General features: G+C 31.6%; 5 protein-coding genes and 1 long non-coding RNA gene across 16 annotated transcripts in view; 3 read left to right on the plus strand and 3 right to left on the minus strand.

The window, feature by feature from the left end:
- The first annotated feature begins 7,161 nt into the window (after positions 1-7,161).
- On the plus strand, positions 7,162-13,010 carry LOC126837063 (uncharacterized). The gene is made up of 3 exons (XM_050570804.1): positions 7,162-7,227; positions 11,701-11,868; positions 12,674-13,010. Exons 2-3 carry the CDS (start codon positions 11,702-11,704, stop codon positions 13,008-13,010), a joined length of 504 nt encoding a protein of 167 aa, XP_050426761.1. The 5' UTR covers positions 7,162-7,227; position 11,701.
- A 2,616-nt stretch (positions 13,011-15,626) lies between these two features.
- LOC126837193 (nucleoside diphosphate kinase homolog 5-like) lies at positions 15,627-16,143 on the plus strand. The gene is made up of 2 exons (XM_050571017.1): positions 15,627-15,882; positions 15,959-16,143. Exons 1-2 carry the CDS (start codon positions 15,627-15,629, stop codon positions 16,141-16,143), a joined length of 441 nt encoding a protein of 146 aa, XP_050426974.1.
- Positions 16,144-17,632: 1,489 nt separating this feature from the next.
- LOC126836523 (uncharacterized) lies at positions 17,633-24,015 on the plus strand. Its single transcript, XM_050570021.1, has 6 exons — positions 17,633-17,838; positions 18,669-18,782; positions 18,976-19,085; positions 20,212-21,174; positions 21,567-21,813; positions 23,687-24,015. Exons 2-6 carry the CDS (start codon positions 18,705-18,707, stop codon positions 23,768-23,770), a joined length of 1,482 nt encoding a protein of 493 aa, XP_050425978.1. The 5' UTR covers positions 17,633-17,838; positions 18,669-18,704; the 3' UTR covers positions 23,771-24,015.
- A 1,141-nt stretch (positions 24,016-25,156) lies between these two features.
- LOC126836519 (rho-associated protein kinase 2) lies at positions 25,157-39,899 on the minus strand. Of its 3 annotated transcripts, none has more exons than XM_050570016.1 (28): positions 39,064-39,144; positions 38,887-38,996; positions 37,447-37,528; positions 37,158-37,258; positions 36,774-36,833; positions 36,563-36,698; positions 36,240-36,357; positions 36,093-36,177; positions 35,659-35,957; positions 35,500-35,591; positions 35,282-35,441; positions 35,162-35,207; positions 34,367-34,558; positions 34,073-34,231; positions 33,658-33,895; positions 33,344-33,580; positions 32,909-33,069; positions 32,198-32,452; positions 31,768-32,037; positions 31,567-31,660; positions 31,294-31,499; positions 30,953-31,175; positions 29,589-29,748; positions 29,444-29,522; positions 29,153-29,378; positions 28,167-28,383; positions 27,527-27,683; positions 25,157-27,428 (listed from the first exon to the last, which is right to left on the minus strand). In XM_050570016.1, the coding sequence occupies exons 2-27, from the start codon at positions 38,992-38,994 to the stop codon at positions 27,596-27,598; spliced, it is 4,092 nt and encodes a 1,363-aa protein (XP_050425973.1). In that variant the 5' UTR covers positions 38,995-38,996; positions 39,064-39,144; the 3' UTR covers positions 25,157-27,428; positions 27,527-27,595. The 3 variants fall into 3 exon arrangements, with proteins under 3 accessions (XP_050425973.1, XP_050425972.1, XP_050425974.1); XM_050570015.1 differs by lacking the exon at positions 39,064-39,144 and adding an exon at positions 39,192-39,898 and having other exon boundaries at positions 25,158-27,428; XM_050570017.1 differs by lacking the exons at positions 25,157-27,428; positions 27,527-27,683; positions 39,064-39,144 and adding an exon at positions 39,192-39,899 and having other exon boundaries at positions 28,163-28,383.
- A 2,479-nt stretch (positions 39,900-42,378) lies between these two features.
- On the minus strand, positions 42,379-46,569 carry LOC126836421 (uncharacterized). The gene is made up of 3 exons (XR_007685328.1): positions 44,641-46,569; positions 43,658-43,877; positions 42,379-43,028 (listed from the first exon to the last, which is right to left on the minus strand). It is a non-coding gene; the product is annotated as an uncharacterized LOC126836421 (long non-coding RNA).
- Positions 46,570-47,157: 588 nt separating this feature from the next.
- LOC126836420 (uncharacterized) overlaps positions 47,158-72,089 on the minus strand; it is a 31,645-nt gene continuing 6,713 nt past the window's right edge. Inside the window, exons 2-21 of one of the 9 annotated variants that reach the window (XM_050569784.1) lie at positions 69,097-69,267; positions 68,866-69,030; positions 68,668-68,793; positions 68,081-68,476; positions 67,882-68,006; positions 67,583-67,690; positions 67,442-67,509; positions 67,282-67,375; positions 66,634-66,703; positions 65,255-65,342; positions 64,956-65,090; positions 61,735-61,838; positions 61,540-61,638; positions 61,163-61,249; positions 60,961-61,085; positions 58,780-58,824; positions 58,529-58,646; positions 58,224-58,337; positions 58,092-58,153; positions 47,168-47,835 (exon numbers count right to left, since the gene is read on the minus strand). In XM_050569784.1, coding sequence (XP_050425741.1) covers positions 64,967-65,090; positions 65,255-65,342; positions 66,634-66,703; positions 67,282-67,375; positions 67,442-67,509; positions 67,583-67,690; positions 67,882-68,006; positions 68,081-68,476; positions 68,668-68,793; positions 68,866-69,030; positions 69,097-69,267 — 1,535 coding nt within the window. In that variant the 3' untranslated portion in view covers positions 47,168-47,835; positions 58,092-58,153; positions 58,224-58,337; ... (5 more) ...; positions 61,735-61,838; positions 64,956-64,966. Of the gene's footprint in view, positions 47,836-58,091; positions 58,154-58,223; positions 58,338-58,528; positions 58,647-58,759; positions 58,825-60,441; positions 60,519-60,960; positions 61,086-61,162; positions 61,250-61,539; positions 61,639-61,734; positions 61,839-64,955; positions 65,091-65,254; positions 65,343-66,633; positions 66,704-67,281; positions 67,376-67,441; positions 67,510-67,582; positions 67,691-67,881; positions 68,007-68,080; positions 68,477-68,667; positions 68,794-68,865; positions 69,031-69,096; positions 69,268-72,089 lie in introns of those variants that run through there. The other 8 variants (XM_050569783.1, XM_050569785.1, XM_050569790.1 and 5 more) reach the window with 8 other exon arrangements.

The following is a 72,089-nucleotide window of genomic DNA, read 5'->3' on the forward strand; positions in this document are numbered from 1 at the left end:
ACCCGGAAGATAAGTTCCTGTTATCTTTCGGCGTTAAATACAAAGCGAATAGGACTGTCTACGTGGGTGGAATGTCCATGGTTGGAAGTACCCAAGTATGGAGATAGTTGTTAAAAGTCCTAAAAATAAGATGGCGTATAGATATCTAAAGACCAAATCATATTAGTCAGGTTTTCCGAAGATGCCGACCAGATTCGGTTTGCTGCTACAAAAGGAATCAAATAATTTGGAAAATGTTCATTAATTTTTTTTATTTACAAACTCATTTTCTCTCTCAGCCGGATATCGTTTATTATCATCATCATCGTGTACTACCTACAACAAACAAACACGACACCCGGTTTGGTGTAGTTTCGATAAATACTTGTGCAAAAACTTAACCGCCCACAAAGCCTGTGCGTGCTTAACAACAAGTATAAGTGCTGGCGCCAGCCTAATACTCAAAGACAACGGGGTAGCGTGTGGTGTCAACTGACGCGGATATGCGGGCCACAACCTGCATGACGACATGACTGCTGAATAAATGTCTGCCTTTTGGTTAAGTAAACATTACGGAAGTCTGCGATCGGGTTATTGGGATGGCACGCGGTCTGTTTTTAAGAAGTTTCGTATAGGCAATATTTAAAAAAAACAAGAGGTTTTTATACATATCGACCATGTCTATTAATTAACCGGTTAATTTTTTTAAGCTTAAAGGTGTTATTTTTAATTTAAATAATTTGTTTTATGAGTAAAATCCATTTTGTACTATTTTAGACCGAGTGATCATCATGAGTGATAACGGATATAATATATACATACAAAAATTCAGATGTGATTTTATGTAGAAATAGTATTTTTAATAATATTTCTACGTAAAAGTACGTTTGCCGGATTAGATGGTTTAATATTACTTATCATGAACAATCATCTATTTAAATGCATTGCTTTTTCACGTGCACATGACGTGTAGTAAGTATATTGTACAAAGATTTCTATATTATATAATATTGTAAACGTTTCAGTACTTCATTTAAAATTAAAACTTCTTAAAATGTGTACATAAATTCAACGCGTACTAGGAAGTAAACATAAATACAGTAAAAAAACAATAAGAAGATTATTATAGAAATTGTTTTTTATATTATTAAAAAAAAATTGAAAATTTTAATTTTTAACAGACTGAAAAAAAATACATGCAATTACAATTACATTTAATAATTTTTTTTTATATTAATAACTATTATAATAATTAAGATAAAGACATCAAAATCACAAGAGAATAGCCTGTATATTTGATCTATACCTATACCTTACTTTAGTTAAAACAATCAACAGAACATACCTAATTCATAAATTAAATATTTTAACATTAACTAGTCATTTTTACAGTTTTTTTTATTTTTATATAAAACGTGTAATATTAAACAAATATTTATAGACATATTAAGTACCTATTGTGTTCATTTAAAACGTAGTTAGGCTTTTACACAACATGTAAAAATATAACATTCGTAGTAGGTATTTTTAAAATAATTATTCTAATAGGCGGAACTCATCTTTTTCTTTTACTATGAAGTGGAAAGTATCAATTTCTCTTGGAACTTTCGTAAATATAATAACTATCACCTGATAACAATAATATGTGAATTACCATTTCTTTTTTCTTAAAGTCACAGTTAATCTTAATGGTAACTGTTTACCTACGCGTTAGAATTTACATTATAATATTTTGTAAATTACAGTTTTAATAATTTAGTCCTCAACAATGCTTTAATGCGTATTTTTTTACAGTTTTTATATATTTTTTTTCAAATTAAAGAAACTATTTTCAGAGTCACCTTGGTTTCTGTATAAAAAAAAATTTTCAAACGTAAAATACCGCCGGTAGGTTATGTTTTTGCATTTGTAATCGATAAGGGTGGGTCAGCTTCATTTAAAAAGGCGGGCTAGACAATAAACATGTAAACAGTGTAATCTCTGTACCTAGTAATAAAAAAAAGCTAAGTTTCGCTAGTCCATTAGTAACAAAAGAATGTCTACAATGTTCATTCTTTCTAAAAAATCTAATAAGATATTCTGTTATGCTCTTCAAAAGTTAAAATGTAGTACATATAAAATACCTTTTTATAAATTTTCTGAACACTTTGACTAGTTAATATAACTAATTAGTATGTAACATATAATACAGTTGTCTAATTAATTAATTGCCTAACGGAAAATTAGCTAATCGACTTGACAATAGTTTTGTAATTGATTGTACAATAATTGTGTTGGGAATACTATGATTATGTTTAATTTTTATTTTCTAAGTAATCATTTAGGTGTATGAAATAATACAGTAATTTAATACGTAGGTATTTGTTTTATATTATTTGAACTCGATTTCTGAACCATTTAAGCTAAAAATTAATTACACTTATTTTTATTTTAGTTTCTAAAATGTGTAACCGTTTGATCTAAAAATAATGTATTTAGGTTAACACTTTTTGTTGTATTTTTGTAAACCTCTTGTATATCTGTTCCAAATTTATGAACTTAAAGTTGGTGGTATCTAAAATCGGTTGAATACAAGCAATTTAACATTTTTAATTTAAACATTCAGTATTTTTTAGTGTACCGAGTCCCTTATTATAAGTTCCCACCATTGCGCTTTTCTATAGTTGTGCTTATGTTTTCCAGAATAAATGTTTAGTAAATAGTCAAATTTTGATATTGGCGGCAAGTCAACAGCAAATCTATTGGTTAATAGTTAAACAATTAATAGTATAATTAGCAAAAAGTATTACTCGTCACAGTACATTATTGTAATTACTACCAATTAAAGGCGGGACATATATAACTGTACAACCGTTGTTTACACGCTAACAATTAGTTTGGCAAAATGACCAGTTGAGTCATTTCCATTAGAAAGGCAACAGTGGTCATGTTTATTTTACTGACAAGATTACATAACGTATATTATCATTGAAGTATAGTTTTTTTTTTAACGAGTTCAAGTAGTGTTTTAATTTATTTAGTTAAAAAAAACGTCATTGGCACTTATTGCACCAAGGCGTAAATTGTTTTAAATTTGAATACATTAAAAAAAAAAATAATACACCTTAAGTATGCAAATTGAGTTGCGCATAGCTCGAGTAGGAAGAGATGCATTAAAAGAAAAAGTTCCTGATGAATATACATATCTATACTATTATAGAGCAAGGCAATCGCATACCATATTTTGCCAAGTAGTCAACACATTCAATTTAATTTGTCTGATACCAAAACAGTTAAACTCATCGACTAATGGGAAAATATATAAAGCTGTAAAATAGTCAATATGCGCATACATTTGTTTTTATGTAGTTTTATTTTTAATTCTAGACCATATACAATATCTCTATATTATATAGTGGTATAAATTGTAAACCAAGATCAAAGTTTAAAAATTAAAAACTTTAAAAATGGACTTTTTCCAATTTCCTGGTGTTGACTTTTGAGTAGAGAATTATTTTAGTACGACCACTATTTAAATCGTAAATCATATTGTGTCTATTGACCACGTGCCGGGTAAGACTTCAAGATTTCATCTGAACCCTATGCAAACCGTCAGCTAAGACAATAGACCGCTTTACAATTGCACGCTCCATTTGAACAATGTTTGATTAATTATTATTCATAGTATAATACCAGGCCGACTTAATACCGTGAGTCGGGCGGACTTGAAACCGTTTGGATTGAGATTTCACGGTCAAAACGTCTCTTGACATAACCTATCTAGATACCTACATGGCGATGAATAATAGCAACACGTTATATTTGATATCTTATTTGGTTGCCACAATATTATATGGTATCGTCAAGGGTGAAATTAACGTACACGGTATTATTAAAAATTATTTCCATGCTCATTTGTCGGCTGTTATAGTGCGGGGTCGGGTACACTCACATATGTAAGTATGTACCGTGTATTATAAACAATATGTTATGTCTTCCGAGTCGAAAATCTAGTGGGCGCCCAAAGCCAAAAATGCATTACCGGCGTTTAGACCTTCCTGGTGGTCCGACACCTGTCATACAGCCTAAAAACCAACATGGTGATTTGTGTAAGTACATTATTAGGTATATTGTATATTTTTATTGGAGAAAACACAACCGTATCTCTGACCGTGCACGCCACGTGCGCCTTTTCGACGATTTAGACATAAAACTGATATATTAATAACAATAAACCTGAAGCGTTGGACTTAAACAATAAAAAAAAAACCATAACGATGACAGCCGGACGAAGATGGGTCGACACTTTCAAAGTATATACGTTACTATTAAATTAAACATTTTAATATTATGTTTCTGTATTGTAAAAAAACACAAGCTAAAGTGTCTGAAAATGAAAAACTACAAAGTTAAAACTAATTGTTATATAATTATAAGACTCCAGACAAATTATTTTACTACTTTCTTCTGTATGCTAATCAATGGATTAAATATGATTTATGAATCGAAGTAGAATATTCGTTTAAATTTTTTTAAATTAAACTATAATTATAATAACACAATTAATATTACTTAAATTTGAAGCTGTTTAAACTTTAAATAATTATATGTTACTAGTTTTATATAATATCTAAATATTTTTTTTCCTGAACTATAATGTAAAACTTATTTTATTGATAAATTACTATTACTTATGTAATTCGTATGTAACTATACATTCTTGCTGTATGATAATAGTATGATTCCTATTATAGTTTTAAAATTATTTTCTTCAATCAAACCGTTGTTACTGTTCTTTGTGAGATTGCCGTTAAATTAACTCTTCAAATGCTAAACAATGGATGGAAATGAAATATTTTTTCAATTAGTGTTAACCGTGGGAAAATAGAGGTCATATAAGAAAATAAATATATAAACTCAAGTATGTTTTTTAATATGCTTCTGGAGTTGATATGTGCTTTTTAAAAAATAAGGGTTAACATTTTAAACATGTAGTTAATACTATTATGGGCCAGCTGAGCTGATAAAAAAAGAAATATTAATTTTGTGTGCTTTCTAGTAGTAGTAGTAGTAGTAGTAGTAGTAGTAGTAGTAGTAGTAGAAGTAGTAGTAATAGTATAATAGTAAATGGAGAAACGCATTTCTGTGGAGATATTTATTCAGTTTATGCGAACGGACCCACACAGATACGTTGTCTTATGGTTCAAAGTATCTAAGTAAGGCTATCGTGTGAGGGACAACTCTCCTTACGCCTACTTCTAGGTTTCAATTGATATTTACTAAAATCCGTTAGTATTTAAAACACGGTATATTATTCATTAAATTAACAGAAATGATAGATTACACAACTATAAGAATTAATATGTATACAAATATAATATGTTTTTTTTATTACATTGTTGTATATCTTGAGAATTCCATAAATGAATGCACGACACCAAAATCAATTAAGCCAAACTTTTGTTGAATAATCTCAACGAAAATCAAAAACATATTCGTACTCTCCAATTTTGACCAATCGACGAGTTCTGGTCGAGGTAAGGTTTTTGCCAGTTCCATCAACCTTTTTTTTCTCCGGCTTATCTTTGTTGGCGTCATATAATCCTTATCTATGGTTGGCGTACAGTCATACAATACTCTTGATCGAATATAATTGGTTTTTTCGACAATTTCTTCTGCGTGTCTTTTATTATTGTTTTTATCGGTTAACTCTGCTGGGGACGATTTTAATAACGCCGTGATAACCGTCATTTCTGAATCTTCCTTGAGGTTCAACAGCCTAAGCACTCGTCGACAATACTGGATCATTACTTTGTTGTCTTGCTTGACAAACGACGAATATCTGTCGTGGTCGCCCGTGTATTTCGTTCTTGGCAAATACGCCTCGACTTCCAGTAAGTATTTCCGCGTAATGCGGAAAAGTATCAACTTGATTATGTCCACAAAGTACCGCTGGCATTTGGCAACGTCGTTTATTAGCTCCAGTACAGCGTCGAAGTGTTTACTTTCGAAGCATTCTCTGTTGATCTTGCCGTAAGTCAACCGCCAGCAACGGATCTCGCCCAGCTCGAACAGCAGAGTTTCCATGTGATCATAGTTGCCCATCAAAGGTTTCAAACGCAAATTGTCTAACGCGAAAAGCCGCGAATGATCGTCCAAGGCCATTTGTTTGGTTACGACTTCCAGCCGTTCGTCGATCACCATCATAAATGTCCTGACAAACTCCGTTATCGGACGTCCGGTGTTCGGCGCGGAGCTTATCCGGTGCGCATAGCCGTGGTATAGGGAAAATGTGTCTTCGTAGGAATCGTTGAAAATGTTTTCCCGTTGACATTTGTGTCGGGCGAACAGCGCAAGACGCTGATAGACACAATCCAATTCGTACTCGATGCGGTTGCGCAAACGGCCCTCGACGCCGATTTCCCTCTTGTCGATATGATACTGCACGTACAACGAATACATGTACATCAGCCATATTTGATTGGCAGACTCGAGCATGCCGAAATTGTAAAGAACGTTTAACATCTTGGCAAAGGCACCGTCCGTGGCGAACACTTGGAAATCTTTGGTTGCGATCAGTTCGTTCAACTCGCACTCGCCTGTTTTGTAGAAATACAAACCCACAAGGTTCATGTAGTGGCAGCAGTTGAAAACGTACGAGCACAGCAGTTCGTGGCACATCTCGTCCACCGCAAACGCCGTCGCTTCCTCGTCGGTCAACTGTAGATCTTTGTGTAGGCTCAGAAACTTGTTCTTGTGATAGTATCCCGTGTGGATTTGATACAGTTTCTTAAAGTACGCGGGCGATTTTTCTTTCGCATATTTTTGCCGAACACACGGACGGCCGTTCGCCGGAAAACATGAAAAAAACATCAACACCGCGACCAGTATGCGAAACGACATGTTTACTATGTTGACCATACCTACCTACTTTAATCGGCGACGCACACCACAATACGACTGGCTAAAAACAATTGTCTATGAAAACCGTTTTCAAGCATTTTACATTGTTTGGTTTTTTTTTTGTGCTCGTTATGTTTATACACGTGGGACCGACTGTATTTGTTTCTGCACATCTTGTGTAGCTTTGGCGGAGATCAGGGGGGCTTGGGATACTGGGAAACATTTAAAAATCTTAAAAAAAAATAGGTAAAATATTTATATTTTATACACTAGTACCTACCTAGAGTACAACGTGCCCTTGTTCTTCACGAGTCGTCTACTAGTCTTTTGTTTAAGCAGCGTGCAAAACAACTGTTAATCATAACCGTAAGTATGGTTGTAGGTTTTTTGTTTTATATTGAAATTATTGAATTTCTCCTTATCGTGTGGAAATTAATCGCTATTGTTCTTTGACGATGGAAGAAATTGATTTTAAGCTATTGAATTAATATGAATATATAAAATTTAATCTGTCACTAACCGTTTTCCTATATAATCTAATGGGGAGAGCAGTTTTTTAACAGTGTTGGCTCAGATTTGACACAATTTTGTAGGCTCTTTACTGTGCTTAACTAGTTCTAACTGTTGAAATATTTTTGTCAATAATAATCTGCTTGACCGATTTTATTAAAATAATTACTAAGAGTTGATTAAATGGTTAAATATAGTCAGGCAAGGCTATCGTTGTTGTGTTTTCGATCAATTCGAACCCATCGCGTGAACTTATTATTTTAATAAATTAATTTACATAGCATTATTGAGGCAAACAATACCTACATTTCCAAAGCGTTATGCCGATCATTCTTTACACGTCCACATCTAAAATATTTTACCCAGACACCAGCTGGTCGACGCGATAATTTTATTTCAATGAGCAAAAAAATACTAACGTTAGGAATGACTTTTTTACCCTGAAATTATCTCAAAACCAAAAATATTTGTCTTGTATGAAAAAAAGGAAGCCGTTTAAATCATATTATAGGCGTATTATTCGCATGAATTACAATATATTTAAATATGACCACGGGCCAAGTTGTGTTTTTTTTTTTGTATAATTAATGTGGTAGCTGTTAACAATCTGGACTTTTTTCTTATAGTTATACTCTTTAATCGCGTGCGGACAATAGATGATGTAAAACAAAACCAACCCCCTTTTTATTCAACGACAAGAGTAGGTATTTCTTGTGATGGAAACCAACACACACACACACACACACACACACTGTACACCGTCGAGTAAGTATGTAATATATTATATCCCGGGATAATGCACCGGGATAATGGTCCATGCATTTACGTCAAACAAACAAACTGGATATATACCTTTCTTTTAACATAATATACTACCATAAGCATATAGCCTATAAGAACACAAAAACCGTTTACGAGGCGAACACCTGGCCACCCAACTTCACTGACAACCGGCAGCTACGTTGCGATGGGCAAGGCACCGTCTATTATAATATATCATATTATAATGATGTACGCTATTATTATTATATTATTATCATCGTCATTATTATTATTCTGCACGCGAAACCCTTTGCTTCTCCGCGAAAAACGAATATAGATCAAACGGATGTGCCGACACGATATTCAATTGAATTAAACTACATAGGTAGTGATTAAATTACCAATTGTATTTAATGTTGTTTAACAGCCGTCGAGTATCCACTCCTCTCATTCTCGGATCACAATTTTAAAACAATTGTACCATTTCTTAAAATTAAAAAAAAAATTGACTTTTTTCCTGCTCTATCCAAGTGGCGCACAGTATTGAAAACTTTGTTACAGTAAAAAAACAAGTAGATAAAAAATTAACCAAGTAAATAAAGTTTTAGGCCATTTTTGTTGACAAAAATACTTTTCAAAAGTCCTAAACACGTGCAAATACAGATTACGGATACGGATTTTGAATAGTATTTAAGTACCCAAGGTTAAAAAATATTTAAACACAAATACAGAAATACTCTTAGTGTATTTGAGAAATTAAAAAAAAACAATTTTAAAAACCGTCAAGTTATTAACGATAATTGCCAATTCAATAAAGGTCGATAACATTATAATTTAACTGTAAAAATACTGATTAAAATACTGATGAAATTATTTGATAAAAACAAATAATTTCATGTAAACAGCGTTTTCACAATCCAGTTGAACCCTTTCAGTCCCAAATTGTACTTACAGAATATTTTTTGTAAAATATTTACTTTTTTCTGGTCAGGTGGCACTGCTGAGAGCCTTCCTATTATTATTACATTATTGAATATTGTCACTGTATCTTTGTCATCAGACTAACTGATTATACATATTGTATAGATTGTAAATAAATAAAATATATTTCTTAACAAAAAAAAATATTTACTTACATAAATATTAATCTTTCGGTATTAAAAAATTCAACGAGTAAAAGTATACCACTTTTTTTTTTTTCATTTTAAGTTACAGTTGCAATACTTAAAACATTTATTTGTGTTTTAAGAATATTATATGATTCCTATATTATGACTGAAATAATAAATATAGTTTGACACAAAGAAAAATGGTCTGATTTTTACTTTGAACCTTGGTAAATTAAATGGGTTTAAAAAATCATATTTTATATTAAATTTAAATATATTTTAAATACTTAAACGTATACACACTTTAATGTATTTGAATACATGTAATCTTCATCTAATAGTCTTACTTGTATACTTACACAATTTAAACCTACGTCTGTCCGACAATATCTGACTTGACCATAGTGGTTTAACATAAAAAAAAAGTTTTAAATCTTATTGGATAAGTACATTGCACATACACAGTGGATTCTCAACTTATTTCTAATTATGTTTCTACCATATTGCATAATACACTATAAATGCTTGTATATAGTACTTGAGAAACTTCAAGTTATTTGATCATTTTATTTTTTTACCTGCTTTATAATAATCAACTATTCGGACGTTTCTTTACTGACTCTATCGCGGTTGTAAAAAAGTGTTCCCACCAAATTGAATATTTCATTTCATATTAGATTATGGCATTAGATGTTTAATCTTCAGCAATGCTACATGCGAAGGCTTAGAGTAATTTACAAATAGCTCTGCACTATATTTTATTATTTTTTTTTATTGAAGTACACGCACCGCCTGGATGATGCAAATACATTATGTTATTGCTGTTTTTGCGTGCGATTTTATTAACCCTCCTTATCCATTAAAAAAAATAACAAATATAATAAGACTATAAGGAAGAGCCGTTGGACACCATCAGCATTCTCATATGTGTCTCGTGAGATTTGTCGGAATTAAAAAATAAATTGTTCATTGAAAACATGATATTATTATTATGAGAGCATCTTTCGTGAAGACAATAAAAAAAATATATATATAATAACCGATATTATTTTAGGTTTTCAATCTAAAAAAAAAACACAAGTAGTTAACAAGAGTAGACTTAAACGAAACGCGTTAGTTGATTGTTATCATTTGCCTCCTAGTCATTTTTTTTTTTACTTTTAGCCCAACAACAGTTTTTTTTAGTCTAATAAACCTATTTACCAAAGATCTTTTAGGCGGACAGTTGAGTTTAAAATTATATCCTATATAAATAAACGAAAATAGGGTTGCATTTAAACCAATGATTATATCATACAGATTACAGCTGTTATCATAAAAAATAATTATAAGAAAATTGAATTACATTGATTTTTATGTTATTCTTACAGTAAATAAGTTTTAAAAAAAATTCAACAGTATAATATTAGAATCTATAATGTGTACACAAAAATTGTAGGTGTTATGTGAGTTTTTAAATTTTTAGTTAATTTAAAAAATATAACATACTTAAATGTTGATACTTAAATAAACGACTTAATTCAACAAAATGAAGTACATATAAATGAACAAATACCACGAAAACCAATGCCATTGAATCTAGTATTAATAAACTCATTATTTAATACTATTCAACGTTATACCGTTTATTTGTTGTGTTGGAATTTGGTAGCAATTTGCAAGTGAATATAATTTGCCCACCTTTAGATTTGGTATATACTTGTAGTTAGTATGTATGTTCAATGTTAATATGTTTTATATTAACCCATTGTGAAACCATAAGTAAGTATTCGATAAACAAACAGGACGTTACAAGTTGGTGCGGTTAGATTTTCCGCAACGATACAACTGTTGACAAACTTTGTATGTAACCGTTGATACAGCTTTTATTTAAATTGTGTGCAAAGCAGTTAATGCGTCAACTCGTAGTAAAAATCATTTTAATTTACCGCGTGTCATAGTTTTTCGTTTTTTGTATTATAAAATTTCGTTTTTCACAATCTTCGGAAGTTTGTAAACGTTTCACATCTTTACAGTATGATTTAAAACCAAAAATAATCCCCCCCCCCCCAAAAAAAAAAAATTAACTCTATGGCTTCACAATCGATTTAAACTATACATTTCTCAATTTTGTTATTCTTTAGAATAACATTTTTTTATATTAATTGCACACAATTGCATTTGCCAATTAGAAACGCAATTATAATTGTGACAAATTAGTATTAGTTATTGTTGTATTTCACCGATTATAATACAATATTGATTGGCTAGATATTTTGGCCTCATAATCGATATGTTTGTTTGTTTCATGCGTTGGGCGTAACCACGGTGGTATATAAAAATGCGTGTTTTTTCAGAATTTGTAACAACCTAATTTTTTAAACGTTTTTATATTGTTTACTCACTTGAAATTGTGTGTATTCCGTGCATAGGTACTGTTACAAACTGTGTTTTTTTTTTTATAACTATCGCCGTATAGAATGGGCGACAACGCAGAAACGCAGCCAAACCCTGATGACCAGAACGACGAGGCCGCGGTGTCGCCGTTTTCCAAAGAGGCTTATGTGTGTGACAGACAGTACGCCATCGTTCTTGCACAATTGATTTCGGTCAACGAACGCGAAAAAGTGTACAAGTGGATAGAGAGGTAATGATAGTAGTAAATGATTTAATAATTCCCCCCAAAAAAAAAAAAATGTTTTGTCACACATTGACAACGTTAAGCAAATTGTCAGTTCGATTCAATTGAACATTTGTGATTCCAACAATAGCCTCTTAACTAAACACCATCAAACCGTGTGTTCCACCTACCGCAGAAGAACGTTTCAACTTGACAGTCAGGTCCGACCACATATCTATAACAAATAAAACATTTTTTCAAAAGTCTTCAATAGCTACACTGACCGTATTAAAGTGTATAAACGGGCCTTTGTCGATTTTTTTGCAAAAAAACAGTCAATTAGTAGATACTTGTTTTTGATTGTATTTCTCACCAATCTCAATCAGTGTGTTAATTTCACTATACAATATACTGGATTCCAGTCCTCGACTAGCTTTTCTAGTAAGTTTCAGCAGCTACTCGATAGAAGTGCGCTCAATAAAAGTTCCATAATGAAAAACAAATTGAATCGATTTAACCATTTCTATGTAAAGACTAGCAGAGTGAACAAAATGCTATTATAACAATACTTAGGACAATCAGTTTGGTTGGGACAATGCTCCCGGTATCATTTGTTCATCTCGCGTCTTATTTAGCCCATCAACTACTTCATACATCTCTTTCGTCGCCGGTTTCACATTATCTTGTCTTTGCGAGAAATTCAATGCTCGATTCTCCTCAAAATGCTCTGCTAAACCTTTGGAGTTTTTTTTTTTACAAATAACACGAATAGGAACACCGTTTTCACACAAGTCTCAAACGGCATCTAATACGGTTAATCGACATATTATAGGCTGGACAAGATGACGGAATGCGACGAGGTGCTGGAAGAACGAGCCATGTACCTGAGGTTCTTGACGCTGTCGCTGAAAAACGGCAAGCTGGTGTCGCCTTTTACCAAACTACCGCCACCCAGTTTGCGGCCCCTGAGCGTGGTCATGCCTAGATCAGTGCACAATTTGGTGTTCAAAGAGAAACTTGCCACCGGCGCCGACTGTCCCCCTACCGAGGATACCACGACCAAAAGATATTGCCCACCTGACGAAATCGAGCCGAAGTTGTTCTTCAGCAGGCAGCCTATGCCGCGAAACGGAGTCCTTTCGTATGCCGCCGCGTTTAGCACAAAATAATTGACAAACCAAATACACCATCGATTCGTTTTAGTCTGATTATTTTTTGAGACTACATTAATAACCACTTTGCCGGACGTCTTGTGTGATCACAGAACATCTACAACCCTAAAACCACAGAATAGATTTAATAGATAAGGATTAGATTAAGTCTATTCTGTGCTAACCTCATCAATCATGTGTGCATCCGCAGCAGTTCTTAAATCCGACGTCAAAACTCACTGCACGTGCCAAAATAATCGTAAAGCCATGACCGACCAACTCTGCTTACAAATCTGGAGACCTATAAAAAAAAATCAAATCTTTAAAATACACACTGTCCAAAAGAAAACTATCCGTCTGCTTACTAACTCTCCTTACTATACAGGGTGACTCATATAGGATAAGACGCTTGTTTTTGTTTAGGTTACTGTACACAATTATAAAATTACCCAATATTTACCTTTTTTAATTTTAATATTTTCTAATATAGTATTACTTTTCAAATCTTTTATTTTGAGATTTATCATTTAGGCTTGACTTTAGGCGAAGCCGGGTATATAAGCTGTTATAATTTATTGATTTAAGTTGGATCGTGAATAGTTAAGATAAGTGTGTAGAGGGACTAGGGTACATAAGTAATAGAACGGCCTGAATGAATTAGAAGTTGTGCCAATAGCAGGAAAAATGAAAGCAAATAATAAATTGAAATTGTTTGAGCTAGCTGAAAAAAAGATTCGCTGCTAAAATGTATGGCTTAACCTAACATAGACATGGCTTAGTTTTGTTAAGCTGCATTTTGTTTTTTTATTGAAGATCCGAAAGTTTGTTGTATCATCTGAAAATCGAATTGCATTGATAGCACATAATTTAGTTGGATACAATATTATTCAAACTTGGCCTTATGCATTTGTCTTTCTAAAACTATGACAACAGAATCAATACCATTTTTTTTTTCAGGTTTAATTTAATAACACTGTAGAATATTATTCGATAATTTTAAGCATTTAAATATAGTTTTTATTTTTATTTGACGTTTACGGCTGCGATGACAAACGACAATGGCTCATCAATTAGCTCGACTTCTTTGCCAGAACGGAATTGGTCGACGAGTTATGTCCAGCAAAATGGGCTCAATCACAAACTGTCGAACGTGGAATCTTATTCGACTCTTTTTAGCGACGTTTCCTTGTTCAACAATTCAGAATGTGATGGGGACGATACGATAGAGTACACGTTAGCCATTATTAAACCGACAGCCACCCAATACATGTACAAGGTGGAAAACCTAATGAGGCAGAAAGAATTTGTTGTGAAAAAAGTACTAAGACACAAATAACACATAAGCCACTAATAGCACCGGAAATCCTAGAGATATCCCCCTATGGATGGATAGTAATCCATAGAGAATGCGAAATTAACTAATTCATCAATGTTATCCCGTCGAGGCACGACGATAGAGATTTGTCCAAGATTCAGGACTCCTTTGGAGGAGCACAGTAGGTTACATTTTTATTGCTTTCTTCGTCCCATTTGGGCATCTCGTAAGACTTTCGGTGTTATGGGGGACGACCACTGAACTCAAAATATGGAATGCGCATACCGGTTGAAGTATGTCCCGACCTAGGATGCAGCCATGTTGTGTATGATTAAAATGTTAGGTTAGATGATGACGACATGATGATAACACCACAGAATAACCTATTATCACCCCAGAGATTTATAATTTACTGGATTTCTAACTAGTGATAAGAATTGTAGTCGACGTCCGTCATTTTGTGGGATGTATGTTTGTATAAAATAATATATATATAATATATACATTTGTGATTTTATGTTATAAAAATAACTTAGGTATAAATGTTTAAAACATATTTTCATGTTATGAGGTTCTAATACCAACAAACTTGGCGGACAATGGTAATTTCAATAGATGGTTGGCGGCATGTACATTTAACAAAACAATCTAGTTTAATATATATATATATATATCTGCGAGTATCACAGATTAAGTAAAACCAAATATTGAACTTCAAAGTAAAACAATAGATTTTCAAATAACGATTTTTGATTGGCTTAAACTTAATGCAGTAGTGCCAAATTGTAGTGCCGAAAATATCGTACACACTATTTACAATAATAACGTAAACTGATAAGAATTACTGATAACAAGTAGTTGATTAACGATGGTAGACAATGATAACATTACAGATGTTTTAATAACATTTCGTTGACCACAAAAAAGTATTTTTTTTTTCTGTCATTTTTTGGTCACACTGACCTGGAGATTATAAAAATTTGTTTACAGTTTTCGATTTTTTTTGGAGTGCACTAACTGGTTTTACTCGATCTGTGCTACTATTACAAACCCAGTATAAAACCCGTTGGCATTACAGAATAACCCATTATTTTGTGAAAAACTCGTGTTATTCATTCGATAAATCATAGGAACAACAATAACCGTTCACAATATGGCAACCGACAATGGGCAATGCGCGTTCCATGTATTGAGTTCACGGGGGACAACTTAGTATGTAAGCATAGTAAGTTCATCCGCCGGTCGTCGGTATTTAGAAAGACGTGGTTCAACTGAGGAAAGAAGATGCGGCAGATTTTTATCACAATCACAAGTTTGAAATGCGCTATCCGCAACTGGTGGAACACTTGGCCAGCGGTCCGATCGTCGTGTACGTGTTGATGAAAACCAATTGCATCGACGAGTGGAAGAGATGCGTGGGGCCGCCCAATGTGGCTTTTGCAAGAACTTACCATCCGCTCACGTTGCGGGCAATCTACGGGCTGGACCCCGAGACATCGGCCGCGGCCAACGGTTTCCACGGTAGCGACAGCCGTCTTGCGGCGCACAAAGAAATACTGTTCTTCTTCCCGTACAGTAAGTGTACATATCCGGGACGGAACGCATAAAATAAACGGTAAAGATAACAGTAGGCACGTTGTGTTGTGCGCAGGCGACTTGGACGACACTTTGAACTTGGACGTCATGATGGATTTCATACAAAACGTGATGATGCCGGTAATAAACAAAGGGTTCGGGGAGCTGTACAAAGAGAATCCCGACGATCCTCTCAGGTGGTTTGCAAACTGGATAATGCACAACAACCCGAACAAATCGGAATCGGATGCTCGTAAATAATAATAACAACAATATGTCAGATCAAGACGAACACCGGACGTCCAAGACGTTCCACGAGTTTTTTTTAAATTCAGTAAAAATGAAAGCGGTCAAAAAGAATACCTACAACAATTGTGTTGTCTTTGGCCAAATTTAAAGAACCCACTGGTTCAAATCCTGGCCGTCCACTAAAAAATGTATGAGATTTTTTTTTATTTGATACAATCCAATTTTATAACACTCGACTTGGTTTTTAAAAACTTTATTTTAAGTACATGCAGTAATAGATATCTAAGCCAGTTCGAACTTTGTCTCAAAAAATAACGCGCAAAATCAAGGCGCTTGTCTTTATATATTATACAGAATACCACCGACAGGTGGTGGTTATTTTACCACTCAACATCTCATAGGGTTTAGTAAGAGTTTAACTTTTTTTTCATGCTATGTTTTTATACGATGTGATCTCAATTTTTCAAAAAAAATGTTTACCCCCTTCCCAACTTAGTTTTTTTTTATAGCAACTTTTGAAACATAAATGGTACCGCATAAATTTCATCAACGTTTTAAATTGAGAATAATGTAATAAAAACGTTTACAGTGATTATTATACAATAGGTATTGATTGTAATATTGTTATAATAATCCATTGACCATTTCCTGTAAAAAGAGGCGGACAGGTTTTTTTCATTTTACTTTTATCGAGCATAGGTTTTGAACTTAAGGACTGAAAAAATTAGACTGTTGGTATGTCTAGCCTGGTCTTATAACGTTTACTATTTTTTAAGGTAAAAACCAAATACACGATTAACAGCAATATTAAACTGGTATAAAATCATAAGTTGTCAGCTATTGATATTTACTAATAATTGTAATTATGCCCCGACCCCATTTTTGGGTTTTTTTTTAATTGATAGGTGACTTATATAGGTGAAAAAAAATTGTTGCTAAATTGCTCACTTTTTATGATGCAATAACAATTACCGAATTATTATTATGTGGCGCGCTATAGTTAGTAATTTGAACACAGTATAATCTTTGGTGCCAAATATGACCATGCACGTTGCTCGTTGCTAACGTGTAATTTACTTGGTTGTAATTACATTTGAATATTATAAAATATAAGATTTAATAATAAATTATAAACGTCGTTTGTTGCCCACAGAACCGAACCAATATCCGGCGAGCCTTTAGTTTTTTACACACCATACACCTAAAAAAATGTGTATTGCCATTTGACATGGACATTTTTCTTAAACATCGCCTACAATGTAAGACTACACGATAAAAGGCATGTGTAAAAAAATAAAATCGTTCAGACATTGACCCGGGACGGCAGATTATCGATTTCGGTCAATATTTTTAAGCCAATACGGTAAAAACCGCTTTTCGTTATCGCAAAGCCCGACCGAGGCAATGCGTTGTGTGTTTATCGCCCATTGATGATATCTTTGTATATATAAATATATATATAAAACCTATTGTGTGTGTGTGTGTATTAAATAATAGCCGTTAAGTGCCCACTTGGTTAGGTGCATTACAATTGGTATTCGCCACATTGGTCTCAGTTGCGATGGACAAAACTTTAGGGCGAACATTGTTGTTTTCGACGACGCTTTAAAAAGTGAAAAAAAACGGTCTACTTCAGCAAAATCAAATAGTAACGGTCGACGCCAAAACTAGGAACATTTTCCCGGCACAATACTGCTCAAAAGGCAAGTACTCGATTCAATTATTATTATTATTATTTTACTGGCTTAGGGCTGTGTGAGAATAGCCTGGGTTATAAAATATTTTCCGGTGACTACTCTTGAGTATAACAAAAATCGTTCCAGCAGTTAAAAAGTATAATATGTAGGCAAAAGAAAAATCCGCAAATCGTGAATCAGGTAGTGGTTGGTTACTGCCCAAATGCAACTATAATAAATTGTTTACCACTGTAATAAACAAATTCGGGTTAGCTTGTACCTAGATATGGATAATATTGTATAATAATATTATGCGATACGGAAAGCGAAAACGGACCTCTTTTTCAAAACTTAGATAATGCTGTTGTCTGAATCGTTATTGATTTTTGAACAAATTTTGACTCCTGGCACACATCACCGCTTTCCACCACTTACACAATATATTGTGATGTAAACTGTTCTTTAGGCTATAAAATTGTCATAATAAAATGCTAATTGATAATTTAAATTGCTTGTACACAGTAGTAAATAAATAGCTGACGGTAAATAAATCATGTAAGTAAACAGTTTTTTCTTAAAAATTTTAGTGTTTCATAAAATGTTCAATATTTCAGTGGAGGGGGAGTAAGTAGGCCCCACACAAAAAAAAAAAAGTGTTCAGACTGCATTATCTTTATAATGGTTGTAGAATATCAAAAATTGCATGTACGTTTGTTTTGCCAATAATTCACAAGCATAAATACAGAAACAGCTGTTTCGCGCACACTCGCTTTTCTCACTAATTTAAATCGATAGGTATTACTTGGGTGTTTGTATGTCTAATAATATATATCATTATACATGAACTGTTTGTACAGGTAGTCGTGACTGTAGAATTGCTGGTATTGCTGTCGAACAATGGACAAACTCAGGAAATTTCGTATGACCGCCGAAAGTCGCCAATCCAAACAAATGGACGCCAACAGTAACTGTGTTGTGAGTACACTATTGTTTACCGTACTTAAGTGGAGATCCATTTTGATCTTGACGGGCAAAAGAAATGATTTTCATTGTCCGTGGTCATGCATACAATATGGGTCCGTCCAAAATGCCTAGATCCACGTGTACACTTTTGTAGTGCTTCGATTCAGATATCCAAGTTCTAACACGGTTCGCTGTTTTCGTTTAGGTCAAAAGCAAAAAGAAAAAGCTGAACCTGACCAAAGAGCTGATCGGGGGCATGGCGCATTTCAAAAAAATAATGACGACGGGTTTGCAGAAAAAGAACAAGAAAATAAGGTAAAACTAAGTATAAAATTTAAAAAAAATCACAATACTGTTGGCAGTTTTTAGTGTTGGAAAAAAATATACATATTTTTGTAATTAAATTTAATTACTGATTACGTCGCAAGGTTATAGTTAATTTACTCACAATTTATTTTAATTTCTTGACAAAAAAGTAACTTTTTCACAACCACTTTTGTTTTTTTTTCTTCACTACAGCTTTATTATTATGATATTTAATACATTACCAAACTGAAGACTAAGAATAGAACGTTTTTTTTGCCTTGGTCATTGGAAATGTCTCCTTTGGAAAAAGTCAATATAAATCATATTTACAAATGTTGTCAATAAAGTATATTTGGCCTTGAATTAATACTATGCGCGATTCAATTACTATCAAGCTAATTTAAAATTAATATCATTACAGTTACTTGTAGGATTAAGGGTATTCAGATTTTTCAAATATTTGTTTTTTTGGAAAGGGGGATTTTTTATCAAGTATGTTTGTTTTTAAATTTGAATTAATTTCATTTTAAAAAATGTTGAATGCGTTTTGTGCAACTAAAAGCGCGTTTTCCTTAAAACTATGCTTAAACTCACTCGACGGATTTCAATTAAATTTATACAGAATATTCTAGACATGGAAAACTACTCATTAATCGAACGATTTTTTATTTTTTGAAATAATACATTTTTTTAAAGCAATAAACATGCGCTTTTTTCCTTAAAATTCATACATAAACTTTCAGAGGCCGCCATTTTACTTAATTTGAACAAAAACCATTCGATTAAGCGCTAGTATTAAACTAATCATTTTTTTTTTTTAATTAATTAAAAATAAACCACTAAGAAATACTGATGGTCATTGCTCGGCACTACTTGTAAAACAAAGCGCTCAACAACCAAGCAGATAACTTGGTTCAGACATACTTCCAGACTGGGTCCTTCATATTTTGATTTGAAATTGATGTAAAATTGTCTAGAAATATAGTAATACTATATTATAGCATAGAAAAAACTTGGAATTATATTATATTGTCAAATAAAAAAACATACAACAGTTTAAAAAAAATTATTTAAAATGCCTAATTTCTTCAACCCTCTAAACCCTTAAAATTAAAAGTTGCAATGTGTGGTTTAGTTTTCTAGATCCGACCAATGGAGAAAAGATGAAAGTGGACTGCGAGGACACTCGGATGACCAAACGGTTGTGGCACGTAAGCCTGAAAACTTTGGAGGAGCTGATCACGAGGGAGAGGCGCCACCGACAGGAGTACGCGGTCAACCTGGTCCGGCACCTGGACAGGCTGCGCGAGTTGGACAGAGCCAAAGGAGAGTACGCGGAACAGCTGAAACAGTCGTTGGCCGACGAGGACAAAGCCATCGAGGCGTTGCGCACGGACATCCGTGCGGCCAACGAAGAGTTCGACAACCGCAGACGGTGGTTCTACCGGTTCTATCTGGAAACGTTCGGCCGGTCGTCGTTGCTCGACGCCGCCAAGGCTTTCGAGGCGGCTTGCGAAGAGGCCGCGGCGGCCGCCGAAGCCTCGTCGACGGCGGTCGTGTGCGAGACGGACGCCGAAACAGCGGCGGCCGCGGCTGCGGTGTCCGACATGGCCAACAGCCTGCGCCGACGGATCCGTTCGTTGGCGGTTGATGCGTCCACAAAGCTCACCCGCGACGCCTGTCCGTCCCGGACGGAAATCGTCCAGACGGCTGCCCGGCGATTGTCCGTCGTGCCCACCGTAGCGGCGCCCATACAACCTCGGGACGGCGACAAAAACTTCCTGGCCGTATGGTACGCGGCTGTGTCGGCGCACCAGAGCAATCGAACGCTCGAGTCGACGGTGGACGCGTTAGACCACCAGACGGACGTGCTGCGAGACCGCCTATCCGACGTGACGGCTCGGCACGCGGAACTGAGTGCTAACAAATACGGCAGACAGACCGAGGCCGTCGTACTGGACGACTTCTATGCGGTCACTGAAGAGATCAACGCGCAGCAGATGAGGAGCTTGGAGTTTAGCCGCATATTCGCAGTGGACAACGATCAGCTGGCCGAGGACATGGACAAGATTCAACAGCTCAAGGACAAAATAGCCGAGTAAGCATGTTTAACAATAGTTAAAACTTGACTTGTTGTGGCGTTAGACTTGAATATGTCGAGGAATGTGTTTATCTAAAGTTTTTTTTAAAAAACAACTATATACTTATTACTTACATATATAACAACCATATTTTTTTCAAAAATCAACTTAAATTAGATACTTACATATTATGGATAAAAGAGTAGAATGTTGATATTAACTTGATCAGCAAATATCATTCACTTTAACGCACTTTGTCTCTTACAAAAAAGTAGTCCTTCAGTGGCTGCGATGTGCATCGACGTTAGTTAGCAATTAAATTTAACATTTATATTTTATAATTTCGGTTTTTTTTCTTAAATTTACCAATACTGTCACAATAAACGTGCTCTGTCTGTCTTGGCCGCAGGAAGAAAAAGACCAAAGAAAAGTTGCTCGAACAGACCGGCGGCCTGAAATGCCAGCTGGACGAGTACAAGGGTCAGTACGAGGAGCTGTTGACCAGAAAGAACCGGTTGACCGAAGATCTAATAAACGTGCAGAAGTCGCCCAGCAAACTCCTCGACCAGTCCGAATTGTCGCACTTCCAAGCGCTCAACCAGCACCGGGCTTTGCACTTGAAAGAACTGAAAAAGCAATACAACAAACTGACCAATGTAAATGACCCGGCACAGACGTAACGCCTATTATAGTATTCTTATCTACGCACTTAAACGTCTCACAGGTGTTGCGAACGTGCAATACCGTGCATTTTTATACCTAATTGATACCACGAACGCGGTAAAAGACACACACACGCACTCATACAAGTTATACAAAAATTAACCTATAAATAGATATTTTATATTATAGCCACAGATATTTGAAACAAAATTATAAACCTCTATTTTTACATGATCAATGAGCGTGGACACCGGTGTCCGTTAACAACGCGAAAGCTGACAATTATTATTTAAATATATTTTATATGACTTACCATTTTAACCTAGTATATTATATTGTATATGTGTAAACCCATAATTATAATATACTGCGACCTATACACATTAGACGTATGTGCAATATAATATAATGTAAAAACTTGTAAACAACAACATTATGTTTTCTTTAATAACGCCGAGAAGAAACTTTCTATCCGCCCTGTTCGCCTTGGCCCTTCTCGAAAACACTTGATTTTGAGTGTTAAATCCGAAATGTTTTCCATTCAATCCGATTTTCCGCACCGAGCCTAACCGCAAACTGTCCTCGAATAAGACCCCGTTGAGGTTTTAACTAAGTTTAAGGAATAAGTACACAAAAACAATTCAAACAATTTCACAGATATATATATATATATACAGGTGTCCTACAAAGACTTGACAAATGAAATAACACTTGCACTTAACTATTTTACTTTTTTTTCTTTTCCTTTTTTTGGTTTCCTTTTTTTTTTAAATTTAAGATAGCTATTTTATTCAGAATAATTTGCTGAGAATTTTGACCGAGAGACAACCAATATTAGATGAATAATTTTAAACTTAAATAAGTTTCAAATAAATTATCTAATATTCATTTGAAATTCTTAGCAAACTATTCTGAATACAATTGCTCTTGAATAAAAAAAAAATGATTTATAATAGTCAAGTACAACAAAAAACGTGGTGTTCATAGCGCAAATTAGTGTAAATTAATTTAAAAACAAAAAATATTCACCAGAACAAAAGTTTTTTCATTTGTCAGGTCTTTGAGGGACACGTAGTATAATAAACTAGATTGCCAACTATTGATAAGAAATTGAAGTCGACGTTGGCCATTTTTGTGGGATTTAGGTATGTGTGCATAAAATAATATCTATATATATATCTGTGTTTCTATGCTACCAACTTAACTTTTAATATTGTTATAAACAGTGATAACAGTTATAAACATAATATGTGATAAGCTTCTAATTCCCACAAAGATGGCGGAAAACGGAAACTTCAGAGTTCAGTGAACACTTAGCAATCTAGTTTATTATAATTTATACATATAAGGCGCCTAGAACACAAGGCAGAGTTAAGTGACATTTTATTGATTTTGAGAAAATCAAGCTCAAAGTTTACACCCATATGGTGTTTTCGTTTAGGGGTTAGGTGTATTGTTACCAGATCGCAGCAAATGATGAATAATTCACTTATTCATCTTTACCGTCAAATAAAATGGACAATAATATGTAGTTAACAATATGTAATATGTAGTTTAGCTGTGGACTTACCACAGATTTTGTAAAAATGTCACTTATACCCCTTGTGCTCTAGGAGCCTCAATTATATATCTCTGCCCCCCCCCTGAGGTCGGGCGAGATAAAATTGAATGGGTTTTACCTAATTTTTTCGTTTTTCATTTTTATTTAGTCGTGTCTTCGGGTTCTTGATCGTCAATTCAATCACCGTTCGCGCCGCTTTTGGTGTTATTGATATTATTTATTTTAAACTGTTATTGTTGTTGTGTGGTGTGTTGTGTGTGTGTTCAATAATATTAATGTACGATACCGCGTGGGTTTTTTTGCAGAAGAGAGACGCGTTAAAAACGAAACTGTACAAATATAACCAAACGGTCAAGAACACTCCCAACCGGACCAACCCGAAACCATGACCGCTCGCCGTCCATACCGTTGTCCCATTTAGATTACAATGATTATTATTATATTCTCATGTCTACCATTAATATTATGTTTAATTTTGTACTATTAATTTGTTTAAATTTTCCTATTATTTATTGTTTAATTGAACTAATATGTAAAACAATTGTTTTCTTTTTTTTTTCTCATAATTATCTGTATTAATTGATTATTGCATGTATATATAGTATTTATTTTTGACATTTATCTCTAGGGGAATAATGATTAAAAAAAAAAAAAAAATACATAATATATAATTCTATAAAAAAAAAAAGTTAAATATGTATCTAATGATATAATTACGATTTATAAATATATTTGAAAGAGATGTTTATTATTGTTTTTTTTTTTTTTTTTTAATGTGGCTAGCTATTATTAACAACAATTCTGATTCAAATTATCACGATAAATATTTAAATCCCGGTTAAATACCTTTATTATAATTAAATTATTACTGACGCTGTAAATTGAATTAACAGTAAAAAAGAAAAATTTAACAATTGCACGGTTGCATTGTTTTTATTGGTTGTACTTATAAGTATTAAATGTTATTTTCTTAATGTCCATTCCCGTTCAAATAACACAAAGAAGATAGCAGTTATGGGTATCGTTTACAAATTACAATTACTAGCAACAAAATCAAAAGTGAAGTGATTTATTTTTATCTAACTAAAGTGTGTATCTTTTTTACCTATCTAAATAAATAGTGAAATTTATCTAGATAAATACGGTCAATCTTAATCTTTTATAATATGCAAAAATATTGGTAACTATCTAGTTTGCACACAACTACAAATAAATAATTACAATGGACTAGATTTAATTTTTAATTTAAAAAATAGTCAAGTCGATTTAGTCGAATAGTTCTCAAATGACTGTTTAATAATAATTTTTATAGCATTAGATCAACTTAAAATGTAAACAATTTGATACCTATAATTGTGTATTATACATGTGAAAAGTACTGATTTAATGAAATTATTTGACATAGCCAACTTTATTTGACCGTGTTTTAAGGTATTTTCTGTCTATCTGTGGCTTATTTCAAACTACTTTTACCTACCGTGCAACAACGAAGCGATAAACTTAAGTTGACGGCTAGGTTGTGTTTACTATGAATCAAGGTATGTGTCATTGCATTTTTTGTATTATGCTAAGTATTCTATAAAAATTACTCAAAGCGAACATCGAACAAGTTGGGTTGTATACAACTGCAAACGTGTAAAACTTAAGGTAACAAATTAGGTTTAAAAAATAATGTAATATGTATAATATATATTTTCATATATTATAATTTGTATATTTAAAAATTATAATAACAACTAAGTAAAATGATTGTGTCTAATAATCCCGTTGAATTATTATATGATAATAAATTAATAGTTTTTTTGTAAATAAATACAAACACACGTTACACTTGGTGTTTTAGTTATTATTGAATTTACACGTCATAAAAAAAACATAAGTATACGTAACAATATAAATAATTGTTAATTGATATTATAGTCCGAATACAAAGTCTTTCGCTTAACCATACATAGTTATTACTTTATCCAGACTTAAAAATTTTAGTATACATATTTTGAGTATTATACATATTTCATAGAAAAGCTGCTATGGAGTATAATATTATATATTTATACAACATAAATTGAAATCACAATCACAGTAGTAATAATACAAATAATAATAATATAAAAGCGTGTTAATGAGAGCTGTTTTGGTACGGGCATACACTCTTTTTGTTTGTAATAAATTAATTATATTCGTTGCTTCGGCTGTATACCGCGAGGATACATAAATGTAAAAAAAAAAATAATAATAATAATGATAAAAGTATTTAATAACGTATCGACTAACGTAGAAATTGTATTATCAAAATAGCAATTTAGTATCAAAATTCTAGCACTAAAACGCAAAAGCGAAAAGGGTCCTGCGCCAACAGTATAATAAACTAACAAAAAAATTAATATATATGCTACGCCCGGAGACACATATTATAATATCTACATACATTGGATCTGTTCATTACAAACATAAAATAAAATTTTATAAAAATATATGTATAAATTGTAAAAAGTATTTAGTTCATTGTATGTATCGTATACCAAAGAAAAAAGTATACAGTAACGACCGTTGTATTTATCAATTTAACAAAAAATAAGTATTAATATTAATATTGCGGTTAATTCGATTTTTCATTAATAATAAAATGTTATTTTTCTCTTGACGACAATTTTTAAAATGTACACGAGTTTGGTTCTGATGAAAAGCATTTGCCATTTTTTTTAAAAATAATTACATTCAAATTATGACTTGATAGAGCTAATCGTAAACAGTACAAAATTATTATGGTTACAGTACAGAACTTATGTCGTTTGAGAAATTATCATAAAATATTATTATTATTTATCACAATTAAAGTTATCAAAGCATACTTGAGCAAAAGAAGTTATTTTTTTGTATGTTCAACACAAAGTAAATATTGTACAAGTGTTTGGCATGACACAATTTTTAAGCTCAACCAACAGAGTTTAGGATTAAATACTGTTAATTTATAATATTATATAAAAACATAAATAAAAGTTTGGAAGAAAAATGAACACTATGAATGTTGATTCGTATAAACGAATTTTAAATGCACATTAATGTTCTTCGTATAAGTGTGAATGTATAGTTGGTTTACTATATTAGTCTTTAATGATGTTTAAAAAAAAAAAAATTACTGTTGTATAGAAAATAAAAAAAGTATTACCAATTTTTACTTAAATAATTAGAATAATATAGTTTACGGTTTCGTATAAAAAAATGTTTTATACATATATAATCATAATTATTATAAACAGAAAAATGATTTCTAAAACAATGGCAACAACACATTAAAATAGTTCTCATCATTTATCATAAAATATATGAATTAACGTTACAAAATAGATTAATTACATAATAGAAAAAAATTAATATACTTGTGGTCTATACCAACTTAAATGGGTAACATTGACGTAATATTTTATGAGTTTCGATAAAATAATATATTAAAATATAAATATAATATATATATATAAAAAAAAAAGAAAACTGTAATTTTTGTTTACCAACAATAAAAATGTACGAGTGTTGAGCTCCGATTTTAGGTAAAGCGTTTCATTGTGTTTATCGATTTCCGGCGAGACGTACATACACGGTTATTCAAAAGTATACATAAAAAAAAAAAAAAGGTTTTGTGTATATCAAAAGGAACGATGTACAATAATAAGTACAGAATATACAGATTTTTTTTATTTTTATTTTTTGGCTAATAACATCATCAGATGAAGCAAAATACAGAGTTTTCTATACACAATAATCAGTCATTGCGAGTAACTTAGAATTTTCATCGAGACGATACGATCCTAAGCCCCGAGGACAACTAAATACAACTATTGGAGATAAAAAAAAAAAGCTACCATTACAGCACTCAAATAAACCTAAATAATTATTACAAAGAAACCTGTGTCTAATAAACCTAAATTATTATGATAATAAAAATATACTTGTTTTCGTTGTAAAAATGAATCAATGCTGTTAAAATGTTGTTTCATCAAATATAATATGTATATTTATATACATATGTGTACATACATATATATGTCCCTAAAAACAAAAAACAAATCATTAAATTAATACAATCTACAATACATGGACGGCAACAGCGGCGTAGCGCAAGAGTTTGAAATGGAATTTATACTTACGGCATTAGGTATTAGGTGAATTAGCTCTGCTCACAATGACTTATTTTGTATTGTATTTAATGTAATTTTTCATTTTGACATATTTGATGGCAACGTAGCAGATCTTTGATGGGCAGCATTTGAACTGTACAACTTCATGGTAGAGCGTGTTGATTCCCTATTCAATTAATATAATTTTATTATTTATATTATAATTTGAAACGACACCCCGTTAAATTTAAATTGTATTATATGTGCTACACGTTTTAAGTAATGTTGGTCATGTTAAGCGTAATTGGTGCAAAGTTCACATTAGTTTTTGTATGTGTTATTCGAAAGAAGTTATTAAATGCTATCTATCATTTACTATTTTAAGACATAATGATGACAACAAAAAATTACAACATTAGCTCAAGAGCATTAGAATAATGCTTTCAAAGCATTATTAAATAAAAACAAAATTATATTTGAGTGTTATTTGTGATTTTCTGTATTGTTAATTTGAAAAATACTTATTTGGAAGTGATTTATTTATCAGAACTATTAAATTAAAAAAAAAATTACTCAATATTTGTACAATCAAATTTTTATAGTCGTCTGTTAATAATAATTTATATATATATTAATTATACACACAATTAAATTACTATGATTTATTTACCTTGGTGAAATTTTAGATCCATCAGGATTGGTGTTGGCTTTGTAACCAAACTTTTGGATTTTTTTACTCAATCTCTGGACCCATAGTTTTTGATCGTCTCGATTAGGTGCCAATATTAGCAACTCTTTGGCCGATGTAGGATCGTTATGGAGTTTACATGGCGCAATAGCGTCTTCTTTACGCTCCAAATGTTCTTTATGTACTTTGATTCTACAGCCTAAAAAAAGAAAAAAATATACATTAGTAAATTATACATAATTTATTATATTTTATGCTTAGTTGTCCAAAAGGACTAATTTTAAATTCTGTCCGATAAGTGCGATAAATGATTAAGCATTTGTTTGGTAATGTCAAAAACAAATTTTACACTAGTGTTTATATTTTTAAAAATGTATATGCTTATAAATAGTTATGATAAAATCAATAATTTATGTACATAAAAATGTAACAGATGTCAGACAGAGTTGGACTTTGTACAAATAATTTTTTATCTCAATGAAACGACAGTTTATTAGCTTTTATTTAATAACCTATTTATTATTTGATTCTAAAAGAAGTGATTTTAAACACATTAATAATTAATATTAAATCAAAATTTAAGTAATTTCAGATAAAAAATAATGTATTTAAGTTAACATTTTATTTAGAATAAATTAAGTTACTTAAGATTCACAAATAAACAGCAATTATTTTTAATTTATTATTTATGAATATTTATTTTAAATACAATTGACAATAAATACGATATCGTTTTCTATAAATAATAAATACGCAAATCATTATTGTTCATCAAGATAATAATATTTTGGTTTGAAAATAAAATATTATTTATTATCTGTCAAAAAAAAAAAATAAAAGATTTATTTGATTTAAAGTTTGCACTACATTGATGTGAGTTTGAGTTTTATGTATTCATACAGAAAATAAGTTTATAAGAATAAAACCAAACAGAAAAAGATAAATTACGCTAAAACTATTTGACTTACTTTTGCATTCCAGTGCGGGTGGAGGTCTGAACACATTAGACAGTGGTTTAGGACACACTTCACAGTTTGTTGGCATGTGGAATGATATTTGAACAAATTCGTGTCCTTTTAACGTGATAGTACCAGGTTTTTCATCGATAGTACTGGTCACGCTTGTGCTCCTGGAAAGATGTTCTGGACCGCTTTCGTTCGGTCTTCTAGCTTCACCTTCGCCGGCATACAACAACTAAAAATGCCAAGAATAATGTCACAATGTTTATGATAATTGTTACGTATAATAATTATAATTACTTGGAATATCCTAGGAATATCTTTGGCATCAGCACGAATGACGTCACCTTGTGTTACAGACCGTACATGAAATACTTTACTGAAATTCACAAAGAATAAGAGTGATTAGTAATTTAAATACAAACAGAAACCATCCATCATTTACTTTAGGTTTATTATCAAAATGGGATCGGTATTTTGTTTGTCACTTTCAGAGTTATAGAAAAATATTTTTTTCGAAGATACAACGACGTATTGTTTTTTCCAACCGTGTCGTCTAATATTCTGTTTATTAGGAACAGACAGCCAACCTTCTAATCTAGACTCTAAAATACAACAAACAATGATTATAACAACAAAACGGATAGTAACACAACAATACTAAACTTAAATGGACATAATATACTTAAAAATGGTTTTAATTAATTATTAATAAAATAACATAACTATTAATAATAAAATTATACAAGTGAAAATACACAATATTTTAGTGATGTAACTAAACCTTTTTTTTTGGGTTCAACCCGAACTTATATAACAATCTATTTTTAAAGGGACCGGCCAAAACAATGAATAAAAAACAGCAATTTCAAAAACAACGGCGTAATAATAACAAAAACAGAATTTGCTAAAAAAGTAAAAAATTTATAAAACATTAATCAAATATGTTATCTTATTTACACTTGTACAACAAGACAACCTAAATACGTAAAATATTTATTATTTTTTTGGAGATAACAATCTTCTTCTTCTTCTTCTTCGGGCAAACGGCCGCTAGGACCATCCCGTCAAACACCCCTCCTTAGTCCGCGGCTTGGTGTTTGAGTCCTGAACGTTAGTTTTTTTTACAAGGCAGAGTCGTTAGCCCTGCGCTTAACCCCCAATTTGGAGGGCCAGTCTACTCCAACCAATTAAGATCAGAGTAGAGAGAACTGGACTAGCTAATTAAAGCCAGTCCAGTTCATAGCTCGAGGCCCCGGGTTCGCCATACCCGTCACGCTAGATTAGCGATTCCTTTTGGAGACAACAATTTTGTCATTAAATGTGGCAAAAAGTAACTTAACACTATTCATAAATTAACAGTTCATTAAAAAAATTTAATACACTTGTTATCTAGTACGTTATAAATTGCTGGTAATCACCCTAAAGAGTTATTAATTAAAATGTTTTAGAATATGGCTATTGAATTATATAGATAAATAAATAAAAATAGAGTAAGTTAAATAAAAATAACTAAAATTATACAATTGGCCTAATCTAAAAAATGTTACGCAAAAAAAATTCTATTCGAGTTAATAAGTCGCCGTTATTACTTTCGCAATTGGATTTGGCGTAAATCCAATCGAGTGGTTATATTAATTTAATGTAGAGACTTTCTAAGGAGGGTATTTGATAAATAATTAATAACTAAAAATTCCCTGTGATTAATCTGTGTGAGTATCAAGTTCACTACATCACTACAATATTACTGATATCTAAATCCAGTACTGTCTCCAGTATTTGTGTCAAGTATTAATAATGAAATAAAACCTTGTGTGTATATGTCTATATCATCGTTATCTGCACTGCTTAATGACGCCGTTTCGCTACCCAGCGTAGTGAGTTTTCCTTGAAGTTGTTCAATTTCTGAATCTTTGGAATCCAACTCCATTTGAAGTCTTAATATACTAGCATTTTCCTCGACTACCTGCGACTGTAGTTCTTGGAGTTCTTTTTGCCATTTTGTAACCTCTTGGTTGTATTTTTCACGTTCCTAAAATACAACGAAATAAAATAACATACATCGTAAAACAAATAGTAACTATATTTCTGTCGTCTTGGTCGAATAACCTTCAAATAATATAAATACATATACTAAAAATAACGCATACTTGGGTAAGCTCCTGTTGTAGTTTTCTACATTCTTTCTCTTTTCTGCGCAGATCGGCTGATGACACTTTACTCTTTGTTTTGGTCGTATTGTCTTTTCTATTCATAATTTCAGCTAGTTTATTCACAGCCTGAGCTTTTAACAGTTGCTCTTGTTTCAATTGCTTACGAAGTTTTTCGAGTTCTTCACTAAAACTCTTTTTACTCTCTACAAGATTGGTACAGAATTAAAACATTAGCAGTAGATAAATATTTGACCGATTTAAAAGTGTTACCTTCTTGAATTACGCCCAATTGATTTTTTAAATCGTCGTTGTCTTTAATTAATTGTTCCATTTTTTTCTTCAATTCGTTTTCAACTTCTCTTAGCTAAAAACAAAAGTAATTTTTAATGTCTTGTCTTCTTGTCATAACAACAAAAAGGTATATAATTATATTTTCCCTCAACATGAAATTATAAACTGATATGTAATTACGTTGTTAAGAGTAAATTCTTTAGATTCCAAATCGTTACGGTGTCTGCTTTGGCTGTCCCTCAGTTCAAGTTCTCTCATTGTTTTTTCTTTTTCGAGATCAGCTATAGTTTCTTCAGCAATAGATCTCGCTAGCGCTTCGCTGTCAGCTCTAGCCAAGGCTATTTGTAGTTGATGGGCTAAGGATCCACGTTCTTCTTCTAGCTCAGCTGCGCCCTTTCCTCTATCTTCGACTTCTTCACGAAGTTCGGCCGCTTGAGTTTTATATAATGTCTGGAATACAGATATATCTCAATTAATAACGTCAATGATAACAAACTGCATGTTTTTATGTGCTATCAATACTAAACTTCCACTGGCAATAACTCTTATACTATACTATATATATTAGTGTATAGTATTACAACAGTTCAACTAAAATGAAATCACTTACCGAGAAGTATTGTTCAGCTTCCAGTTGGTCTTGTAACTCTCTCATTTGCAAGTCCACTACAGAGTGCTCAGTTTTAAGTTTATGCAATTCTTCTTCAATAGCCCGTTTGTTTTCTCTTAGCAAAGTGACTTCACGTGACAATTGTGCTTCTCTAGCTCGTAGTTGTGTTGCTTCCGATAAATGAGCTCCTAACTCACTTTGTAAAGCAGACTTTTTTGTCATTTCTTGTTCAATTTGAGCATGTAAAGCTTTACTCTGCAATTTTAAGAGCGCACAATTAAACACTTTAATCATGATTTTATATTTATTGTTATTCAATTTTTAGAATATAATTTTTTTTATTCACAGTTAAAACTCATATTTAAATGTAGATAATAGTCTCAAATTAAATAATTAAATTTTAAGTTGTTTTAAAAAAATTGTAATATGCAATATTTAGAATGAAATTAGCTTATCAAGTTAAAGAAGTCATGACTCAAGTAAATTCTCCTTTATTTAGTTATAAAGTAAACTGTATTTAAAAAAAGAGCCTATCAAATTAAAATAAGTACTCTTAGTAAATATTAGTTTTAAGAATTTCTCAGACTAAACTTGTTATGTCTGAATTTAAAATATAATGGAAAAATAGTTGAGTAAAATTAGTAAAACATATTTAATAGCTATTTTTATAACGCATTGATTTGAATAATTAGCAAAATTAATTTTTAATACCTTTTCAACTTCTTGACGATGTTCACCTTCGAGTTTCTGAAGTCTTTGTTGTATCTGACGGTAGTCAACAGACAACATTGATATTTGTCTTTCTTTTTCTTGCGTCAGGAAATCAGCCTTTTGTCGAGCACTTTTTTCCTCGCTCAATTTAGTTTGTAGTGCTAAAATAAAAAATTAAAACCATTAATTGATACCAATAAAATATTTTATTTTGTTTTTATAAGATACTTCAACACATTTACCTTTAAATATATAGTCCATTTTAACTATGCGTGAAATTAAATAGAAATGTATTTAATGTAATAGAATAAAATAATTATTTTAACTATTTTATTTATTAAACAAACATTTGTATTATTTAAAAATTTATTTTTTATCTTATTTTGTTAATTAAATTTTTTTTTATAGAACAACTAAACATTTTCGAAACTTTACCTTTTACGATTTCAAGATTAGCCTGTTCGTTGTTCACCAAACGACTTTTTTCCGTTTCTTCGTGTGCTCTTACTTCTTGCTGATACCTAGACTGGGCAGTTTTGAGTTCTAATACTAAAGAAGCACATTCTTTTTCCAGTTCGGATGTTCTTTCTCCAAGTTGTCTGTTATCTTCACTAAGTTTTTGTTCTCTGACTTTTGAACGCATGAGATCTGCTTGACAAGCTTGTAACCGTCCTAAAAACAATGTATAATTAATATGGTTATTTATTAAACTTTTTTATTTTAGTTTAAGCGGCTCATTAATGACATACCTTCAAGCTCTAACTGCAAGTCGCGTAAAGAACTTCTCTCTTGAGACAATTGACCTTGTAAAGTGGCTAATTCCTCATGCAAAGTATCACGATTAATCTGCAAAGTAGTCAGCATTGTTTGTAGCTCGGCCGCCATGCGCTCGTTGGCCGCTTTAGCCACGCCCAGTTCAGCAGCTTGTTTACGAAGCTTTGTACAGGTGTCAGTCTCTGTCTTTAACTTTTCGTGCAGTTCTAACATCTAGATTTAAACACAAAAGTACTTTTTAAATTACACAATAATACTAATTATAATTTATAACTAATAAGTTAGATTTTAATTAGATAGGTTATATGGATGAATTTTTTTATTTACAAAAGATGTATAAAAGCAAAATTGGAAATAAAAAAAAGGTTGATTTTGTTATAGCACTCATACCTGTTTTTCCAAAGAATTAATTTTGTCGTTATGTTGCTGATTATTGTTCATCTCCTTTGTTCTTTTATTTTGTTCTTCATCAAGTTTACGTTTTATTTCTTGCAATGTCGCTTCAGTCTTTCTACGCATTTCACATTCACTGTCAGCTTTTCGTTGTGCCTAAAGATTAGATTAGTTAATTGTACAGAAGCGTTTATTTGAAATATTACAACAATATGTATAGTTGTAAAATACTATAAATAACATTTAAAAGTATTTCAAATTGTATCAACTTATTTTATTTTTATTACTTACGTCTCTCAGATCTTTATGGAGATTAGCGATGGAAGTATTTAATGCCGATGACTTTTGTTTCAACATCAGTTCTCTGTTAGCACCATCTTGCAATTGTTCTAAAAGTTTACTATTCTGTTCTTTTACAACTGACAATTCTTTTCTTTCGTTATCCAATTCCCTTTTAAGTGTACCAATGTGGGTAGCTTCTTTCTGTAAGAACAAATATTAAAATTAACAATTAAACATTATAGCTGTAGTTTTTTTTTAAATTATTACTATTTGTAGTAGTTTCTCTAAAATTTATATGAAATTGATATTAAAAGTATAAAGCTTTTCAGGTAAACGAGAAAGTTAGAATATTCAACCTCTACTGAGCAACTTAAGTGAAGACAGTTATAAGCTTTAGATTTTTTTTATAATAAATAACACCTAATACCTACTTAAAACAAATTTTAATAAATTATCGTACCATATAAAAGTAATTATAAATAATAAACCAAAAAAAGATTACTTACACTACAATCCACCTTTTTATTATATTATACATAATATATGCAGCACATGGAAAAAAATAAAATGGAGAATTATGTTAGTATAAGATTAAAGCAATTAGGTAGAATAGCTAGGATCATGGATGTTGATAGTAGACGTATTTCTATACTCTTAAGCGGATACGAAAATATATATTTGTACTCCACTAACATCAACATCCAAAAATCCCAATAAGCTGAAGTAAAATATTAAAAATTGTACTTTAATAACAATGCCTACTATTGCTATAATACTATTCAATACGAATAAACAAGTACTTACAGTGTCTGGTAAACATTGACCATTAACGGTGTTGTTTCCCAATAATCTAAAATAAAATAATTAACAATCAATTTATTTGAGAGTTTCTTTAGTGTTAACAAAGTAATTCGGTTTACATACTGGTAATCTCTAGAGTAAGTGAAACCGACAAAAGGTAAATGATTTCCAGCAAAAGCCTTAGGAACTGGGAAATTTTCTTCGGGACCGTCGTCTTTTTCCACGTCGTCAAAATTACTTGTATCGTCATCGCTGTTTAATTCAGGCACAACAGGAGGTACACCTAGCAAAGGTAAAAAATTTACAATTTTAAATCGAGTTATCTTACACAAAATACTTACAATCTCTTAAATTATCAAACGTCCATTGATCGTTTTTGAAAAATGGATGTTCTTTAATTTCTCCGATTCCATTTCTCCCGAGTCGCTTTTTCCTAAAACCCATAATTAGTTAATGTAATGGTAATTTTAAAACAAAAAAGCGAGCAACAAAATACTTACCTATTAGTAAGAAAAGCGTAAATCAAAGATTTAGCATTTGAAGATATTTCAATGTCCGATGGAAAACTTAATGAGTTTTTATGGTCCATTATTTTACTATACGTTCCAACTAATGAATCGGCATAGAACGGCGTATCTCCTATCAGCATTTCGTATACAAACACGCCAACCGACCACCAGTCACATTCTCTGCCATAAATGCCGTGTTCTCCCGTTCCAGTTCCGCCTTGAGATTCTAACACTTCAGGGGAAATGTAATCCGGTGTTCCCACCGCTGTATCTGATCTTACCATACCGTCCTAGAAATATGAGAATGTTTTCTTACTTAAAAAAAAAAAATACTAAAATATGTAGTTTTAACACCGACAATTTAAACAATTTAAAGACTAATTATAACAGTTACAAAATATGGTTTTTTATAAATATTTTTTTACCGGTCCCATCCTCATGCATGTTCCGAAATCGGCCAATTTCAGATGACCGAATTTATCCAGGAGCATATTATCTGGTTTTACATCTCTGTAATAGAATTGTTTTATTATTATACGTGTACGATTTTACTTAAAATATATTACACATACCTATGTACAAATCCCATTGAGTGAATTGCGTCAAGCGCTAAAACCACTTCAGCACAATAGAATTTTGCCCACTTTTCAGGAACATCATAGTTTGACATTAAATTTACAAGATCACCGCCTAGAAAACAAATTAATTATTTATATTATTATTATACAATAGTTTATATTGAAATACCATAATAAGAGTGATTACAGAATTAAGGGAAATATTTTTTAAATTATTTTGAAGAAAAAACAAAATAGTTTTAGAAAAATTATAATGTATCAATATAAAATTATTAACCCAACAAGAACAAACTAAAAAAAAAAAAAATGATTCACACCTGGCATATAGTCCATAACCATATACAAATATTTATGATCTTGAAAAGCAAAGTGAAGTTGAACAATCCATTCGGAATTGGCATGAGCCATAATATCACGCTCTTCCCAAAAAAATGCTGAATCTGATCGTTTTATCTGAAGTTATAACACAATAACAAATAATTAGTTTAATTTCAATAGTTTAAAACAAATATTAACATTAAATCATACCATTTCAAATTTACTCAATAGTTTCATGGCATAAACTTTGTGGTTGGATTTATGTCGCACCTGAAATATTGTTTTGTTCATAAGTACATAATCATATTTTCATTTTAGTAGTAGTAACTCAGTTTTTAAGAATTATACATATACATTTAACATAATGTGTATTAAGACATTAAATATGTTCAGTAAATTACTGAAACCTTTCATTGGTTATTTTAATATTTTACCATTGGATTGAAGAACCAAAAGAAAGTAAATATATTCTACTTTATTTGTTAACAATTTCAGCAAATAATGTGAAAGAGTCGTGTTTACTATTGTCTTATTTGTTTATTTATTAACAATCATCAAAATATAGGTAATTTAGTTATTTAAATATTTACTTACCAGTTGGACTTCACCAAACGCTCCTCGTCCAATAACTTTAATGAGATTGAAATCATCAGGTTTCATACGTAATTGACATATGTCAGATGCGAATTGATCATCTAAAGACAAGTTTAATTATTTATAAAAATCAATTAAATACATTTATATGCATTTTTAATTTAATTATTGACCTATCACATAAAAATAATGATGTGTAAAAAAATATTATATATATTTTTTTATAATCTATAATAATTTGAATAAACTATAATTTGACATTTATTTAGATTTTATAAACATTACTTACATCTATGCATAAAAGCTTCAACATTTTTCATACGTTTGACAGCAGGATTTTCACAATCTGCTACTAATGCTTGCACAGTGTCCTAAAACAAACAATAACATTTATAATTAAAAAATAGTCCATGTTGCTTTTAATAAGATTTCATTTATTTTCTAAAAATATTATCAATTTTATAACTTAATATTTTTTTAATCAAAAACAGAATTACAAATGATTATTATTTATTAGTTATAAATGTTATTACTATGAATATTTTGTATGCGAGATAACTTCCTAATCTAACCTACACAAGAACACATGTTAACATATAGGTATTACTCGTTGTTTATAAAATGAAAAAACATTTAAACTGAAATAAATTCTTTGTAAGGTGGTCAGAAAATTAATAATGGTTATTAAATGACTTATAATAGTTCAGTAACACTTAAATTGAGGAAAACAGTGTAGAATAAAAGCAATATTGGCGCTTGAATATGCTTTTTGCAAATGTGTAATATAAACACTGATGGTAATGAAAAAAACAAAATATATCCATCAAAGAATTGGCGAGAGTTCAACCGTTTACGTTTACGCCTAATCACTCAACTATAATCCAAATACGTACAAATTAGTGCTTTTACAGTGCCTGCTAAAAACAATGTTACTACTATTGACAGACCATTAATAAATATTATTAAACGTTTTTGATGATAATCAGTAAAACTTTTAAAATATTGGACATGATTTGAAAATATTTTATGTTATATTAATTATAAAAATGTGCAAAAATTCATTTATTAGTGATCATTGTAATTTATAGTAAACTCAATTAATGAAATCAATAATCTAATTTTTTTTTATATCAATTGAATAATAATTAAAGCTAAGAAATATATTTGTTTTAAAAAACTATTAATGCAATATAATTGGATTTTTCTTTGAACTATTATTGATAGTTTCCTTACCAAAGTTTATATTCTGGAAATATAAACTGGGAAAAGTAGAAAAACAAAATAATAGCTGGGTTTTATATAAACTATTTTGTTTAAATATTCCAATAAAAACTATACTAATAGAATGTATCTAATTAGTTAAATAAAATAATGAGTACAAAATGTTGGCTACAAATATAAACATATACTAGGTAGTAAAAAAAATCAAATACATGAGAATTTAATGACAAACAATTACAAGTAAATTTTACATAAACACATTGAAACTTTATTTACACTATTATGTATCTTGGAATAAACAAATGTTGTTTTAGAAGAAGTTTGAAATTATAATATTCATACAGAATTTAATCACAAAATGATAATGTTTTATTATTTTTATTTTATACCAATGCATTTAAATAATGTTACTGAACACATCTATTTCCTGGCCACACCCAGGCGTATTTAACGCTCAAGTTTGTTAAACATGTTCTTTCAGCTGTACTTAAGCATATAAATATCTTACCAATAAAGAGTCTACGTTGGACACGCTTCTTGGATCTTTGATCTTCTTCTCGAGAAGTAGCAATCTCCTCTTTCTATCGTCTTCTTTGAGGGCGTCCATTTCTCTCATTCCTAAACAAATAACAATACAAGTCGCATTGTAAATAAATTTACTCCCGAAGAAATACTTTGAACATACACACACACACAAGGGAGTCGGCGTAACTTTGATTTTTCAACGCGCTCCAAGCGCCGTTTTGTTAACGTACGCACTTGTCAAAAAACCAAAAGCACCGATCGTTCGTACCAGGTACATGCAAAACCTACCTTCAAGTACTGTGCACGTAACTGTTCGGACGACAGGAACAAAAGTGTCGCTGGCAATTCGACGGACTCAGTGTCCAAAGTCAGCTGTGCGGAACGTACCCACTGCGTAGCGCATAACGTTGGTTTAGCGGACACGGTCGGAATTCTGCGGACACCATATATGGCATATCCGTCGTCGTTAGCGGTCGATCAACAAACACACAGGCTGCGACACGCAGACGGACCGCACGGGATGGACATGACGGCGATTCGGCGAGCACAGCAAAACAACGGTCGAGCGACAAGTATATATTATTGTAATATTGACAATATAATATTACTGTAACAAATAACGACGACGGTTGTGGCGGTCGAGTGCAAGACAACAGCTTACAACGTACAACCGTCGGGGGTAACTCGGAGTGCGTAAACGCGTCGGACCGAACGCGATAAGGATAAAACAAAATAATATAATTCCTATAAAATAAAATGGGTGATAAATAAAATTACGGTAAAAAAAAAAATCAACCGAACAGCCGTCGAAGGGTCTGGGAAGTGGTCGTCGAGAGCTGCTGAGTTCTGCTGCTGTGCGAAAAGTGAAAAGCGGCGTGATAACGAGACACCAAGACGTGATAACGTTATACGCGTTACCCCAATCGGAACATACACATATTATGTATACATATATACTGTGTGTGTGTATATGTATTACCGATATTGTTTTGAACCATTAGCGGTCACGATAATAATGGTAAAAAAAAAAAAAATTAAATTAAAAAAAAACTCGGCAGGGCGAGACGGGCCGCGGACGACGTCTTGTGTGCAGCAATATTGTTGTACCGCGATGACGGTGCGGGGCGACGGCCCAAGATGATGATAAGCCGAACGGCCGCCGAACTTCGGTACCGAACAACGTCCACAGATGGCGTCACGCAATCGTTTTTCACCATCGACGACGGACAATATAATAATATTATTATTATTCACCTGCAACAATAATAATAATAATAATAACGAAAATTGTACTAATAATATTATTGTTGTTAGGAGGACGTATACGGCATTGAGCGGTCGGCACGATCGAAGATGATTTAGGGCACGATTTCCGGACGTGGCGTTTTAACGCGTTTATGCCGGCTATATGTTTGTGTTGAATTCTCAATGTTGTAAGCTGTTGTGCAAAATAATTTTAGAAAGTCTATTATAATAATATATAAGATAGTACCTACTATTGAAATAGTCGAATGCATCACCCGAGTACAAACAAAATAAGCCATCCAAAAATGTGTTTTGTTTAAATTCTCAGATTGATTGATGATTTCACTGTTGATTCAAACACACATATGGAAATTTATGAACAGGACGAATGTGATATTTTCCTATTGTTTTTTTAAAGAGCAGTTAAAAGTCTTTGGCAAATATCCAGGGATTCAAATTTAAAGGATATTTTTAAAACTTTTTATCCTTAAAAGTTTTTTTTTTTTTGTTACACGTTTTAAGAAACCAACATTTTTTAATGAAAACACAGTTAAACATAAGTAGCCAATGACCTCGAATCTGATTCAAAATCGGACCATTCTGTGTAGTCGAAATTATGTCTGGCTTTTTTGTCTAAAATAAACCAAAATGGTTTTAACACATAGAACAAATTGTTTCAATTAAAAATAATACCTTAAAGCTTGTCCAAATTAGCCGGCAAAATTAATTGACACGTCGAAATTTATTAAACATATTTTTTATTAAATATTGCCTATACAAAACTCCTTAAAAACAGACCGCATGCAATCCCCTTAACCTTCAAGTTAAGATTTTATAATAAATTGCCTATACTTTACTCTTTAAAAATGGGCAAAGTGATGTCCTCTTATGGAGCAAAATACGGTTTCCTGGAAAATATCCAGGGATTCCAATTTATAGATATTTTAAAAGCTTTTTTTCTCAACGTTTTTTTTTTATTACACAATTTAAAAACCGTGTTTTAATAATTATAGAATGTTTACATAACTAAGTGTATTTGATTTTAATTAACAACACAATAAAACGTTTTTAAAATGTCTATTTTTCACTTGGAATGAACTGCTATACTATATACTTCTTAGTTCTTACCTAAAACATATTATACTGTTTTGGCAGACTAGTTGATCTTCGAAAATCCACTGATAATATTTTTCACGGTTCTTATACTAATATACGTTTGTAATTATACTGATCCTAATAATTATAAAATTTGTTTTTGATTTTGTCACTCAGTCTAACTCTCAAAATGTATGAAATATATATACATCAAATATCAAGTAGTTTATTTTTGTAAATTAAATTAGTTCTATAATATTACTTTTGTCGACGAATCCGCATGTAGTCTTATATTTTATTTAGTATTTTAAGTTTTTTTTTTTAAAGGGCCTTTCAATGTTTTAATATAGTTTTTGGCATCTTATTCGGGTCGTGTATTTAAAAAAAAATTGGTTTATGTTTTTTGTTAGTATATCTTAGGTTTTTTTTTAATTCTAGTTAAATTATAACTAATTTTTTTAAAAATTACTAGTTTTTTATTAAAGTAGAAAATTTTGATGCTAAAACTGTAAACAATTTTCTTGAGATTTTATGGTATGTAATTGTAATTTGAATTTTTTGAGACTAAAATAAAAAACAAATATAAATCTTCATTAAATTTTTACATTAAAACCATTTAAATACCACATTCATGTAGTGGGGCATAATAATATTAATAATAATCAATGTTTATTAATTTAATCCGTGAAATTTTGTTTTTTAATTAGCTATATGCTTTATATCATACCGTAACCTTTGTCCTTTATACATCCTTAGACCTTATAACAATCATCATAAATCCCAAAACTCATCCATAGAATCTTTATTATCTAATTAATTTGGTAATGTTGAATGTCGATTTGTAAAGATTGAATTTGAAGTACAAAAAAAATTATTTTTTATCAAGAAAATAGGTAGAATTTTGTAACACTGCTTGCGTTGTGTCGAAACACCGATTCATCAACACCATTCATAGAACAGAAGCCTATAAATTGTATGATGCCATTAATTTACACCAAACCACGCTTTAGATAAAGAGTTTTACTTTGTTTGCTAACTTAATACATTACTGAAGGAGCTAGGTTATTTGAAAAAAATTCAACACCCAAAATGCAACGAAAATTACAAGTTTATTAAAAAAAAAAACAATTGGTGTGAGTATGTTTGTGTAAAAAATCTATTATAATAAGCATCTGGGTCATTGAGCATCATCCGAAGTCGAAAGATGGTACATAGAAACACGAGAAACCAATAACAAGTTAAAAAAAAAATTATTGCGATAAGGTTCTTCATGGTCGCTTCTTCTTGGTCTGTGGTCAACGATCCGTCACTCTTCTTTGTCGGCGAAGCTGTCGTCTTGTTCTTCTTTCGCAATTATGAATGAATTAGGGATTTTTCTGAGCTTTGCATAAAATATATTTGATTTTAAAATTTTTATAATGTAAAATTATGAAGACTCTGTGTAGTTTACAATACAAAAGTGTAGTTACGTTAACCTAATGGTAATGATGAAAAACGTTGCCAAAAATCATTACCATTCACAACAGTCGCCTTAATTTAAGTTAATTTATGCACGCTCATTGAGTGGGATTTGTGTCGGTTTACATTAAGTTTATCGATGAAAGGACTTGCAGAAAACGCTCAGATATCGAACAAAAAAATGACCCAGAGTAGTTTACGCGACAAATGTATACAATACAAACATAACATAAGCTGTTATAGGTTACCTACAACGTTGACCATAGAAAAACACTTAATGTCGCTTGACTTGCACGTTAGCACTCATTCATATACGACGTTCAGTGGCTAGAAAAAACAAAAAACGCTTTAACACTTATTGTATAATATATTTTAAACCTGTGTGCCCCATCGGCCTTCCTTTCTCCTAAAGGGTTACCCCCATGGCATATGGAGTTGTTAAAAGGGTTTAAGGGCACTCGATATAGGTCATCGAACTAGTGTAACTACCGATAAACATAGCGAAGAACCAAAAAATTGTATTATTTAATTAACCTTTACAAGTAGTTGAAACGTTCTTAACCGTAGTCTGAAAATTACACTGAATTAGATCAAACGTCACATATAATTTTTTATTTTATTAAGGAAAATTCTTAAAACCGAAAACATACGAATTACAAACACCCTACAGGATGATCAATTTCAGGTCAAAGATCAATTTAATGTTAAATTTAGGAAAGTGATAGTAATTTTTAATTTTTACAATGTTTTAAATTTTTTAAACAGTTCTGTCAACATTTTTGGTAGCGTGTTACCAATTTTTAAAGTTAACGATACACGTGCAGATTGTAAAGTAACAAACAAAATTTGTAGCAATGCTTATTTAACGGAAAACCGCAAAAAAATAAAAATGCACGATGAAACACATACATATTGTATATAACATGAATTATAGATATTTATAGTTAGTTTTTTACCGGCGGAGGTGTAGGACTGTCATCGAATCGCTTTTATCACTTTCAGTTATAACAACTCGAATATAATAACGGATTGGTCGTGATGAGATTATTACAATCAATGTCGGTGTTGGTAGCCAAAGAACTCGAATCTCTTTAAAGAATTTGAAATCGCGTCGAAATGTACTTTTTGAGTAGTCTTCGGTTGTCGATGAGATACTTTCAGAGTTCTCCAGCAAACCTAGAACAGTGGTACATTATAAATTAGTTAAATAAAATACCGCGAAATGACTTCCAGTGTCCAGCGTGTAATATATCAAGGTTATATTGCTATGAAAAAATAATTAATGGCTTAAGAGAGGGTTTTTTTTATCGCAGGGATAACAATTTTCAATAGTTACATAAAAAAAATTATAAATTATGCCATCGTATTATAAGTGTATGATCACAGTGAATAAAGAAAACGTTTCCATCCATCCATTGAGAAATGCTAATTTTTAGTTTTTACTGAATATCAGTGCTATTTCAAAAAATATCCTAAGCAAATTTGGAACAACTTTTATTTAATTAGAAATATTTTTAGTGTTTGTGTTATACACCTAAATTTTTTTAATCTAAATGAGTAAGTAACAAAAACAGGAAAAATTGAATTTTAAATCAATTTAAAAAAAAGTTTAATGTCTACAGGTAATATTGTTTTCTACGTTTATTTACAGCTATTAAGTGGCATACTATTATGGCCATTTTAAATTACATAGTACAAATGGAATTTTTTGAAATCCAAATGGCATGCATTTCCTTAATAATAATTTTCGTACAACACGTACTTGAACATTATGTTAAACTTTTAAAATAAGTACCTAACTAAAATAGTAAAAATGTTACAATTTCAAACATATATTTATCTAGAGGTGAAATAAAAAATATGTTATGGCAAGAAATGACCGGTCGAATTATTAGCAATTATAACTACAAGATAATTTTATAAGAATTTTATACCTTACCTAAAATCTACGACATTTCTGTACAGGTCTTCCAATCCGAAGCTCGTGGTAGATTTACTTGGTACTACACGGGCGCTGAAAAATAGAGCTGAATATGCGATTAATATTTAACCAAATTAATATTTATTCGGTACAATGTTGTTAACCCATTTTTTTTTATTATTGTAATAACTGATAACAGATAACTGGTAACTGGTAACTGATAACTAATAACTGGTAACATCTGAAAAGTTTTTTAGCATTTATTATCTATTCGATGGTAAAAAACCAAACCTGAAAACATTATTAAGTATTTTAGTATTTTAGTATTAGGTATTTTGTGTTATTTTCACCAACTAAAAATTTGAGCTAGATCATTTTTACATAAGCATGTGAGCAGTAACCATGCAGGGCCATTTAAAAGGGTTTCCTATAGTTTTAAGACCAATCCCGTACGTGTATGTGTAACTTTGTAATAACAAAGTTAAGGGTGTTTGGGTTTCCGTGAGTCTGCACTCACTCTCAAAGTCAATAGGTTATACCATTTGATGATTCGAGATTGAATATAACCTAGGCCAGTTTTCCCTATTTATGAAATATTAATTTTATGTAAGATAATTAACCATTCGAACTATTCGGTCGAATTATTAACAATTATTACTACAAGATATTTTTATAAGAAATTTATACCTTACCTGATACCTACTACATTTCTGTACAGATCTTCCAATCCGAAGCTCGTGGTAGATTTACTTAGTACTACACAGGCGCTGAAATATAGAGCTGAATATTCGATTACTATGTAACCAGATTAATATTTATTCGATACAATGTCGTTTACCCGACATTTTTTATTATTATTGTGATAACTGATGACTTCTGAAAAGTTTTTTAGCATTTATTATCTATTCGATGGTAAAAAACCAAACCTGATAACATTATTAGTATCAGGTATTTTGTGTTATTTTCACCAACTAAAAATTTGAGCTAGATCATTTTTACATAAGCATGTGAGCAGTAACCATGCAGGGCCATTTGAAAGGGTTTCCTATAGTTTTAAGACCAATCCCGTACGTGTATGTGTAACTTTGTAATAACAAAGTTAAGGGTGTTTGGGTTTCCGTGAGTCTGCACTCACTCTCAAAGTCAATAGGTTATACCATTTGATGATTCGAGATTGAATATAACCTAGGCCAGTTTTCCCTATTTATGAAATATTAATTTTATGTAAGATAATTAACCATTCGAACTATTCGGTCGAATTATTAACAATTATTACTACAAGATATTTTTATAAGAAATTTATACCTTACCTGATACCTACTACATTTCTGTACAGATCTTCCAATCCGAAGCTCGTGGTAGATTTACTTGGTACTACACAGGCGCTGAAATATAGAGCTGAATATTCGATTACTATGTAACCAGACTAATATTTATTCAGTACAATGTCGTTTACCCGACATTTTTTATTATTATTGTAATAACTGATAACAGATAACTGGTAACTGATAACTAATAACTGGTAACATCTGAAAAGTTTTTTAGCATTTATTATCTATTCGATGGTAAAAAACCAAACCTGAAAACATTATTAGTATCAGGTATTTTGTGTTATTTTCACCAACTAAAAATTTGAGCTAGATCATTTTATCATAAGCATGTGAGCAGTAACCATGCAGGGCCATTTGAAAGGGTTTCCTATAGTTTTAAGACCAATCCCGTACGTGTATGTGTAACTTTGTAATAACAAAGTTAAGGGTGTTTGGGTTTCCGTGAGTCTGCACTCTCTTTCAAAGTCAATAGGTTATACCATTTGATGATTCGAGATTGAATATAACCTAGGCCAGTTTTCCCTGTTTGTGAAATATTAATTTTATGTAAGATAATTAACGATTCGAACCATTCGGTCGAATTATTAACTTTATTACTACAAAATATTTTTAAAAGAATTTTATACCTTACCTACTATATTTCTGTACAGGTCTTCCAATCCGAAGCTCGTGGTAGATTTACTACACAGGCGCTGAAAAATAGAGCTGAACACGCGATTTATATTTATTCAGTACAATGTTGTTTACCCGACATTTTTTTTTTACTATCGTGATAACTGATAACTGATAACATCCGAATTGTTGAGTGCAGGTACAGCGATTATATTATTCACTACAATGAACACGCACATAGTTTTTGTAAAGTAGCGATACGCGGTCTTGGGCGGCTTTTTAAACAAGTATGTTTTGGCCAATATCATTAATATCAATACATACAAGTGTTTCAAAAGCTATAATTTTTTCGCACTTGTCTTTTGATAAACAAACAAATCACTTACATAATATTATCCGTCAGTATGGGCATAAATAAATAAGTGTCCTTATCCATACTTTTGGATTTATATTATATTTATATATATATATATATATTATAGATACATGTTATTTTGTATACCTAACCTAACTTAAAGGATTTTTTGGAACTTAGTATATTATATTCATACTACGGGTAGTCTTTTTTTTAAAATACAATGTTCCACCCGAGTAGAGTAAAATATACTATCGGTATACATTGGTGCTTAAGGGATAAAATTAGTTTAATGACACAAAACAATAAAATAAAATAAGAGCAAGTCGACGCTAAAAAAAAACCTGAAAACATTAATAGTATTAGTTATTTTGTGTTAATTTCTAAATACATCGCAGGCAGCAATTTGTACCAACAAGCAATTCAACACATACAAATTTAAACTAGATGACTTTTACATAAGCATGCGCACGGTAACTTTGCAAGGCTATTTGAAAGGGTTTCCCATAGTCTTAAGGTCAACACAATACATATGGTTATGTAATTTTATACTGTGTTACACCAAAGTTAAGGTTGTTTGGGTTTCCGTGAGTTTGCACTCACTCTCAAAGTCAATATGTTATGCTAGGTTTTGAGATTGAATATAACATTGACCAGTTTTCTCTATTTATGAAATATTAATTTTATGTATGATAGTTAACGATTCGAACCACTGTGCAACGGCGATTCCAGCAGACGTGAAACGGCTCCGGCGATGAAGTCATACGATATCCATATTCAATCCAAAGTCCATTGACTCCTTTTCCGTTTCTTCAGTTTCTGATGCAGAGGAATTCAAATAAATCATTCTCCATTTCTGCAGTTAGAAACGATATAATGTTGAAATGACGCTAGAAGTGAAAGGATATCTTTGATCTGAAAAATGGGTATATAACAAAGAGCTTAGGGTTAGGTTAAAAAATGGACAATATTTTACAGGGGAGAGGGGGTTAGATGTTTTTGCGCAAAGCAAATGTGATCATAAAAATATATATGATTAAAAATAAGAAAATATATAAAGATAGATGAGCGTAAAGATACTGATCTAAAAAAATTAACGGTAATGGCGACATCGATAATAAAGAATAGAAAGATTGGTATGAACCAAAAAGTAGTGTTTTTTTTTATTAATGATGATGCAAGGGTATGTGGTACAAGCAAAAAAGGGTCACTCTTGTTTGTCGGAAGCTATCGCCCTGTTTTCTGAACTATGCATATATATATATATATATATATATTTGATTTTAAAAATTTTGGTTATGTAAAATTATTAAGACCCTGTATAATTTCAATACAAGTGTGGTTACGATAACCTAATGGTGATTATGAAAAACGCGACCGAAAATCATTAACCATTCACAACAGTAGCCTTAAAATTAGTTAATTCATGCATGCTCAATGTGTAAGATTTTTACCATAGAAAAACGCTTAATGTCGCTTGACTTGCCCGTTTGCACTCATTTATACGTTCAGTGGATAGAAACAACAAATAATGGTTTAAAACTTATTGTATAATTTACCATAAACCCGTATGCCCCACCTGCCTACCTTTATCCTAAAGGGTTACCCGGTGGCATATGGAGTTAGTAAAAATATTAAGTTTATCTAGCTATAATAATTTTAAAGTTATTTTTCTCTTACTTATAAGGAAAGTCTGGTCAAAAAAGACTTTCGTAGTAGTTTTTGGACGTATTTAGTATACTGGGCGGTTTTTTAATTTTTTTTTTTGGAAGCTAAAATGCTGATTTTTCATTTAGAAATTAGAAAATTAGTCAGATTTTTCAGGAAAAGTTTTTTGGCCGCTTTACAAGATTAAGAATCAGATTTTTGATTTTTCGCATTTTTGTGAAAAAAATAGGTTTAAATATCGGAAATATAAAATAAAACTGATATTTTTTAATGAAAATCGGCTTCCTACATAACATATTAAAAGAGCCAAAGAATTAGAAACTCTTTACAGAAATGAAATTGGACAAATCTTATGTAGTTAACATTTTGTCTTGTTTTTTGGTCTAAAATTATTTAAAATGGCTTTTAAAAAATTATTAAAATTAAAAATAATACCTTTTAGCTTAACGGTACAATTAACTAGTAAAATAATTGACATGATCAAAACCATATTACAACATTTTTCTTAAATATTGCCAATACAAAACTCCTTAAAAACAGACCGCATGCAATCCCCCTAAACGAGCGCAAACAAGGGGAGTTTTCATCAACAAACATGTATTCATATTGCCTACACCGAGCGCCGTGTATATATCCACGTCGTAGTTGATTGAGCACACATTATAATTTCAATTAAATAAGATATTTTAATCTAATAAAGTATGTTTTACCGATTTTGTTTGATCGTTCTGGGTGGTCCATGATGTAGCATTCAACAGGTGATAAGTAAACAAATAACAGATATATATTATTAAAATATGATTAATTAATTTATCATGCAGGCTATAACGGCATGTTTTAAACGTTATAAGTGTAGAAAAAACTGTTAAGCAAACTTATGGTTAAATATATAGTAAAGATATAAAATCTACTTGAACCCTAAACCATAAGAATTGTACACTTCTTGCGTACACGTGTTACGACAACGATGTTGTCATCTTCAGCGCTAACAACAGACTGAGACCGATTACGGGCGAACACCTCCCTCTATACATATATACAAGGTCATTATACCGAAAATGACGACTCATTTGTCAACACATTTTTTAAATTCTAATAAAATGTATTGTAATGGACTTAAGTCCCAGTTTAACAAATTTGTCCTATTTTTTAACATTTCTATTGCTTCCCTAATATTAAGTGTAGTATGTACCATGGGTTACCATATTAAGATTTATGATTTTTCAAGATTGCGTTAACCTAACAGCGGTTTACACATAGACAACCTAATGAGGTAATCTCAGAAAGATAGTTGTGGGTGGCCAGTTTTTCTGGAGGTTGAGGAATTGAATGGCCGACCCGGAATGATTGGAAGTGAGTGATGAAAATGGCAAAAAAAAAATGTGTGAACGATTGACGTTCAACACGATTCGATGGTGAGATACTTACGGAGTTCTCCAGCAAACAACAAACCTAGAACAGTGGTAACATTATAAATTAGATCAATAATAGACCGCGAAATGACTAATGTCATAGAAATAGCGTTTGGCTTGTAATGTAACAAAGTTATATTTTTATGAAAAAACATTTTTTTTCGTCAACAAATTTCAAGTAACAAAAAAAAAAATTGTAAATAATGTTTTCGTATTATAAGTCTATGATTAGTTCCGCGCGAACAGTCCGCTAGTGCGTACGCATTTTACTCCGCTCTCGAGTTATGTTCAATTCTATGGCTCTACCCCACACGGAAAAAATCTGCATTTCACACCAGATGACGAGTGTTGTGCTCTACACTTAACTAGCCTTGCTGAGACTTAATTTTCATAAGTTCGCACCAAGTAATATTGCTAATATTATTATACATCATTTTCGCGTGTCTGCTATACACTCATTACAAACGTGAGGCACCGACGCTCCGCTGCGTGTGGTGACCTTTGGACTTTAGATAACACACAGCGACATGGCTACCACCTCTGACGGTCCCGTATCGCCTATTAAAATTGTACGAAACCAGATAGTCAACAACAAAAAAAAATAAAAACCCAACTAATGACAATAAACGTCCATTATCATCTTCCTCCTCCCCACCGCAATCACCACTTACTAACAACATAAAGAAATCAAAGTTATTTGTAACTTCAAACCGCTATTCTGTTCTCTCTACTGAAGAACCCCACGTTGACGATAACATATTTAATGATACTAATCAGGAGCAGCCGGATTCCAACAATAATGCACCGAAAAGCATGCTACCTCCACCTATTTTTATCAAAGGCGTTCTTGACTTCATAGGCTTGCGAAAAAGTTTTTTGGAGATCATTGGCCCAGACACTTTTTCTTGTAAATCAACAACGAATCAACTCAAAATACAGACAGATACCCCAGATAATTATAGGAAAATAATACATTTCCTAAAAGAAATTGACGCCCAATATCACACTTATCAGTTAATATCAGACAAATCTTTAAGAGTTGTTATTAGAAACTTACATCCATCCACCCCAGAAACATATATTGCCTCAGCACTAGAAGAAATAGGCCACACTGTCAAAAATGTCACCAACATCAAACATCAGCTTACAAAAACACCGTTGCCCCTCTTTTTTGTGGATATTGACCCTAAAGGTAGTGACAGTAACATATTTGATATTTCCTCCCTTCTACATACAAAGGTTAAAATTGAGGAACCCTATAAGAGACGACAGATACCACAATGTCAGAACTGTCAAGCCTATGGCCACACCCGTTCCTACTGTGCACACCAACCAAAATGTGTCAAATGTGGGGCCAACCACCCCTCCCCCTCTTGTAAAAAATCACCAGACCTACCAGCTAAGTGTGCCCTCTGTGAAGGACCACATCCAGCTAACTATAAAGGATGTCAAATATACAAGCAACTAAGCCGCAAACATAACACTTCAAGCAAAAAACCTCAACAACCACCGCCACTCAACCCAAACTCCAACCCAGAACACCGCCATCTACAATCAACCACCGAAAACTCGCAAAAACCACGTTCGTATGCAAATGTAACTGGGAGTAACCAACCCAACCTAAATCCTACACCAACAAACAACAACGAAATATCACTCCTCAAATTTCTTGATGAGTTTAAGTCAATTATTAATCCTCTAATATCCCTCCTCACTACAGTTCTTTCAACCCTCATTAAGCCCAATAATGTCAACTAACCTTACCACTTCAAAATCGCTTCTCATCCTAACTTGGAATTCCAACGGCCTAACAAAACACAAAAACGAACTACTAGCTACACTACAAAACAATAGAATTGACATCGCACTTATCTCAGAAACCCATTTTACAAATTCCTCAAATTTCAATCTACCTGGCTTTCAAGTCTTTAAAACTAACCACCCGGATGGCACAGCACATGCCGGAGCCGCCATCATAGTTAGGTCCTCACTAGTGTTCTATCCCCTACCACAATATCAAACAGATCATATACAAGCTTCTGGTATATCCCTTACACTAAACAATATCCCCATACATATCTACGCAGTATTCTGTCCCCCTCGACATACCATCACTTTAAATCAATTTAATAACTTTTTCCTTACACTTGGTCAAAAATTCATCATAGGAGGTGACATTAACGCAAAGAACACACATTGGGGCTGTCGTGCGAATAACCCTCGTGGAAACACTCTTAAATTCCTAACCCAATCACAAAACTATAAAATTCATTCTCCTCCCTCTCCAACCTACTGGCCTACTTCACCCAGAAAAAAACCAGATATTCTCGACTTTTTCATATCTAAAATCCCAAATAGTCTACATACCTTGACATCCAACCTAAATGACCTGTGCTCTGATCACTCATCTGTCCTTTTAACAATTGATACTGCTCCCTTAAATAAACTAAAACAACCTAGTCTTATTCAAGGCCGGATGGACTGGGATAAATTCAGGTTAACGCTACAAAATCAAACCAATCTTAAACTTAGCCTAAAATCTCCTGATGAGATAGATGAAGCTGTACATCTCCTCACCAAATAAATTCAAGAAACAGCTTGGTCATGTTCCACTCCTTACCCTCCTACAATACACACTGAAAATCTTCCTTTACATATAAGAGTCCTTATCTGTGAAAAAAGAAGAGCCCGCGCTACCTGGCAAAGAACTAAATACCCCTCTGATAAACGGAAATTTAACAATCTATCTAATAAACTTAAAAGGATTCTAGCCTCAGTTAGATCTAAAAACTTCACCAGACATCTTATTTCCTTATCATCCAATGATAACTCACTCTGGCAAAATACAAGGAAAATCCTTCGATCCAAACCATTTGTACCTCCACTGAAAAAAGCCGACGGTACTTAGGCCATCAGTGATCTAGAAAAAGCCAACCTATATCGCCACCACTTAACGGCTACCTTCCAACCACACTATAATGTTATATGTCCAAACCAAATTGAAAAAGTAGGCAGTTTCCTCTCCTGCTCTTTACCCATGACTTTACCTCCTAAACACATTAGGCCAAGTGAAGTTAAACACGCAATTCAAAAATCTGCTAAACGAAAAACCCCAGGCTATGATCTAATTACTGCAGAAGTGGCAACACAACTACCAAAAAAAACTTTACTCCTACTAACTTACATTTATAACTCTATAATCAGACTCTCCTACTTTCCAATTCTATGGAAATTTTCAGTGATCATCATGGTTCTCAAGCCAGGAAAACCCCCGGATTCCCCGGAATCATATAGACCCATCAGTCTTCTTCCCTTATTTTCCAAGATTTTTGAAAAACTTATTTTAAAACGTACCCTCTCTGCCATTGAAATCAACCTCCCTAACACCCAATTTGGTTTTCGACACAATCACTCAACTATACACCAAGTGCACCGCCTTGTTGACAAAATATCATACACACTAGAAAAAAAGCTAGTATGCACGGGTGCATTCCTAGACATGGCCCAGGCCTTCGACAAAGTGTGGCATGAAGGCCTCCTCTTTAAGCTAAAATCCTTTCTTCCTCCATATTTTTATCTATTATTTAAATCCTACTTAGAAAATAGACATTTCGCCGTACGTTCAGGTTCCTCCTTGTCTGAAATATCTTCAATTCGTGCTGGTGTGCCTCAAGGTGCTGTCGCAGCCCCTTTATTATTTAATCTTTTTACCTCAGATCAGCCCACAACACCTTACACCACTACCGGTGACTTTGCCGACGATAAAGCTCTTCTAGCCCTCCACGCCGATCCTGTAACGGCGTCAAACTTCATCCAAAATCACCTAAATCTATTATCAACATGGTATAAAGATTGGGGGATAAAAATCAACGAGACTAAATCCATCCACTGCACATTCACTTTAAAACAAACAGACTGCCCTCATATTTATCTCAATAACATACCCCTTCCAAAATGTTCGATACCTGGGTTTACACCTAGACCGGCGTCTTACTTGGGCAACTCATATCCACGCTAAGCGTCTCGTCTTAAACAACCGCCTCCGTCAATTACGCTTCCTTCTAACAACAAAACACCTCAACCTCCAAAACAAACTTTTAATTTACAAACTACTCCTCAAACCCATTTGGACCTATGGCATCCAGCTATGGGGAGCTGCCAAACCATCCATTATCTATAAAATACAAACATTTCAAAATAAATGTCTCCGTCTATTAACAAAAGCCCCATTTTACGTCTCCAATGATACCCTCCACAAAGATCTCTCCATCCCAACAGTCCTTAACTCTGCCAAAACCTTCTACAAACGCCTACACTCCAAAACCTTTAGCCATAAAAACCCCCTGATCTCGGAACTATCCGTGCACACAATCCCTGGTGACCCCAGAAGGCGCCTAAAGCGAACGTGGTGTCGCGATCTATTGGTTGACTAATCCACGATCTCACACGTCATGAAGTACCAGCTCTGGCTGGCCTCTTCTAACAAGTCTACTGTATCAATATATTATTATATATTTGCCTACCATGTAATTTATCCTTTGTTCTTATTGTAATTACATTTATTACAGATTGTACAAATTCTAAATAAGAAAAACAAAAAAAAAAAAATAAGTCTATGATCAATTTTTTTTAGTTTTTGGCTCAATATCGAAGTGCTATTTAATGAAGTATCCTAAACTAATTTGGAACAATTTTTATCTAATTAGATTGTGTACACAATTGTATACCTATATTTTCTAATTTAAATGAGAAAAAAAAACGTCACAGTGATTAAAAAGTTAAGGGGAAACGAAAAACTCTATTTATTAAGGGACACATTATAGGCATTATTTGACAAAAATTAATCTAGTAGCTATTTTTAATATGCCGACTAAATTTAAAGGCGAAAAAAATTTGTTTTTCTTATTATAATACTTTTAAAGTTTTTTTTCTCCGAGTTATGGCGAAAGTTTGACTAAAACCCGATTTTTGATTAAAAATTTTAGAAAATTAGTTACGACTTATTAGGAAAAAACTATGAGAAGTACAAATAGAAATGCTTTGTTGAAAATAAATTTAAAAATCGGCCTTTTAGCCTCCAAAGAAAATATGTTTAAGTGTCTGGTTATTGGTGTTTTCGCCTATCGGACAATGCAAACACACATGAACTTTATGGTCTACTGGAATTTAGAAAACCGAAGACAAATGATGATTAAAAGGGGAAGTATAATATCTTTAGAAAAGTCATAGAACACGAACAGCTTGATGAATATTAAAAATTTAAACGCTCAAGTATTTTATCTACTTCATATTATTGGAATTAAAAAAAAAGGGTTCCTATTTAAAAAAGAAGGATTTTCGTACTTGGTTTACGTATAAGGGATGAAGGTAAACATTTTCAACGTATGGAAAAAAATGGTAAAATATGTACTTACAAGTGTAAGAAAAAAGTTATTTTACCTTAAATAATTATAGGGTAGCAGCCCCATTATTAAAATTTAAGGATAACGAAAGTGCTCTTATAAGATATTGTGTAATCAGATCAGATTTTTATTTTTTATATTTTTTATCGCTTAAGATGACGTACAGATAAATTATATATAATCTTAATAGCATGTATTTCCTTTATTAGAATTGTTGAACAACGCGTACTTAATCATTATTTTAAACTTATAAATAAATACCTAACTAAAATAGTTCAATGTTACAAAGTCATAGATATATTTATGTAGAGGTAAAATAAGAAATATGTTATAGCAAGACATAACCGGTCAAATCATCAGTTATTACTACTAAAGATATTTTTATAAATATTTTATACGTTAATGTATTGATAAGTGCCCTTAGCCATACATTTGGATCCATATATTATGTATATACATATATTAAACTGAAAGGTTTATTAGCATTTATTATCTATCCAATGGTAAAAAACAAAACTTGAAAACATTATTAGTATTAGGTATTTTGTGTTATTTTCACCAACTAAAAATTTGAGCTAGATCATTTTATCATAAGCATGTGAGCAGTAACCATGCAGGGCCATTTAAAAGGGTTTCCTATTGTTTTAAGACCAAAACCGTACGTGTATATGTAACTTTGTAATAACAAAGTTAAGGGTGTTTGGGTTTCCGTGAGTCTGCACTCACTCTCAAAGTCAATAGGTTATACTATTTGCCGATTCGAGATTGAATATAACCTAGGCCAGTTTTCTCTACTTATGAAATATTAATTTTATATAAGATAATTAACGATTCGAACCATTGTGCAACGGCGATCCCAGCAGCTATGAATCGGCTCCGGCGATGAAGTCACACGATAACGATATTCAATCCAAAGTCCATTAACTGCTGCTCCGGTTCTTTAGCTCCATTATCCGGCCAATATCCTTAGCTCAGGAATCCATTCAGCAGCTTGACCGCCTCCGGAACTACGAATACGGCCGCGTAGCGTCATCGTGGAGTACTCCGGATACACTACGCTTCACAAGAGTCTCCAAAAGGAGAACGCGCTCTTAAGACGATGTGTATCTAGTGCACCCGGGGCCCTAAATTAGCTGAGGCCCCACCCACGATTGTGGGCAAGCAAATGATTCTTCCGAAGATAGCGCGTACCGTCATCAAAAGTACTCCGGACACACTACGTTTCAGAAGAGTCTCTAAAAAGAGAATGTGCTCTCCAAACGATGTATATCTAGTGCACTTGGGCCCCAAAACCGGTGAGGCCCCTCCCACGAGTGGGCATGGAATACGACTTACGACGATTCGGTAAATAGCGACGAGATGATGCAGAGGAATTCAAATAAGTCCTTCGCCATTTCTGCAGCACCGTTATTCCGATACGATATTTTCGTGACGACTCCGGCGAGGGCATGGATCGTGTAACGTCGACCTAAAGCGCTCCGGACACACTACGCTTCAGAAGAATCTCTAAAAGAGAAACGCGCTTCTTATACGATGTGTATCTAGTGCGCTCTAGGCCTTTAAAACGGCTGATGCCCGACCCGCGATTGTGGGCAAGCCAATGATTCTTCCGAAGATAGCGCGTACCGTCATCAAAAGTACTCCGGACACACTACGTTTCAGAAGAGTCTCTAAAAAGAGAATGTACTCTCCAAACAATGTATATCTAGTGCACTTGGGCCCCAAAACCGGTGGGCCCCTCCCACGAGTGGGCATGGAATACGACTTACGACGATTCGGTAAATAGCGACGAGATGATGCAGAGGAATTCAAATAAGTCCTTCGCCATTTCTGCAGCACCGTTATTCCGATACGATATTTTCGTGACGACTCCGGCGAGGGCATGGATCGTGTAACGTCGACCTAAAGCGCTCCGGACACACTACGCTTCAGAAGAATCTCTAAAAGAGAAAGGCGCTTCTTATACGATGTGTATCTAGTGCGCTCTAGGCCTTTAAAACGGCTGATGCCCGACCCGCGATTGTGGGCAAGCCAATGATTCTTCCGAAGATAGCGCGTACCGTCATCAAAAGTACTCCGGACACACTACGTTTCAGAAGAGTCTCTAAAAAGAGAATGTACTCTCCAAACAATGTATATCTAGTGCACTTGGGCCCCAAAACCGGTGGGGCCCCTCCCACGAGTGGGCATGGAATACGACTTACGACGATTCGGTAAATAGCGACGAGATGATGCAGAGGAATTCAAAAAAATCCTTCTCCATACCCGCAGATCTTTTAATCTGCCGGTGTCCTATTAAAATTACGCTACAAGTGAAAGGACAGGGCGATATTAACAATGTGCATATAAGTGAGAGACGAGTGTTTAGGTTTAGGTTCAATGTATGGTAGTATTTAACAGGGGAAGGGTGTTAGATGTTATTGAGTGCTTATAAAAATATATCTGATACAAGTGCATTAGTTCTTGGTTTGAATCTAAAATGTTATTAAAAATGAGAAAATATATATTGGAGTATGAGCGTAAAGAAGATGATGTAAAAAAAAATAATGGTAATGACGATTTTGATATTATTGAAATGAACCACAAATTAGTGTTTTTTATTAATGATGATGGAAGGGTACGTGATACGAGTAAAAAAGGGTTGTCAATAGAAATTATTGCAAATTAGTTATGGTAAAAAAAACATTACCGGTTTTCTTCCGAAACTAATAGAATCCGAACGCTGCACAGTGGAGTATTGATATAAATAATCTGACCAAAAATAAAAAATAAATAAATTTTTTAAAACCATCAAAATTATAATTTGTTTAAAGTTAAATACGTTTAAGGAGATAGAATCCGAACACTGTTTCAAGTTCCGTTCATCATTATCTGCCTTTGCCGTAAACTGATTCACTCGACGATCGACATCTCCAAAAGCCATGTATTGTTATTTCTAAATAAAAATATATTATAAAAAAAATTATCAATGCTTACGATTAAGTATTGGTAGTTTGGTACAAGTGAGATAGTTGTGGGTGGCCAGTTTTTCTGGAGGTTGAGGAATTCAATTGCCGACCCGGAATGATAGGAAGCGATTAATGAAAAATGTGAACGATCGACGCTTGTATTAAGTGTGATTCGAACCTAAACTCGATTGTTTTGCTTGTCGTCAACAAAGTGTTTCTTAAAATGCTTGCAACTGTTCCGCCGATAGCACATTTACTAGCAGAGGAGAAGTTTCATTCACAATATGAAAGTATTGCTGCAATATAAAAAAAAACAATACAAATTAAAATTAAGTAATAATACAATTATATAGTGTCAAACGAAAAGTTTAATAGAATGATCATTTAAATAATTAATTAACATTTAAACCGTGTAGAACATGTTTGTACTTTTCGAGTAGTCTTCGGTGCTCTCCAGGGGTGTCTCCAGCAAACCTAGAATAGTGATAACATAATAAATTAGTTTGATAAAAGATTGCCAAATGACCTAATGTCAAAGAAATAGCATCCGGCTTGAAAAAGGTTAAATTGTTATGAAAAAATGTCTAGTGGCTCGAGAGACGGGTTGTTTTTTGTAGGGGTAACAATTTTCAATAGTTACATAAAAATAAATTTCTGTTTTCGTATGAATAAGTCTATGATCACAATGAATAAAGAAAACGGTTCCATCAATCTATGAGAAATGGTTAATCTTTAACCAGTAATGATCTAATTTGTGCTATTTAAAAACATATATCCTAAGCAAATTTGAAACAGCTTTTATTTAATTAGAAATATTTCTAGTCTTTGTGTGAAATACTTACATTTTCTAATCCAAATGAAAAAAACGGCTCGGTAGTTAAAAAATGTAGTTTAATTTTTTAATACGACTTTTTTCCTACATTATGGTATAGTAGGCCCACCATCTAATAAGTTTACATATAAATATACGTATATATATATATTGTAAAGACATTTCAAATACTTGAATTTGATTATTCGTTCGGTTTTTACAACAATTTCCCGTTAAATAATAATATTAATCCCTTCGGTCATATTGTACTAATGTTTGATTATAACACAACAATTCACAAAGAATTTATTATTTTTTGTCAGATGGCAATACATTTAACTTTCACTCGGTGTAACTACCAAGTAACAGATGTTTGCTTAAGACCATTAAGTTTTAACTAATTAATTTGTACAAGCGTACAAAATATATATTTTTTCTTAGTATAATTGAAAGAAACTATTTTTAAATTTAATTTTAATTTCGAATAATTACTAATTAGATACCCAAAAGTTGCAATTAAGGAGATTAAAATTCTGAACATCTACGTTTAAGTTCAAATAAATTACTTATTTCTAGAAATTAAATTAATTTTAAATTATAAAAAAAAAACAGCAAGACATTTCTATTATTTGATGTAAATAAAACTTGAACTTTGCAGTGGTCCCTATCCCTCCGTGTATTGTCAAGTACTTACTTTTTTATATCTTACGTCAATATAATCATAAAACAAACAAAAAGTGAATAAAGAAATAAAAAATAAAAAATGTAGAATAAATTCAGCGTTTTATCAGATTTATTGAAACTCAATAATAATAAAAAAAAAAATGACATAACAAAAATAACTAGCATAAATAAAAAAAATAATAATCTAATGGTAGTAAACCTGTATGTAATAAATATAGTTGAAACTGTAAAAAAATAAAATTAAAAAAAAAACACATAGTTATAAATTCAAAACATGCATACCGATTTCATAAAATATGTATTAAATAGTTATTATTACAAGTAAATATTCCGTAACAAAAGTTCAATTCAAGTTTATGTTCGAAATTGTAGAAAATTCTAAATTTCACACTTGTACTTAAAATGTATGTTTGATATAAAAATACTCCATAACATTCTACATACAGAACAACGAAAACCGAAATGTTTGGTTATTATAATTGTGTATTTAGACATTTTTTTTTTTTTTTTAATATACCAAAATTATAGAACTTATAGTAATATAGTAAAATTTAATACATTTTTAACGTCGTGAACAATAGTTGTTTACTTACACTAAAAATCCTTTAATGAAATCGATAACTAAATCTTGGCGAGTCCTTTTACATCATGCGAAATAATTTTGGCAGACACACTTAAAATAATAAATACATGCAAGTATATATGTAGAAGAAATTCAGCGTTTCATCAAATTTATTGCAACTCAATAATAATAAAAATAAATGACATAACAAAAATAACTGGCATAAATAAAAAAATAATTATATAAAGGGTAGTAAACCTGTATGTAATAAATATAGTAAAAACTAAAAAATTTTTTTTTTAAAAAACACAGTTAAAAATTCAAAACATGCATACTGACTTCATTAAATATGATCTTAGCAGGATTTATATAAAATAACGGATGAATATTTCATAACAAAAATTCAATTAAACTTTTTGTTGAATTTTTAATTTCACACACTTATACTTAAAATGTTTATGTTTGATTTACGAGCAAAACAAAAAAAGAACGAAAAAACAATAATTTACTATTGAAAATAAAATATTATATATGAAAAACACAGTATAGATACCTAAACAGAAATTAAAGACGCTGAGGTTTATACAAATCGCACAGTAGGTCATCCTGCAATACTCAGTCAACATGTTGATGTAATCTCTATCGCTGTGTACTACATAGTTCTCCGCAGCCATAAATCTACAACAACGAAAACCGAAATGTTTTGTAATTATATTTGTATATTTTATCGTCACCAACAAAAATTGTTTACTTACTCTAAAAATCCTTTTATGAATCGATAATAAATCCCTTAAATCTTGGCGAGTCCTTTTCCATTATGCGAAATAATTTTGGCAGACACACTTAAAAAAATAAATACACGCAAGTATATAAATTAAATACATTGTAATTATAGTTTCTAACACTCTAAACAACTAACGCTCTCCTCTATTTCATTTATCGTAATTTTCACATCCTCCTCATACCCACCATTTGTTTGTACTACCGAGGTTTAAATTATCAATAGCTATGTATTGCTATTTTTAAATTTAAAAAGAATTATAAAGAAAATTATCAATTTAGTGTTGATGATTTTGAATGAAACATATTACTATATTAATCTCTCCTTCAAGGCGTAAACATTATTACTTACATTATCATTTGATATATTCCCATAAAAACTTTAAAATCAAGAATAATTTTGTTTTGGTAAGCATTTGGAAAATCAAATCAAATTAACGTTTAAACGTGCCTAAAAATAACAAAAACACAAATAGTCATAAATCATAATGACCGCAGACCAAGCTTGGTTCCCCTTTTTAGTTTTCTAATTCTTTAAACCGTTTACCCAAGTTTTCACAGTGGAATTTGGTTTTCAAAGCTTGATGAAACTGCTGTCTTCAATCACTTTTTCAGCTGCATTTTACCACGTACTCCATTTCTGTCACCAACCTGAAAAATGAAAAATAGACCATTTGAATTTAACAGAAGTACATAATAATGAGTTAATTTCTACTTAAATATAATTAAAATATGATTAGTTAATTTAGCATGCAGACTATATTGACGTGTTTTAAAGGTTTCAATGTAGCCAAATGAAGTAGTTATAATACAGACTTCATTCGTTTGAGTGTCCTTAAACTGTTAGCTAACTGTTTCATGTTTACACACAATTGAATATGTAAGATTTAAATTATCAAATAAACTAATTTACTTTTAAAGTACATATTTTTTTAAATAATTTAAAATTATTTTATTTCATTTTTTTTTTATTTAAGTGAAATTAAAGATTTTTCATTTGTTTTACATTATTAAAAAAAAGTAAATAATTTGTTTTTTGAACTAATTTACTTTTTATAGATTGATAATTTTAATTTTGATAAAACAAGACAAAAACAATTATGACGTTATTAAATAACATTTGACGACTTAAAAAAACACTTGATTATCGGCATTTCCAAACAGTATGTGCAACATTTTTGGTTTCAGGTGCAGTCCGCATTTCTTCAGGATTCATATAAGTTCAAAGTAGTCTAATATCGAAAATTGTCACTTAATTTTCACTATAGGCTTTGTATAGTTTTAAATTTATTAAACATTTCTAAAATAACAATTGGTTTAAGTTAAATCTGAACTGTAATACTATATATTACATTTAGCAGTTAACACTATAACAATAGAAATAATGGATATTCAAAATTATGATTACTCGATTTTTGAAAAAATGTATGACAACGAAAAAATTATTGTTAAATTTATAATTTAAAATAAAACTCTTCTTCTTATTCATCTATGCTTTACACTCTTAACTACATTGGATCGGCCACAATAGTCGAAGCTATCCTAATATCATTTTATAACGTCCATCCAATTTTTTTTCGGTCTTCCTCTTCCTCTCATTTACTCTACATTCATATCTCCATAACAACTCTCACTAACTCTGCCCCACCTCTTCTCATAACGGTTTTCCCACAATTGATGCAATTCCTAGACTCCCTTTAAGTATTCGTTTCTTAACACTCTCATCTCCGCTACACTCATCCTCTGTTAAGTTTTCTTGTATGCTACCCAACATTCCGAGACCCATACAAAGAAGACTAAGACTCTTTTTAAGCCTTTGGATTCACGTAGACTGTAGTAAAAGTTTATGGATATTGTTCTTTTAGAAAATAATCCGTCATTTCTTAACACAACACTAAATTCCGAAAACATTATTTTTAATTTAGTAAATCTAATTTTTTTTAATACTAATTTACTAGTTTATATTCTTGTCATCATTGTTAAGTAATATACTAATAGCAATGGACCATTCCAACTTAGTACCAGAACAAATTATAGTGAAATTATCAAAGTACTAGTGTTTTGATTAAAAACAATTAAAAAAGAAATGAATAACAATTTTCATACCCGAGAAATCCCGCGTTGGTTCAATGCCTCTTCCACTTAAATTTTCTTACCCTTTGAATCTTCAATGACGCCATTTGACCGCCACGATTTCTTTGTTCGTCATGATAGATTTTTGATGAATTTGTTTGCAAATTTCTGTTTTCTGCCCTCGTTCAAAATACTTTCAAATATGATAATTTTCTCTTCATCTTCTCTACTTGTTGATAATATTTAGCAAAAACTATGTTAATATTGGTCTTTCGCGACCAATTTGAAAATATAGCCAGTACCAATTTTTGATCGCACCAAACCACTCGCTATTGAAAGAACCCACGGTGTATATATCGAATGAATCTTATTGAAACGAAGAGCAATTATATATTGTAACAAGAATCCAGAAGCGTATTTCTCCTATAATCGATTGTATTCATCCCGTTCACACTGCTTATAAGTTATTGAGTTTTTCCAAAAATGTATTTGGTTTTCTTTGTTAACACGTGCAATTAGTCACAACTCACAATTTGTAAGATACCTACAGTTTTTAACAGTATTCTCTTATGCAATTAATAGTTGTAGTTAAACTTGAACAAATAAAATGTAATACAAGCTGGAAAACGTTTATAAATTATGGCATTGAGTATTTTACAAAGAGATAAAACTGTTTAAATGTTAAAAAATTAAGTAAATTTAAATAATTTACAAGATAAATTTTAAGCTTTTCAATTGAGTACGTTATAACTAGTTTTTTAGTTAAATATCTAATGTTTGAATATAAATGTTAACATAACTATTCTCAAAGGATTTATTATATTTTGTCAAATATGTAACTTTCACTTGACCTAACTGCCTGGCAACGATGTTTGCTTGAAACCGTTAAGTTTTATTTAATTAATGTGCACAAGCGTACAATATATATATATATATTCTTAGTCAAGTTAAAAAAAATTATTTTAAAATTAAATTTAAACTTCGCAAAATTGAATGATTACTAATTAGATACTTAAAAGTTGACACTTGGGAGAATAAAACTCTAAACTAATACTTTTAAGTTAATATGAATTACTTATTTCTGAAAATTAAAATTATTTTTAATAAAAAAGAAATACAGCGTGACATCTCTGTTATTTGATGTAACTAAAGATTGAACTTTGCAGTGGTTCCTATCCCATACACCTCCGTGTAACGTCAAGTACTTACTTTTTTATTTCTTACGTCAATATAATCATAAAACAAACAAAAAGTGAATAAAGAAATAAAATTAAAAATAAAAAATAAAAATGTAGAATAAATTCAGCATTTCATCAAATTTATTGGAACTCAATAAAAAAAAATAAAAAAATTGACATAACAAAAATATCTAGCGTAAATAAAAAAATAATATAATGGTAGTAAACCCGTATGTAATAAATATAGATGAAACTGTAAAAAAATAAAATTAAAAAAAAACACATAGTTATAAATTCAAAACATGCATACCGATTTCATAAAATATGATCTCAGCAGGGTATTTATAATATTACGGATATATGTTCCATAAAAAAAGTTCAAGTTTTTGTTCGAAATTGTAGAAAATTCTAAATTTCACACAAGTACTTAAATGTTCGATTTACGAGCAAAACAAAAAAAAACAATAATTTACTATTGAAAATAGAATATTATATATGAAAAATACAGTATAGATACCTAAACGGAAATTAACGACGCTGAGGTTTATCTTTTTTTATACGAATCGGACAGTAGGTCATCCTGTAGTACTCGGGCAACACGTTGATGTAATCTTTATCGCGGTTTACTACATAGTTCTCTTCGGCAATAAATCTACAACAACAAAAAACCGAAATGTTTTATAATTATATTTGTATATCTATATAAATTTTTTAGTTTTAATTTGCCGATTACAAAAAAAATCAGGAAAATTATAGAACTTAAAGTACTATAGTAAAATTAAATACATTTTCAACGAACAATAATTATTTACTTACTCTAAAAATCCTTTAATGAAATCGATAATGAATCCCCTAAATCTTGGCGAGTCCTTTTCCATCATGCGAAATAATTTTGGCAGACACACTTAAAAAAATAAATACACGCAAGTATATAAATGAAATACAATTAATATGTAATTAAAGTTTTGTGGTAATTTAACTTATAAAACACTATAGTTAAATGATTTAAAAAAAAAAGTTTTATTACTAATTTAATGATGTATAAAACATAAAATGTAAAGTAATTGTAAAAAGCAAGTAAATGAATCAAAAACTATTATATTATATAAGTATATATATCATTTCATAGACAAAATACGTGTTTTTGTTTCATTCGATTTTTTCGTTTTTCTCAGTAAAAAAGTAAATTTATAAAACATTAGAACTCATGTATTCATTACCTTTTAAGCTACAACAAATACAGCAATAATTTACTCAACATTTCAGGTTGATCGATTTACAAATTCACAATATTGTAAAAAAGCTAATAAAAATATTTAAAAAGCGCAGTCTGTTCAAATTATAAAAGACAATGATAGATTCTCTCTATTCCGTCTATCCATCTTTTCTTCGGTCTTCCCCATTAACGGTCTCTCTCCCTCTACATTCATCTTCATAACAACTCTCACTGTACCTGTCTCATCTCTTGTCAGTTCTCATAACATGACCGAACCAACTCAACTTATTCTCTCTCATTTATTCCAAAATTAATGAAACTCATCACTTATCTGCATTACCTGTCTTGCCCTATAACTTTCTCCTAAATCAAACACGATTGCCTTTATTTTACTCCTACTAATCGTCACTCCTTTCTCTTCAAGCGCTGCTCTCCACTCTTTAAGTCTCTCACCCATTGGAAATTCCTGATTCAATAGCCTTTCAAAGTACTCTTTCCATCTCTTTTTCAGATCCTCATGATACACACGCCAGCACTTCCTTATCTTCCCCGTTCATACACCACACATTTTTTAAACTTCCTTTCCTCCTTCTTTTGTTCCCAACTACTCACGCAAACTATCATACTTTTTGAACTTTTTTGTCTTTTGCTATTTTTTAAACTTTTTCCTTAATACTATTTCCTGTATTCCATTATCCACCACTACACGTTTCCTTATTACATGGCATACTACCTTTAATCTCACCTACAACATCTACTGCCACCTTTTTTATACCATTTACTACCCTATTCCAAATTTCTTCTACATTTCCCTCCATGATCCACACATCATCTTCCTTCAACTTCCCTCTTAATAGCCAAGTTGAAAGTAACAGTCAAACAAAATATGTACAACTTAGATATAATGAACAACATGCAAAAAACTTGTTCAAAAAAAAAAGTTTAAAATAACATTGCATAATAATGGTAAATCACTTACATATAAATCGGACAAAATGTGGGAGACCGTAAATGTGAAACATGGGGCGACCTGGAAACCTTTCAACCATCTAAAAAGAGTGTAAAATAACAAAACGTGGCATTTAGAACGTTATTTGTTTTGTATTTTGACCATTTGATTATATAAATATAATTCAATCATCTACACGATTTTAGTAGCATTATGGGATTATTTTGTTTTTTTTTTATGTTATATTTTTTATGTATAACGCCGATAATTTAATCGGGTAAAAGATTTTAATGACACTATTCAAAAGTATTTTAAATTGACAACGCAGAATTATCACGGTGAAGATAAATGTACAAATAGAAAAAAATGTATAGTTTTCTTAGAAAAATTAATAGTTTAAGCTAGATGAGATGTTTGTTATAAAATCATAAGTTTCATACTTGGGAGACGTTTAAGATTTAAATAACTGTAGGTATTCGTAAGTGTATAGTTATTTATAAAAATGTCTTAAAATTATCATTAGTTATAAAAACTAAACCATATACAGACAATGTAATAGACTAACGTGAAAATATGATGACGTACAAATGATCTCGATAAAACATTCTGTCATCAAAATTATTTAGACTCGTTTAATAAAATATAAACATTAATAATATTATATACTAAAAAACTTACTTCTTGATACTGTAACTTCTCAATACGACGTAAACACCACATGGCTAAAGCTTGATTAAAAGCGTCCAAGACAATATTCAAAACATCCAAATCTCTAAAAAATAAATTGACTCATATAAATAAAAAATAAGATAATTTATAAGGTCGCACTGATACTTACGCAGATTTTTTATTAGCGTAATCACACAAAATATTGTATACTGTAGGTTTAGCAGGTAAGTACACTAGCTGCAAGTATAATTAAAATTTGTTTTTATATCTAGAATGAACAAAAATATTTTTTCCTTGTTTTTATACTCACACAACGATCTTCGACAATAAGAAACTCGTCTTCTAAATAGATATTGATAAATACATCATTTAAAAGTATACCGTAATCTTCCAAATCGGTTTCATCTTCATCTGAGCCCTACATATAGAATACAGTTATACATTAAAATACATATACAATAATCCAATAAGATAATATAGGTTTATGGTTTAATTGTATTTTTATTATTAAATTTAATGTAATTTAATATTTAAAAATTTAATCATGCATGTATTTTTGAAAAGTATTTATTTGAAAATAATTAGTCTATATTGATACTATTAACTTACGTTACACTCTTTCACTATCTTACGGCGTCTTTCCATTTCGTGTTCACACGTCTTAAGTCGTTTATGCTTTGTACTGTGTTTAGCAATAGCGGCTGTAGCTTTGACTGCTGCAGCTCTGGGAATGTCTAAAAATACAACATCTGTAGAATATATACTATATCCAAAGAATACATTAAATTTAAAGGTAACCAATACATACAAGATGTTGGATGATCCGACAATTTATTTTTTTCAAAATTATCATCGCTCTCTTCTTCTTCAGTTGAGCTCGATTTATACTTAATAATACTTCTTTTCTTTTTTTTGACACATTTATTTTGACATCCACTCGTAGACGCTTTATACATGTCACTGGGACCAGCATCTACACCAACCATATTTAAATTGTCAGAACTAGAAACAGCATCTGTAATCTGTAAGTCGTTGCTTTTTTTAGATTCTTCATTAATCCACGGCAAAGGAATTGGATTTTGATTATCAGCCACCATTAAGTCTTCTGAGTCGTTATAAAGTATTTCTGTTGAGTTAGACAATGTGTGTGCAAATTTAGGTGAATAACCCGATTCGTTGGAAGAATTTAACTCGTTCAAATTTTCTGAAAAACAAACAAAAATATATTTAAATTTAATTATTGTACTATTGTGTGGTAAATACAGTAAGGACTAATTTTTTTTTTTTTTGAGTTGTTTGTTAAATTAATAGCAGATCTACTATTAAGCGCTAATAAGAAATTATTTTTTAAAACGAATTTATATAATTGTATAGTACAATTTTTTTGGAGCATACCTATTTTACAACCAACTGAACTTTTTTTAATAACATTACTAGAATTAATTTGGACATCGTCAATGTTTTTACTTGAATTACCACTTAAAACTTTACCAAATTTTGAACGTGTAAGTCTAGAAGTATCTGAAAAGAAATATATGAACTGTAGTTATAAACAAATCAAATTATAATTAAAATTTTTAGGTTCGTACGTACAAGATTTTTTCAGTTTAGGATTTGGTTTTTTTTCAAAGTTTTCATCACTGTCTTCGTCTGTTGAACTGTACATTATTATTCTTTTTATTTTCTTTTTGACATATTTTTTGCGACAACCACTCGTAGATGCTTTATAAGCATCCTTTTTTCCCGTTTTAGATTCATCTATTTTTACATCAGAAGTTAAAATAGTATATTTAGTCTGTATAGTTATATTTTTATTAGAATTACTAATTGATTTTTCATCAATCCATGGTAGAGGAATGGTTCTTTGATTATCGGTTAGTTTCGGCTCTTCTGATACATTGCGACATACTTCTATTGGATCAGCCAATGAACATAAACTTTTGTCTGTGTAACTGCTACATGGCTTGTCAGCAGACTTAAACTCTGCTGAACTATCTAAAAATAAATAATGGTAAAATAAAACAAATTACACCAAATATTATACTAAGATGTATAATAAACTATTAACTGATATTTAATTTATTATAAGCGATGCTATAAGAATAGGTAATTAGCTTTTAAAGGCAGGTTAATGAAGATTATAAGAATGTACTATTCAAAGTGGATAACACAACAAAAATTTAGAATAAAAACCATCCGGAGTTGAGGTTAATAATTTAAAGAATTTAACCAACGTGTTAGATAGTAAGACAGTAGAGTCGAGACATAGTTGTGGCAAAGCAATTGGGGCGTGGGAAGTAACAGTTCTATATATATTTATATATGAAAAAATGAGACGAAATTCATGATATTTTTTTAGCTGAGAAGGTATTGTATTTATAATGATGTGTTTTAAGCTTCGATGCGATAGTAGAGAAGGAATTGTATTTACAATGTTTTATTTTAAAAAAAAAATGTTTTGTGTCGGTACCAACGATATCTTTTATGCCACTGAAGCAATTTCTCTGTTAGCAACTCTATAGATCAAAAATCATACCTGTAAGGTACTTATTAGGTCAAAATTTGTTTTAATTTACCCCTTCCCCTTCAAAATTGAGAAAAACACCCGAAAAATTTACATTTTTTTCAACTTATAATTATGGCGCTCCATATCTTTTTTCAAAATAGTCCAATTAGTTCCAAATTTGTATAGAATATTCTTAAGACATAGTACTACCGACAAACATTCGACAACCTAAACAATTATTGTACATTCCTAGAAAAGGGGTGGAGTCTTCTTCTTTCTTTTGCTTTTTTATATTTAAGTATAAAAATTAGACCTATGGTAGATCTAGAATGGGGCTATAACATAAAAAACTCAAAAATCTGTAGTCAAATATTTTTTTTCAAGGAAAAATTACACTTTGACCTTAGGCAGTTTTTAGGTTGCTATGTATGGTTTATACATACTACCTACAGATTCGCATTGAAGCGTTTATTCAAAATGATTTTGTCACTTTTAGTAATATTAATTCCTGTAGACCTGTGACCTCTCCATCCCCACTATGCTACGACCCCTCTGTACTAGCTTTTATTTTTTAGCATCGATGCAGAGCTGAGAAAGATATTGTATTTACAATGATGTTTTTTAGTTTTTTTTTTGTATGTATTACCCACAATACCTTTTCAGCCGCTGAACCGATTTCTCTGTTAGCAACTCTATAGATCAGAAACCATACCTGAAAGGTACTTTATTGGGTCAAATTATTTTTTAATTCACCCCTTCCCTTTCAAAATTGAGAAAAACACTAAAAATAATAAAAAATTTGAACTTAAAATTACAATGCTTTATAACTTTATAAAAAAATAGTCGAATTAGTTCCAAATTTGTAGGGAATATTCTTTATACATAGTGGTTCCGATAAACATTGGTAAACCAAAAAAATATCGTATGCCTTTTCCCATAGGAGGGATAAACATTTTTTCTTTATTTTACTTACTCTGGGTTGAACCTACTTTTTACAGATTCGCATCAAAGCGATTATTTAAAAGTGATTTTATCACTTATTATCAAGTTATAATAATTTCTGTAGACCTGAGACTTCCTCGTTCCCACTATGCCCCGACCCCACTGTACTAGCTTTTTCTATTATTGAGCATGGTTTTGAAAATCATAACAATAAATACTTTTTAAAGTTTATTGATAGTATTATAACTGAAGACAATGATATAAAAGTAGAGATTGATACCAGACTCAAAAAAAAGTAATAACTGCTATTATGGTTTGGAGAAATCAATAAGTGCAAAAGCTGTATCAAAGAACCATAAAGTCCAGATACATACAACATTGATACGCCCAGTGGTGCCATATGGCTCAGAAACTTGGCCTCTCAGGAAAACAGAAAAAAATACCTTCGCTGCTCTGCATTGAAGCTAAAAGGTTAGAGATTTTCAAAAGAAAAATACTGAGAAGGGTTTTTGGACCATGCAAGGATGATCAAACCGGGGAATGGAGGAAATGACATAATCGAGAACTCCAGGACCTTTTTCAACGCCCTAACATTACAAAAGAAACCTCAATCAGGAAACTGCTAAAGGGCAGGGCATGTACAGAGGAAACAAGGAACAATAATAAGGACCGTAATCAAAAACAACCCGGTAGCAAAACGACTTCTGGGAATATCTCGCTTAAGATGGGAGGACTGTGTAGCTAAAAAAGTATAAACGATAGAAGCTGGAGTACAATGGAAGGAAGCAGCATAGGACAGAGATAGATGGAGGAATATTATACTTGGAGGGCTGGTCTTAAAGGACGTTATCCCTTGGAAAAAAACATTAACTGAAGAATATTACATACAAATTTAGAACTAGTTCATTGCTAAATAAGTTATAGCGTGCTGCAGTTTTAATTTTATATTTAAAAATATACTAATGTATTTGGTATTTTTCTAGATTTTGAAGGGAAAGGGGTGAACTTTCCTACTCCTGACCCACCAAAGTACCAGAAGTACACAATTACGGGTTGATAGAGTTGCTACTCAAGTAAATTGGTTCTCAGGAAAAACGTTTTCGCGACTTCAGACGCACAAAAAAAACACATCATTGTCAAACTATACCTTCTCGGCTAACGCATCAAAACAAAATATGTAATGCATTTTTTCTTCTCAATTGTAAATAAATAAAAATATTATTCTAGTATTTTTATTCAGTTATTTTATGGTTACTTAGAGTACGACATAATCTATTAACATGGATACCAAAACAATAAACAAGCAATTACTTTTTACATTTGTAAATTTCTATTTAAATATCTAGAGATGTCTATGTGGAAATCATTG

The sequence above is a fragment of the Adelges cooleyi genome, unplaced genomic scaffold (genome assembly GCF_023614345.1).
Source record: "Adelges cooleyi isolate 19-005CV unplaced genomic scaffold, UGA_ACOO_1.1 ACOO_flye_CR_arks_rails_tigmint_CR_PRNA_247, whole genome shotgun sequence".
Classification (NCBI taxonomy): domain Eukaryota; kingdom Metazoa; phylum Arthropoda; class Insecta; order Hemiptera; family Adelgidae; genus Adelges; species Adelges cooleyi.

Bases quoted from the DNA above. Each gene is read 5' to 3' on its own strand.
- LOC126837063 (XM_050570804.1), top strand. From the start codon at position 11,702: ATGGGCGACAACGCAGAAACGCAGCCAAACCCTGATGACCAGAACGAC. The intron at 11,869-12,673 runs GTAATGATAGTA...GACATATTATAG, and splicing joins GTGTACAAGTGGATAGAGAG to GCTGGACAAGATGACGGAAT.
- LOC126837193 (XM_050571017.1), top strand. From the start codon at position 15,627: ATGCGCTATCCGCAACTGGTGGAACACTTGGCCAGCGGTCCGATCGTC. The intron at 15,883-15,958 runs GTAAGTGTACAT...TGTTGTGCGCAG, and splicing joins ACTGTTCTTCTTCCCGTACA to GCGACTTGGACGACACTTTG.
- LOC126836523 (XM_050570021.1), top strand. From the start codon at position 18,705: ATGGACAAACTCAGGAAATTTCGTATGACCGCCGAAAGTCGCCAATCC. The intron at 18,783-18,975 runs GTGAGTACACTA...GTTTTCGTTTAG, and splicing joins ACGCCAACAGTAACTGTGTT to GTCAAAAGCAAAAAGAAAAA. The intron at 21,175-21,566 runs GTAAGCATGTTT...TCTTGGCCGCAG, and splicing joins CTCAAGGACAAAATAGCCGA to GAAGAAAAAGACCAAAGAAA.
- LOC126836519 (XM_050570016.1), bottom strand. From the start codon at position 38,994: ATGAGAGAAATGGACGCCCTCAAAGAAGACGATAGAAAGAGGAGATTG. The intron at 36,699-36,773 runs GTATGATTTAAT...TTATAACTTCAG, and splicing joins TATTGAGTAAATTTGAAATG to ATAAAACGATCAGATTCAGC. The intron at 35,208-35,281 runs GTATGTAAACCG...ATTTTATTTTAG, and splicing joins ACTTACTCTAGAGATTACCA to ATTATTGGGAAACAACACCG.